This window comes from Hirundo rustica, chromosome 3 (genome assembly GCF_015227805.2).
Source record: "Hirundo rustica isolate bHirRus1 chromosome 3, bHirRus1.pri.v3, whole genome shotgun sequence".
Classification (NCBI taxonomy): Eukaryota; Metazoa; Chordata; class Aves; order Passeriformes; family Hirundinidae; genus Hirundo; species Hirundo rustica.
Genome location: NC_053452.1, coordinates 43,653,494 through 43,725,058, shown reverse-complemented (window position 1 = coordinate 43,725,058; position 71,565 = coordinate 43,653,494). Strand labels below are relative to the sequence as shown.

At 42.4% G+C, this 71,565-nt stretch overlaps 2 protein-coding genes across 6 annotated transcripts; one reads left to right on the top strand and one right to left on the bottom strand.

The window, feature by feature from the left end:
- The first annotated feature begins 36,961 nt into the window (after positions 1 to 36,961).
- RAB4A (RAB4A, member RAS oncogene family) lies at positions 36,962 to 55,739 on the top strand. Of its 5 annotated transcripts, none has more exons than XR_005699879.2 (9): positions 36,976 to 37,106; positions 45,321 to 45,401; positions 46,559 to 46,673; positions 47,821 to 47,883; positions 49,454 to 49,608; positions 50,503 to 50,598; positions 52,060 to 52,220; positions 53,579 to 53,695; positions 53,987 to 55,739. XR_005699879.2 is itself a non-coding variant. In XM_040057856.1 (8 exons), the coding sequence occupies exons 1-7, from the start codon at positions 37,076 to 37,078 to the stop codon at positions 52,173 to 52,175; spliced, it is 657 nt and encodes a 218-aa protein (XP_039913790.1). In that variant the 5' UTR covers positions 36,962 to 37,075; the 3' UTR covers positions 52,176 to 52,220; positions 53,497 to 55,739. The 5 variants fall into 5 exon arrangements, 3 of the variants coding, with proteins under 3 accessions (XP_039913790.1, XP_039913791.1, XP_039913792.1); XR_005699878.2 differs by having other exon boundaries at positions 53,497 to 53,695; XM_040057856.1 differs by having other exon boundaries at positions 36,962 to 37,106; positions 53,497 to 55,739.
- A 687-nt stretch (positions 55,740 to 56,426) lies between these two features.
- Positions 56,427 to 71,169, bottom strand: CCSAP (centriole, cilia and spindle associated protein). The gene is made up of 3 exons (XM_040057855.1): positions 70,826 to 71,169; positions 62,430 to 62,713; positions 56,427 to 60,502 (listed from the first exon to the last, which is right to left on the bottom strand). Exons 1-3 carry the CDS (start codon positions 71,124 to 71,126, stop codon positions 60,329 to 60,331), a joined length of 759 nt encoding a protein of 252 aa, XP_039913789.1. The 5' UTR covers positions 71,127 to 71,169; the 3' UTR covers positions 56,427 to 60,328.
- Between the last annotated feature and the right edge of the window lie 396 nt (positions 71,170 to 71,565).

Here is a 71,565-nt window from a genome sequence, read left to right as displayed (position 1 = left end):
CAGCCGGCATGAAAGGCTGCAGGAAAGGCATTAGGGCAAGGTGACTCTCTTTAAAAGCTTGTTGGCACTTTCAGTTAATAAAACTCACTTGGGAAGTATTTTCTTTTATGTCTGACAGGTTTCTCTTTTGCCCTTTATGTATGATGTGCTACCATGGGTGCAGTTCATCCACTGATTAATCATTCTGTCTGTTCTGTTCATAGTGCATGGATAGCATAATTATGTTTGTAGGACTTAAAAGCCTGGGTTTCAGAGAATATCAGTGTCCAGAGGCAGGGCTCAGGAGTGGAAAGATGACACCACAGTTAGACAGCTTGCTTAGGAGCTGGCATGTGGGACTTCTGCTCCTTTTCCAGACCAGGTAACCACTCAGGCATGTGAACACAGCAGGAGCATGAAATTGAGTCCAGCTCAGGGATGCCAGCTGCAGCATCCCACATCAAAGAGCATGGAGAGGGGTGTAGTCAGCCACAGAGAAGTGGGCTGTGGGCATCCCATAGTTGTTATCTGTTGTGTATCTGGTACCACTTCATCCCAGTGCCTCCCTTGGAGAGGAACAAGATTTCATTTTGCTGGGTGCTTTCTGAAAGACACATCTGTGAAGTGCCTGGATCGACTTCAATGGGGGAACATCCCAGTTAATAACAGCAACCTGAGATGACAAATGATCAGCCCAGGCCGTCCTCAAAACATGGTCCTAATTGTCTCATCAGGGTGCTCAGTTCTGAAAACCACCACCAATATATTAAAGCAAAGAGTATTAATTTAAAATTACTGACCTGAAAAGCAAACACTAAAGTCACAGGCTGCTATTACCACCAGTACCTGCAGGAATTGCCCATAATAAACATGTTCAGAGAATATAGGAGCGCTTAGAAAGACTATTTCTTCCAGTACTTACTGCACCTTCTGGCCAATGTCCTCTTGCAGCACTGAGCAAGGACGGTGCTGTGTCAGCTCCAGGGCAAGATAATCCCTTTTATCACAGTTCCCTGACCTTACTAGAGTACAGCATGTTGCCTGGACCCCTTCTTTAATCAATGTTTTCAGATCTACAGATGAGCACATGTACTTCAGTGCATCACTGTGTGGAGCGTCAAGTCAGGTCAGAGCTTGACATTTGAATATTTTGTCATAAAGCAAAAGCACTAAAAACTTTCAGCTTGGATTAATAATCACTGCCTTTTTTAAAAGAATTTTTTTTAACAAACATCAAAATGAAAGTGACGGCGGCGGCAGCAGGTAAATTACCACTGCCCAATTGAATCCAAAGAGAGTTGGGGGCCTGAAATGTCCCTTCATGTAGATTGGCAGAGAAACAAAAAGTGTACTAGACACATGCACATTGACTTCAAATTTCTTGGCTTTCATCTAGTCCCTGAAGTATAAAAAGTATTATGTTTTTCCCTGCCTCTGTTCCCATGTTCACAAGTTCATAAGATTTGCAGTGGGAGACCTTTATTCACCATTAAACTGGAAAACAAACTTGACAGGAACTCTTTGTTGAGCTTGTTGAGTTCCTGTTTTGTCCCCCATCCAGGAACATTGAGCCAGCCCAGTAATTCTGCTACTCTGTGTCTCCAAGGCAATGCTGTTCAATGTTGACCAACTCTTGGTAAAAAGAGATGCAAAATGCCAAGTATCAGCTGCTGCACTTACAAGAATAGCTTGTTCTTTCACAAGGAGAAGGAGAGAGCCAAAAATTTTATGTAAGGTCTTGTACATCCTTGCAGAACTGCTCTTCAACTGTCCAGTACAGCTCTTTGATAACATGCTTTTGGCATCAAAATCAACAAAATATCAAGCCTTTAATTATTTCACTAGAAGCAAAACTATCTTCAGCTGAGAGGTAGGGAGAAGTTCACCAGAAAAGTGTTTGATCTGGGCTATTAAAAATCTAAATTTCCATGGCTTTTAGAATGTGATCCATAACATTTTAGATCACTGTGTTCGAATGATGGCTTGAGAATGAACTTAAGTTAAAGACTGAGGGTTCTCTATGTCTTAAAGGATTTGGTTCTAATTTCAGTTCTTTTTTGTTTTTTAAGAGATAAGCGGAGATAATTCCCCAAAACCCCTCAATGTATGAAGGTCTGGGGCTGCCCCATAAGCAGAGTGTGTGCTCAGGAGCTAGAAGGGAGCAGCAGCAGGCTGACTGCAATTGCCCAGCTAGATCAGCCCCAGGCAGGGAGTCAGAGCCCCATGGGCAGAGCCCCTCACTCTGTCAGGCCTTAGCCTCACTGTGGGGCCAAAGTGAACAAGAGCACTCATATGAATGGCCCCCACCCTCTGTATCCATTCTTGCTTAAAGAAAGACATCCAATTTTCACCAAAAAAAACAAACAAGCAAAAAAAAAAAAAAAAAAAAAAAAAAAAAAAACCACAAAAAAAAACCAACCACCAAAAAAAAAACCCCCCCCCAAAAAAAAAAAAAAAAAAAAAAAAAAAAAAAAAAAAAAAAAAAAAAACAACAACAAAAACAAAAAACCACCACTTCACAATAAGAGATGTGCATTTAAAATGTGGGGACAGAAAAATACAAATCCAGCCTCTATATCGGATAAGAATGCGAAACCAAAATGTATGAGGCTATAGTGGCAGTAAAATTTATCTTAAGAGATTCAAAATAGAGGAAATCCATGTCGGGCTCCTATGTTTAAAAAAGCCTTGTGACTGAATTACATGAAAAAAAGATTCAAACATGGTAAAAAGTTGAGTTAGTTTAACAGAGAAGCTGTCATTTTTAAAGATGTAGAGAGTTGCAAGATCAGATTTGTTGTCAGAAGCCAAACTGGTGAAGTTTACCTTGCTCACTTAGCAAAATAGAATATTAAACATCATTTAAAAGAGAAGGTTTAGAGAAATGCATAATCCTCTTTCTATGGAGTTTTGTTTCAGAAAAGGGCAATTCTGCACATAATTTATCTTTTTCTGTCAATAAATTTCTTAAGCCTGAGGAGGTGGAGTCCCATATGGCCCCATAGCTAGCAGGATGTGCAGCTGTAAGGTGTGCTGCATGCAGTAGAGACAGAGCACAATTACATCGAGTCTGCTCAGAAGGGTTGCAAATCCAGTAAGAATGGTAAACTTCCGTCTTTTGCTAACTTAGATTTGGTTACTGATTTCTCTGGCATTTTAAGTGGAAGGGGAGAACCAGAAGCACTGTGTGATAGAAAGCTCATTCATTCAAAACTGAATTTAACCCCAAAATCCTATTGATGTTGCTGAGTTTGGAGTACAGCTCACATGGAGGAAATTCCCAACACCCACAAAATCAGGCTTTGGGGGGAAGACTGTAGAGCTGAAAATAGCAAGACCATCCTTGTACTTACTCCCAGGAACCTGTTCTGGCAAAAACCTACAATATTTGGGCTGTTTTTCACCACAGGTTTTGCAGGTTATAGGGACTCCTGTATCTGTTTAAACCGAAGTCTGTGACCTGTACCTGACCTTCCCTCACATTATCTTCAGCATGCATAGAGAGCCAGTGCCCTTCTCTCTTGCTCCAGTGCAAATTGTCAAAGATTATTGTTGTCTCTCAGGATGTCTTCAGGCATGCTTTGGTATTCCTAGTGAAATATGCTGTGGCTTTACCATTGATCACCAGAGGGCAAAAAGGAAAATTTCACCCCCCTGGAAAGAACTGCTCTCCTACAATTTTCTTTTTTATTTATAAGTGTGTGTTCTTTCATCTAGTTTACTGAAATAATTCTGGGTTTTCTTTGTGAAATGCTTTTATTCAATAAAATTTAGTCCTCTTTCAACCCCTTTTCTGTTTGCTTGGCCTTGATTTTATTTCTGTGCGGGCTGGCAGCAGGGTCTGAACTCCCTGTGCAGTGAAACACTCAAACATACACTCTGAGATATTGTGCCATAATGCTGCTTGTGCTTGATAAGGACGTCCTGTGCCTAGATGAGAGGCTGGATCAGGTATCTGTTGGATTTAGCCAGGTTACTGTGCCAAAAGCATTACAGGCAAAGGAGGCATCTCCTAGCTGAGCTAAGCAGAGAGTAAATTTGCTCAGATGATTATGAAAATGGTTTTACACACCAGCTCATGCCCTGCAGAGCAGAAAAGTCCTGGATCAAGGCAGAGGCACAGCCAGCTCCATATCCTGGCCATGAGCTGTCCAGGTGCAGGCACCTTGGGGAGATGTGAAGGATGCACTCAATCCGTGCAGGCAACATCCCCAGGCTACAGCCACAGTGACTGCAGGATTTACTGAGCTGGTGCTTACATCCAAGTCATTGCACATCCAGGCCAGCTCTTGCACCCAGGCCAGCATTCTTCCAGAAAAACTGGATGCTCGTGGCTTGAAGGGGGGCACATGTTGCTGGGTAGAAAATTGGCTGAACGGCTGGGCCCAGAGAGTGGTGGTGAATTTAAATCCAGCTGCTGGCCGGTCACCAGTGGTGGCTCCAGGGCTCAGTTCTGCAGCCAGGCCTGTTCTTTACCTTACAGGACTCAAAACAGAGAAAGTCCATGTCAGGCTCCTATGTTTAAAAAAGCTTTGTGACTGAATTACATGAAAAAAATATTCAATCACAACAGAAAGCTGAATTAGCTTAACAGAGAATGTCACTTTTAAAGATGTAGAGAGTTGCAAGATCGGATTTGTCATCAGAAGTCATATATGTGAGGAGTGGCTGAGGAAGTTGAAGGTGTTTAGGCTGGAGAAAAGGAGAATCATAGTAGACCTAAATACTCTCTATAGCTCCTGAAAGCAGGGTGTAGCTTGGTGGCTCAAGTTGCATCAGGGAGTTTTAGCCTGGGTATCAGGAAAAATTTCTTCACTGAAAATGCGGTCAAGAATTGGAACAAACTGCCCAGGGAAGCACTGGAATCACCATCCCTGAAAGTGTTTAAAAGGTGTGTGGATGCAGTTTTATGGTGAACATGCTTAATGGCTGGGCTAGATAATCTTGAAAATCTATTCCAGCCTAAATGATTCTACGATTCTCTGCTTAATAAACACAGGCTGAACATTAATCTTGTTGCCCTGTTTCAGTCAGGGTGCTACATGTGGCCCTCTCATAGTTAATCTTCTTGTGCTGCTATAGGAAAGGGAACACGTGCTTGACACCAACAGTGCAGCCCTTGGGTGCAATTAAACATCAGGAACTACTCAAACGTTTGTAAGGTTTCCTTTTCATGCACATCTGTTTGTTGACCTTTGGGAACGAGACCCTTTCGTGACCAGCTTTCAGTGATAAGAAGCTGCTATCACAAAAAGCCACTGTCACAGCTGGCACAACACCAAAGACAGAGCAGGGAGACTGAGCTGTTGCTGGAAGAAGTTTGTCCCAGCCTGCATGGGGCAATGCAGGGAAGTTTGCTCTCCCGTCACCCTTGTTTTATTTGTTTTGTGGGTAAATAAAGGGCTTCAGTCTCTGCAGCTGCAAGCTCAGCAGCTTTCTCCACCATACATCATTCATTCCAAGATAAAAACAATTGTGGAGAGTCCCAGATCTCTGGTGCAAGCTGTTATTTGATTTATTTATTGGCACAAGGTTCTAAAACACGGTAGGTGCTTCTCTGCAGATAGGAGGAGATACAATTCCCAGGCTTTGAAGGGCTGACAGGAAAGATGCAGCATCCATAAAGTACACTAATATAGAAACAGAGAGACAAAAAGAAAACTTGCAACATTAGATTAAATGATTGTTTATGATTGTTACACAAGTTTCAGTTGTTTAGACATAGAGTTGTAGAGGCACACATAGTCCTTATGCACGTACCCATTTACAGAATATGTCATACATATAAACAATGAAATCAAGACTCACAGTTTTATCCAAGGGAAATTAGGAAAAAAACCCAGCATTTCCTGGCCAAGGTACCAGATGTAATCATAACTCTAAACAATTACAGTGCTCAAAATATTATAAAGGGCTGCAATACAGTCTCTGTAGAAAGTAGTTGGGGTGCAAGGGACTGAACAGGCACTGCTCTAAATAACAAGAATATCTTCCATTCTCCTGTGAGCGGTGTCTGCATGTGAAAGAGCAGACCACTGCTCAGGGAGCAGACTCACGTACAGGGAAGGTGTGCAAAGCACCAGCTGACTGCAGTCACTGCTTGCTGAGTTACTTCTGGTGAAGCTTCTGCTCTGTAGACAGCCCCTTTTTGCAACAAAGACTTTACCATGACCAGCTCACCTGCATAATCTCAGCCAGCTCCTCTGTTAAGTCTGGTTATAACTCAATGCATTGGCTGCCTGATTTTAATCCCTGCCCAGCACCACAACAGCAAAGGGTGCCCTTCTTCCTCTCACCCTGGAAGGAGTTGGCATGGTGGATGGGAACTATTCCTGATGCTTGAGTATTTTGACAAGGGTTTCTTCTGGCCTTTATTTGTGTGGCTACATTTTCAAGAGTCCAGAAGAGAGTATGTGCTCTTTAACTAAATAATAATAATAATAATAATAATAATAATAGAAAGAGAAGTAAAAAATTAAATGGGTACCCTGTTTCTCATCTAAGTGGACCAGTGGTGTCAAAGAGGTGTTTGAGGTTATTTCTCAAGGGTCATGACGCTAGCTGCAGTCACTGAGAAGGCAGTCTGAGTTACAGGTTATTATTTAAGACTTCGGACCACGTAATTGTTCCCTTTCTTCCTGGGATTAAAGATAGAAAAGCAATACTGTCTTTTTAGACAGGACTAATTGACATTCAAAGCCTTTGCTAACACTTGGGCAGAAAAGCCAGACTTTTAATGACTAGATCCTGTAAGAGGGTGAGAAGAGATGCTGTTCAGCCCTGTCAAAACGCTACAGTCATGATACTGCTGACCATTGGCAGCACATGGACTGACTGAACAGGAGCTAAGGATATCAAATCCTAAGGTAAGAGTGCAGCCATACGAAGTTTTCTGAGTCATTTTTGTGGTTTGCTCAAGTGAAAGTCTTAGAGATGGCTCCGGGGTTTGTGGCTTTTGCCTGAGAGCAAATGCACATTCGTCACTTTGACTTCATATTCCAGCTGCGTTTTCTCCTTCTCCCCCACCGCCCCTTCCTTCCCTGGAGGCTGAGGTCACACGGCAGGCAGTGACTCCCGGCGCCTGACACCGGGGAGCACCTTGCACTCACTCAGCCAGGAGCAGCTCCAACTGGGACTCCAGGGCAGAGGGAAAAACAGCAGGGATGGTGAGAGACCCTCCTCCAGCATTATTCAGCACCACCCTCTTTCATCAGCCGAGCGCTCCGCTTCCTCCCCCTTGAAGTGAACTCCGGGGCAGCAGTGAAGTCAGAGAGAGCTGTGCCTGTAGCCACAGCGAGGAATGGGATCTGACCTGGAGCTGCAAAACTGCCACCAAATTTTAACCAAAGGTAAATATACCCAGCCCTGCAGGAGCTTAGTTTCACACTAACTTCTGACATCGTCTTGCTGATACTGACCCCCACCCTGGCCACATCTGAACCTCCTCCTCACCACCTTCCCTCATGGTCCCTACACATCCCTCCTGCAAACAGCAGTCAGCACTCCCTGCCAGACCCACAGCTCAGGGCCAGCTGTGGGGCTCAGCTCTTGTGAAAGCAGGCACACCCATTTTCCAGACCATTTCAAAGATTTAACCTTTGCTTTCTTTTCTCATTCCCAGATTTTTCTCCAGGCCTTTGTCATTTGGAGACTGGATTACCTCTGCACCCCGGTTTCCCAGCAGCTGCAGCCTTTCCTGCTGCAAGTTCTCACAGAAGGTCTTTGTCCTGCCTCACCCCTCTTTGGATGTCACTCCACTGCGTCAGCAAAGGCTGGTAATGACATGGCTGTGTGTTGGTGCTCTGGTATGACTGACCTCCCTCTTTGCTGCACAAGTGGCCAAGTTTTCTTCCAAGTAGCTTCCCTCACATTCATCATTTTATTTCCTTTCTGGTCACCTTTTCAGAGAAGGAGAAATTTAGACAGAGGAATGCCCACAACAAGGTGGCCTTGCCCTTCTGCAGTGTTCCCTGTACTGAAGGTTCTACCTGCTGGATATGGGAAGGCACGAGGTGAGCAGGGTTCCACTGCTCTCAGTGCAAAGTTCAGTGTTGCCCCATCCTTCATCTTTACACACATAAGCATCTGTACAACCTCTCTTTACAGCACATCCAGTGTGGTTTTGCAGGGACTGTGTTTTCTTTCCCACCTGCATTCATCACAGGCTGTAGAATGTACGCTCTAAACCTCGTGTTGCTGCAGCAGCTATACAACAGCACAGCCCCTTTTCCCTGGATGCTGCACCCACCTCTGGACCTGGCACAGTATTCACAGAGACTCTCAATAGCTTCTGACTCTTCTCAGCACCATTTCTCACATGACAGGGTCACTAGCTCTGCAAGAAAATCACTGCAATGCATTCTCAGCATGCGCTCACGTGCCCAAGGAGCGCGGTTCTCCTGGACTCAGTTCCCTCTTGCATTCTACCTTGCTGCCACCTGTTCTCTTTATCCATCATCCATTTCCACGCTTTGCCCTTATTGCCTCAGCTCCTTCAGCCCTTTCCATCTATCCTGCTTATGTGATGGGTGTATAATAACATTATGGAAGGGTTAGTTTCCTTTGGCAGATGACCTGTCCTTAGTCCAACTGAGTCCAATTTAGGCCTGACAGTGAGGACTTGGTGAAAGCCTGGAGAAGAAGACCTGGAGGAAGAACAGGTCATTATCAACAGTCTGCTGACTGTCCTCAGACATTTCTATGAGCTTCAATGGAGGCTAAATGCCCTATGCAAATACATCTTTCTATGGATGTTTCTTACAGTACAATATTTTTAAATTTAAAGAGAAAAATACTGCCCTGAAGAAAATAACCCTTCATGTGGCACAAAATACAATTCTGGACAACAACCAGATCTGCATACATTTGATTCTTTTGCACCATGTCTTATATCACCTTCCTCCATTCTCTAGAAAATTCACAATGCAATGCAAGCAAGTATATATATTTGATTTTTTGTCATGAAACACTTCTCGTGAAAGATAGGAATCCCAGAGAGTATTTCAAACTGTGTTTTATAGTTCCTGTAGCTATAAGTAAAACAAATTTCAACATAAATCAGAGTGATATAACTATTTGCACATTTTATACAATGCCTTTTTGTTCCTCCTATGCAAAATTCTTACAGGATCCAATAGGAAATTGCTCTTTTTCATTCAGCTTCAAAGGCTACATTCTCATTTATGGCAAATATTCCTATTTCTTGAAAAAAAAAAAGAGACAAGAAAAAGATGAGAGCAGATGATGGTGAAGAAAGCTGAGAGACTTGGGTTATTTGCGAGTTTTCCCTCTGTGCAACACACCCATTTTGGTGAGGCTGTGAAACCTTTTCATTACCGGGTGCCAACAGAAGCGCTTGTTCCAGATTTACCCAGCTGGGTCGCTGGAAGCCAGGCTGCAAATCCCCAGGTTATGCTGGCAGAGACTTTGACACGTGGCTGGTGGAGCCTGCTCCCATCACCGTCATGGGAGAAAGGGTTGGCACATCAGATGTGGCAAGGAAGGAGAAGCAGACACCTTTGAAGGGTCTCTCAGATCAGCCTTGCTGCACTATCCTACCCAGGGACCCTGTTCTCTCCAGCTGAGTGATAAGGGAGGCATGTTTTCAAAAAGGTGGCTGTGATGGTACAAACATCCTCTGGCTGCTCCTTTCACTGCAGGGGTGAAGTCTCACTGCAGGGCAGACACAGGCACCATGATGAAGGGCAGTGCAGGGGCCACACAACCTGGATTTGGGGCAGAGGAGCTGACTCCTGTAACAGGGGCTGGGAGTGACACTGTCCCATGAAGGTGAAGAACAGCACTGCCTGGAAATGCATGACCACAGGGTGAACTGGAAAGAGCTGTCAGCAGCAAGAATGGCAAGAGGAGGTGGGGCTGTTTGACTTGGGATACTAGCAAACAGAAGTAAATGTCAGCAAATGTAAAAATGTCACTCTTGTAATGGACATTGTTGCTCCCTCTTTCATCAGAAATCCCAAACTCTTGGAGGAATGACAGGAAGAACATTGTTTAACCCATCAGGAGCAGGTGGACAATTGTGAAACCAAGAGCATGGGAAGTCTGGACACAGAAACACTTTGGATATCAGTGCAGAGCCCACAAGAAAACACTAGGAACACCACAATTACCTTCATTTTCAACAGCCAGAAGCAGGAAAGTTTGAGACATGCAAAAAGGCAGAAGGCAATTTTGGGTTTAGCCCAGAAGTAACTCTTCAGAGAAAAAGGATCAGGAATTTTATTATTGGTTTCTGTGGGGCAATAAGAACATAACCTTCTCCAAGCAATCCACATTTAATGTGGAACAGTATTTTGCTGTCACTAGTTGATGAAATTGTACATCAGCAGAGCAACAATCAGCTGTCCTAAAGGTTTTGTTTTCTTGCTTTTTAGACCATATTGATCTTTTCCCCCAAATCATACTCTCAGGCTTGACTGCTGCACATGGTGAAAGCTACAGCATGGAAATGTCAGAAATGTTTCTTTGAAAGACCTGTTCTGAAATGATGCCCGGGCACCACTTTCCCAGCAAGTGCCACTCACGCCCACCGAGCTGCCAGGACACCTGGGGGTGCTGAGAGCCTGCTGCTCCAGCTGGAGCTTGCTCAAAGGGGCCCTGGGCAGTGACAGTGGCACTGACAGGGCAGTGTGCCATGCCACAGCTGCTCCCTGTCCCCTGGCCTGCAGCACATCCTGCATTTGGCTGCCCTCTGTGTGGAAGCAAAAACCTTCTGAGCACCCTCAGTTTGCTGTACCCAGAAGGGAAGGCTCCCTGCATTGTGCACTTCTGAAAAACAAATGCACAGCCAAGAAAGTACCTACATTGTTTTTCATGTGTTTTTTCCCCCTCAGACAGAGCCTATGGATGTTTCAGGACCAGTAGAGTGACACTTTGTGACAGACAGAACCAGAGCTGAGAGGTACAGCTAGGATGCGCTTGTTGGAGATAGCCATACTTCTGGCCATGTGTAAGTGCTAATATTCAGAGCTATTATTCTGGCAGTGAGCACAGAGACAGCTTGCACCTCTGAAAGATATTCTCAGACAGCAAGGATTTTATAGGCTGTTTACACTTGAAAGGATTTTCTTTGCAACCTCCACAAATACAAGCCTGCATATGTATGAAGGGTTGAGAAGTAGCTGTATGTATCTTCAACGATGAAAGACGCTAGGCCAGCATGCTCTGAAGTTTGCCAGCCAAGCTCAGTCAGGCCTTTTTCTTCCTTTGTTCCGGCTCCCCACATATCTTGCACTGCATGATTTATTTATTAAGAATATTATGTTTCATTCAGTATATACACAGAGAGTGCTGAAAAATGGGAAGGCTGCTCCCCCCTGTTGTGTCTGCAGCTTGCTGTTAGGACAAATGCATGTAAGCAGAAAAGCTGTATGAGCAAAGTGTCAAACAATAAAGTTCCATTAGAGCAAAAGCAATGCCACTGTGCACATTGAAATCAATGTTAATAGCTTCCTTGGAAAGAGCTTGCAAGGTAAATGTTCCTGAGAAGTGCCTAGCAGACATCCTGACTCACAAAAGCAGGCTGTACTCTTTATGACTCCCAGGTACTTACTGAAAATACTTGGATGAGACAAGCAGAGATTTATTATTCACTGAGCTTGAGAAAAATAGTCACTCCAAAGTTTTCAGTACTCATAATTTAGTTCTGAATCTTATAATATTTTTTTTCCTTCTCTTAAAACCCATTCACTTGAAGCCCTATGAATGTATCAGAATCAGGGCTTTCCTTTCTTGCAAGGAGGAATTTTGCAGTTCTCATCTTTTATGGGGGGAATCTTTAAAAGATAGCCCATAGGCTAAAAAAAACCAACAAAACAAAACCCAAACAAGTGCACAAAACAAATCAAGTAAAATCCAATAATCATCCTCATCTGACAAGACTGAAGCTGTATACACACACCCTTTTGTCTGTATGAAGCCACTGGTGAAGCTCTAATCTGCACCTCACCATCGCTCTGCTTCAGTATAGCAAAAACTATCTGAGTTTGTTGAAGAGATGACTCCAAAGCTTTGTTTTGTTTCAGTCCATTTTCCCATTGAACATCTAGGTGCAATTTGAGGTTTTGTCTCCTGCAGCTCCCCTCCAGCCTGCTAAGGTTTCCCTGGTGCTGACCTGTGGCAGCCTGGCTCTCCCCCTTGCTGTTCTGGTACTGCTCCCACTGCACTCTCCCAGCTGGAAGTACTGGCAGCTGTGCCCAGGAATGGTCCTCTCCAAGAGTGGGAAAGCTGAAAGAGGAGTGCCAAGCCTGGCAGAGCAACAAACAAGGACAAAATGCCAAGGGGCCCAAATTCATTCCTCTCAGGCACAGAACGCCTAGAGCTCTGATTGGCATCTTTAAAAGTGTCCTGCACTATTGAACTCCCGGCAACCAAAGCATCTGATGGAGGGACATGAAGGATGTCACCACTGAGTGCCTATTAACTTCTTCAGGGTTCCCTAAGACATGACAGAAACATCCCTCTAAGTGCAACAGCAAAGTTTTCTTTGGTTGTACTGTATGACCAAAAAGACTCCAGACTTCACAAATTTATTATCTTACCTTCATGCACTGTTAATTTTGTGTAGAACAGACGTGCTGGAAAAAAACGCAAAAGCACTACTACATATTCTGAAAAGATGGTTTTGTGTGCAGGGAGTGGGCTTAATACAGCAGCAGTCTCTGGTGCCCTGTGATCATGGCTCCTCGTGCTCTGGAAATTTGGATATACTAAAAAAAAAGGGATTTTGACACACTGATCTGCACAGCCTCATCAAAAAACTTATTCTCTGCCTAGGTCTTTCATGTCAAGGGAGGCTGTGTTTTCCTCAGGGACCATGAGAATGGGCCCAGCTACTTCTCCTAGTCCTTTGGGCAGAGTTCATGACAGCTTCCCTGAGTAATCATCAAGAACATTTGATGATTATTCCCTGGTGGCATCATATCCCAGTGCTGAATTATTATTCCTGATGGATTAAGGCAGTTAGAGATCTAAGAGCAGAGAACTGTGCTCTGTCACTTTGCAGCACCAGCAGAATTTTGCATTGTGAGTTAGAACTATGCACTCAAGGACTGGGAAATTGTCTAAAGGACAATACAGGAGTGCCTGAAAAATTCTAGAGCCTGCACATAATGCAGGTCCCAGAGGCCTTAATCTCCTCAGCAGAGTGAGGTTTGCCAAAACACATCTGGTTGGAGCTGGGGGACAGACAGAAACGGCAAAAAGCAGTGGAATCCTACTCCAGCTGTTGGACTTGAAAGTTTGGGAGCAGGAATTGTAACATCATTTAGCCTTTAGCCACTACCTGTTGAACTGCTGGCTGATACCAATGACTGTCATCCAGGAAAAAAAGCATAGCAGTGTATTACTCAGTTGGTGTTAATGAGCCCTGAATAATCAAAATTTTCAAGTTAATTAGGCTGTCTCCATCTCTGGGCTTGTATCACAGCATCCTGCTTCTACAGAACCAAAATACAGTCTTGTCCTGTGTTATCCATGGGCTTCCCAGCTTATTTTGTAAAGACATCAACAGTGGGGCAGGAGAGAAAACTAATTCCTGTTTAGATAGTGTTGTGTTCCTAAATTACAGTCATCAGGTCCATATCCAGATTAGTAAACAAAGAGATCAATGATGGAATTCTGGCACTGAGGACAAGGGCCCAGTGCAGCCCATGCTTGCCTGGCCAAACTCCCCTTTCTAGGACAGCAGAAGAGCTGCCTCCAAACTTATTCTTGGGAATGACCTGGGACACACAGCATTTAATTATGCCTCCTTTTTTCTAACAAACCTCTTGGATCTAAATCTCCTTTCATAATGGTGTAAACTGATACCATCGAGCATGAACGCAGGAAACAATGAATAAAGCCTTGTTCTCCTGTGGCACAAACAAGTTTGTCTTCTTCAGGAAAAAGATTTTTATTTCATTTAGATTTCTTCTCAAATTTTTTTCAGCCTTGCAATCAGCAAAAATCATTAGCATTATTAAAATGCAATGCACAGAATGTTTTCAAATGAGTGATGACTTTGTATATGTATCCACCCTAACATCTTGCCCTTGCTTTCTGTTACATGACAGCATAAATCATTGAAATCACTATACAAAACCAGTGTGAGATCAGAATTGAGTCTATGTGTGGTGAACATTACTAAAGGGGGAAGAATTTTTAAAAAAATCTTCCTTCCCATCAAATCACACAGCATCATTTGCCAAACAACATGCCATGCTGCCTTCAGGCATATGATTAATGCCAAGGCAGTTCCAATAAAGCTTACGAAGCACACGGCCCGGGTCTCCCTGGAGAGTTAACAACAACAACGAGGAAAGCCTAAATGATGCTGTTCTTCATTTTCCAGTCACCAGAGACTTCCAGCCTGTTCCTCATTTTTGAGCATTAATCTTCATTTCTTTTCCAGAGTAATATTTCTCAGCAGTGCCTAATTTTATCAGCTGGCAACATCCACAAGACATGGAGTGTTGCTATCAGATGTCTTATTGAAAGGATTTTGCCTTGAAGTGCCACTTCCTTTTCCCTTTTTTCAATTCGCTTATTCTCTTATTTGCATACTGTTTTACAATATGTTGTGGTCTGGGTTTTCTCTGCTCTTTTGCTGGGGCTAAGGGCTTTGTTTCAAAGTTATCTAAGGTGTTCTGTGTGTCTTTTATGCACACCACTAGGTGTAAGTCCCTTTGTGACAGGGATAGTAACTAATCAGGGTTAGAACCAGCAGGAACATTTGTTTTGAATACAGAGAGGAGCAACAGTGAGCCTAAATGTATGTTGAAACATAGGTTAGATTCAAACACTTAAAGGTGGCAGAACTCCCAGGGCCCAAATTCTCAGTGCAGTGGTTGGATGTGGATGTAACAGTAATGCCTCTGAAGTCTGAAGGACAACAAATAAAAAAGTCTTTTCCCTCTGAATCTTCAGGGTGTGCATAAGGGCATTAATGGCACGCTTTCTTTGAGACAACGAAATGCATTTCGTTAACTGTTGACTAAATCATGTGTGGCTGTTCTTGTTTTTTGCCTGTTCTTCCACATGCCTATGAGAAAACTCTTACAACCTTGCAAGAAGTGATTCTTACAGAGGCTTCTAATAAAAATCTCCTAGCTGCTGTTTCCTGGGGAGCCCTGCATACGCACTGGAGACCAGTAGGAAACCAGGCACTTAAATCTTTGCTGGTACAGCTCTGTAGAAATTAATACAAATTCAGTATATTTTGTAGTGTCAGCAAGATCTGGCTTGATGCAAGACACTAGAGGTGCAGTGAAGCTTAATGCTTTAGGGCATTAATTGAGCATGTGCAGGTGGTGAGACAAATATCCTTGTTTCACAGGATACATGAATTTTAAAGGAGCAAAAGAACTGATGTTTTTTACTGCACTATCCACAGTCCATCCCTGGAGGCAGAAAACAAGATGTGATGAGCCAAAAGTCTGATCTGGGATGACAGATCCATCTTTACCACGGGAAAAACAGACACTTCACTACGAAATGACATCATCTTTAATAGCGTGGGATCTGTCACCAGCAGTTGTAAACAGAAACTGATTTACAAGTCAAACAGCCTCCTTAGCCAGCAAGACTTGATTCAAATTTGCAATCCTAGACCATTTTAGAAGAGATCTTATAGTATCCTTTTTGCCCCTCCTTTATTTACTGTTACCCAGTGAAGAACTTCTGCAGAGTCAGCATTTATGTCCTTCTCACCAGGAGATTTCTGCTTTAAAATAAGTTACTCGAGAAAATTTCCTTGATGCTGGGGTCTTTAAAACGAAGGATCACACGGTGGGGGCCAGTCCTTCAGCACCTAAGGCTCCTGCTCGTTGCAAGCGCTGCCATATGCACGACTCCAGCATGAGCCTGTAACACGGAGTGACAAATTTTAAACCCTGAGCAGAGGCTTGAGTTCCAGCAGTTGAAGCGTGTGCTGTGGGCCCCAGGCTCACACCTCCCTGTGGCTGGGAGCACAGCGTGCACATTCAGCGTCCGTGTGACACGGCCCGTCCCCCGCCGCCGCGCTCCGCTGCCAGCCTGCGCGGACGCGCTCTGCCGACCCCCGCTGTCCCTCCGAACAGCCGCGAAGCGAGAGAGCGACGGAGGCGCTGCCTTGCCGTCACAAGGGCTGCCCCGTAACTAACCCTACGAGTCATCCTGAAATCACCCTACGAGCCAGCCTGCCCCCAAGGGGCCCCCGGGAGCTATTGGCCCTGGCGTACCCCAGCGCTGTGCGCTGCGATGCCCCGTGCGCTGCTGTCTCACAGAGCGATGATGCTCGGGACAAATGTGTTACAGCATCTCTCCGAGAATGTGGTAGTGTGCGGGTCTGAGAAAATCGCCGTCGTAAGACAAGTTGCCGATTATATCGATGTTTTATGGTACTGGAGCCTTCCAACCGAGCAATCGTAGTGCTGTAGGTGTGGCTTTATTTGTCTCAGCTCAAGTTCCTCTAAACTTGACACGAGAAAAAACAGCGTAGGCCTTCTCATATTAAAATACCGTACATTACTAGAGTGCCACTAACTAACACCTGAAATTATAGCAAATATATTTACATCAAAGGAAGACACCAAAATCAGATATTTTTAGAGACTAATTCCACAAAGAGGCTTATTAAACAAACCCCAAGGAGAACCGGAAGGCAGATGACCCTTTATAGAAGATTGGTACTGTTGATCTCTGTCAAGTAGAAGGATACAAATCGAGAGTTTGAGCAGCGCTGGTGCTGCAGTTGAATTTTGAAATACTGCCACCTCATGTCAGTTCAGCAAGAAGATACAACCTAGGCCAGCTTCCCAGTGCTTTTCCCTCTGCTGTTTGCCTGGCAGTGTACAGCAGAGCAGCCTCGCTCCCAGAGGCACTGCTGTCCACATTATAGCTGTTATTTTTTTAATTGAAAATTAACTTTATGTTCTTAACACTAGGGGCAACGCCAGTTTATGCTCTCTTTAGGAGGCATAATTCTCTCTTCACCTTGAGTGGTCACCTGCTTGATCCACTCTCCAGGCTGTCTGAGACAGCCTGGCACCTGCATTGCCTGCAAAATGACGTACAAGGAGCACAGTGAGCCTTGAAGTGCTCCTCTGGCTCCTGTGAGCAGTCAGTGGGGACAACTCCTTCTGCTGGCTGGCTCATTCCCTGCCCTGGGGACTGCAGCCATGCCCAAGTGCCAGACACTTGTACATAAAAAGAAAAGTGGCTTGTGGGTTACAGGAACAGAGAAATCCATCCAAAGAGAAATGGGCTAAGTGTTGGTAAATAAAACCTGCAGGAGCCATGAGATGGCTCTGGGGCACTGCACAGGCACAAAGAAAAATCAGCAGATTAGGATGCAATTAAACAAAACAACCTCAGGCTCTGTCCCAGACCTAACATCCCCAGCTAGGCAACAAATCCAGAATAAAAGTGTACATAAACAGCCTTGGAAGTTTTGTCAGTAGCCGGAAGGTGGGCATTAAGGAGCAAGCAACAGCTTAATCCTGAAAAGAGAGGTGTTTAAAATCTGCCTAAAATTGGGGAGATGATTACACAATTCTCAGATCAGGTGCTGGACAGCCTCATCTCCTGGAAGGCTGCATTTTCCAGTCACCACACACTTTTCAGAGAGTCCCCAGGAATGGAACTCCTTCACTCTCAGACTGATAGAGATTCCTGCATGGAACAGTAAGTGTGGTTGAAGGTGATTCTCTACTGTCTTTTTGACAGTAGAGTGTCAGAAAAAGTAGAAGAACAAAACCTAACTTCCAGAATGGTGGCTTGCAGATACTCATGTTTGAAATCCTATGGCTGCATATGCATTTAGGTGTAGTTAATACCTTGCCTGGACAAACAGGTTTCCCCACTGCAAGGAGACAGGCCTCTTGTGCAGGTGTGCTGAAGTTCCTTTTGCACAGTGGAAACACCTGGTAGTAAGTGTATTAATTAAGTCAGAAACTGAGCTGGGAGGAGAGGAAGAAGACAAGGGTAGGAAGGAAGCAAAGCCAGCAGTTAGGCCCAGAGAGCTGTTACTGTGCAAGCTGAAGTGGGAGGAGAGGGAATGAAACCCTTTGTTTGGATTGTCACAAAGAAGAGAAAATAGAAGCCATGGCAGAGGGGGAAGGATAATACATATAGACGAGTTGAAGTAATCTGTGTACCAGTTTTGAGACTGAAAAACTCACATCAGATCATAGCTTCTCTATCAACTCCTTATGGCACCATCCTATTTTCAAAGACAGGAGATGACTGATAGTCCCTGCTTCAAGGGAGTCCTAGTGCTCTGTAGTCTATGCATACACATGCATGTGCACCATGCACACACAAGGACACAACAAGGACACACAGGCACACCCTGTGATGGGAAAATGTTCAGAACTGCACCCAGCACCTCAAGGAACCAAGGGATTACAGATTGGATTGTGAAAATAAACCTGTGCAGCCTCCCTACAGATTGAAAATCTGTACCCAGCAATCACTTGGTAGCCACCAGTCCTCGTCACTTCATACCAAGCACAGGTTCTGTATATTTACTGGCTCAATTGCAATTCTGCTCACCTTAAGTTTGGGAGAAGCGGCAAACGCCATCAGAATGAGAAGCTGACAGCAACAACACTACAACAATATGCTGTGGGAAGAGGAAAAGGGAAAGATAAGGCATATCCAAAACAGATCAAGACATGATGCTGGTGTTATCACACCACAGGGTGAGGACTGAAAACATACAACTTATTTCATTTAAAAACCTTAGGTTCATTCTCATTTCCACACCCAAAGGTAAGAAGGCAACTTCCTTTCTCCACAAATAATTCAGATTTTCTGTGTGTTTACTATTGCATATATCCTCTTCACCTTAGTATGTAACAGCTCATTTTGGGGAATATCTCCTAAACATTCTGTAAAATATCTTTTTCTTTCCTATTACAAAATATTTGCAAAAAAGTGTGGCTTTAATTTTTAGCCTGCTGTTTATCAATCAGCAGGTTACCAAAGGTTTCTGAATGAAATGTTCTCACTGCTTGGGAGGACATCCATATCAAAGATTTCAGCAGAGGAAGAAGGAAGCAAAGAGTGACTGAAATAGAATCCAGGATTTCTTGGTTTTAGTAAGAGAGAACCAAACTTCTTCACAACTCCGCCAAAACCCCTGACTGAAGGCACATGGAAACACATGCTATAGCCTAATGTAAGCTGTCCCTGAAGTCCATGAAGACACCCTCGTAAGGTGTTTGTGGTCTTTGGCTTGGACACAAAACCCAGACAAAGTACTGACAGGAAAACTGACTGTGCAGAACTCAGCAGAGAAATTAAACCCTACCAGGACAGGATAATAGGTCAATCAAGCTTGACTGGGTGCAAAGTTCTCCAAAATGTAGGTTGAAGGGAAGTTTTTTATTCTTAGAGAAAAAGGCTCTGAAAACTTCGGGGTCAGGGCCAACTTACCCCAACATTTGTGAGACATTTGTATTTAGGATTCTGTCTCACATGCATAAGTAAAAGTAAGGGGAGTACTGAAAGAATGAGTCCTTTCAGTAGTCTAGTCAGGGGTGCTGAGCACAACTTAAAGCAAACTGGAAATTTGAACTAGATACTACATTTTGTGTTCAAGCTTGAAATTAAATTTCTCCCATGCTAAGTTTTAGCATCCAGGTCTTCCGAGTGTGAAATAAACTACACAAACTGAGCCAAGAAATTCAAAAGAAGACACTCTTCTCATGCCAGGCTGATACTGATATGAGAAACTGGTTGCATAGGACAGGTTTGCTTTGTACTCTCTGCAGCTAATAGAATAAAGGCCGAGCTATACCAACATTGGAGGTAACAACAGAGGTGAAATCCCCAAAGCTGTAGCCGAAGGTTGTGTTTATCTTTTTATGCTAGGACTAAGCCTTATAGAAGCCAAGCTGGAACTTGTTGGAAGATCCATCTACGACCCGGACCAAAATGCTTTTCCCTCACCCAGTTCATAGGAGTTCAGATAAGGATCTGCTATTTCTGTCTTCAAGCCCAGAGCTGACTGCTGTCAGTCTCATTAAATGTGCAACATGCTTGGGAACTTGTTCAGGGCAGAATTTTGCCATAGGGTAAAATCTGGACAAGGGTATAAAAGTTCCAAACATCCAGGGCAGAGGAAAGCAGGCCTTGCAGTGAGGCATCCCTGAAAGCAGTAATCAAAAGGTAATCTTCCTTCCTTCCTTTCTTCCTTCCCATAAAACAAAGCAACAAATGGTATCTGCAGTGCTGACAGAATTTGCTGTTTGCCGAGGCTAAGATATAGCCATTGGCTGTTTATCTAATGCAGATAAATAAGCAGATATCAGAGTAAAGGTCAATGAAGTATTTGTCCTCTCCCTAAATTACACAAGACTGTCCTCATGCAGATCAACGTAATTGCCCTGGCTTGTGCCTTAGCTCATTCCTTTCATCCCAGAAGTGAACATTCCTGCTTTTGACACGTAGGGTAGTGAACAAAGTTCAAGTGGAGCCGCACGGAGGGAGCGCTCCCTAACGCTGTCATGTTTGTCTGGCCAAAACACTGGTGTCAGCAGCATGTGTACATACTCAAAAAGTACATTTTATGAATCCATGGGTTTGTATTCAGAGAATATCAGAAAGCAAACACAGAAAATCCCTCCACAGAGTTCACCTAAATATGTGGCCCGGCACACTCCAGGAGGAGGAGAGAACTGGGAGGGAGGAGATTTACGTGACTGAAAGAGCTTTTGTTTACAGTGTGTGGCCATACAAAATACAAAAATCATGAGTAAGAGGCAAGGGAGAATATGAAGAAATCCCTTTGGAGCAGTTAGAGGTCAAACCCCATTTCCTTAGACCAGAATCCAAATGCAGGGTGCACACTAGTCAACACTCACGTGGATGTGGTCCACTGGCTCTGCATCAGCCTGGACAAATGTGGCTGGACACAAATGCCAGTGTGTCACTCACACCTCTTTGAGAGTCCTCCTGGCCTGCCACAGTGCATTGATGTGTTTCTTCCTCACTTCACAGGGAAGTCTTTCAGGGAAATCTCTACATTGTGCAGGACATGGAAAAAATTACTCTTAGTTTTTATTTGACAAGTGCCATTGTGCCCTGAGGCCTGACTTGCAGCTGGAGCTCTGCCATGCAAAGCATCGCGCCACGTGGAACAAATACCCATTCTGACTTTTGGCATCACTTCCTAGCTCTGAGGAAGAGTCCCTTCCAGACTCTCATGCTCCCTCTGCTCAAGATGAGAGTGCTCAGGAGGGCTCAGGACTCCAGCACAAGCCCTGCTCCAGGACATGTGTTTGTGACCCCATATTCTGGCTTTGCCTCTTCTCTGTTCCACATCTATGACTTCCCAGGCCCTCATCAAAACAGAAAAGTTTCATGCCTCCCTGATTGTATGCAGCAAATTTCTTCCTGGAGCTGGCTCCATTCCCTGTATTACATCACTAGAAGGTGGGATAATACAAGGACAATCTATCTTCATATGGTGTAAAGACATTTGGAAAAATAATGTTTTCCAAACCTCCTTCACTCATCTTTAGGAACTCCAAACCTGGGAAAACCAGATGCTCAGGCATATAATTCAGGCACAATGCTGGTGCAGTGAATTAAAATCAGTTCAAGAAAGAATCCTGACTCTTATTACAATGAGTGAGAGAAAGCTGGATACTGTGGTTCAAATCCTCAAGCGTTTGTGCTCTGATACAACTGAAACCTCGCAGGAGATCCTGGGTCAAAATAGAAAAAATAGATTATTTATGGCATTCCTAACATGTCCACATCGTCCCAAAGCACATACCTGTCATTTACATTTGTTGTGGACTTTACTCCAACAAATTATTTTTCCTTGCAAGACACTATGATGCTTTCTCTTTCTTTGCAGGAAAAATAAGAATGCACACAACAACAGAAATGTCAGATAGGACTGAATAGAAACAAAAATAGACTTCATTAAAAGTGATTATGTGCTCACAGCAAGAAGTTATCACAGACCAGTAACTTCAGCAAGGGTGAAAAATGGTAGAGCAGTTACATGGTGCCAGCTGAACAGATGTAGTTGTTCTAAGAGAGAAAATCTGCAAGACACACCAAAACTGTTAAAATAACACCTTCTAACAACCAACAAAGAAGATGGGAAAGAAGATGAGGAATAATTTGCTGGGTTTTTTCCTGTAAAAGGTCCTGCTACAGAAAAACCCACGTTTCAGGTGTGCTGGTGGCCTCAAGCCAGCAGGATCTGCAGGTGTCAGGTGATGTCTGTGTGGTGGGTGCACTAAGGTGCTGTGTTCTTCCAGCAGGCAGGATGCTCGGCATGAGCCGTGGTCAAGAAAACATGACTTCCACGAGAAAACAACTTTGCAAACTGAGAAGATTTCCTTTCTGCCTGTCTGACCCACACCCAGACTTTGAAACAGTTGTCTGTCAAAAGCCACAGCGCTTCTTCCTCTGCTTTGCTGTAAATCCTCTGCTCCGCTGTAAATCCTCTGCTCCAAGTACCTGCTTGGGTTATTCGAGTATCTGCCTGGATTATTCAGATCCCCTACAGGCCCCAAGAGTGCCCAGTATCCCAAAGCTGGCCTTGTTGTCCCTCTGCAACCCCTCTTGCAGGTGAGAGCAGGTCATCACTCAGTCCCCAAAGAGGAAGGCTGCGCTCCTGGGCTGTCAGGAACACATCCCTCATCCAGCAGAGTAGAAAATAACCCACTAGAAAACCACAGCCTTTTGTTTTACCAATTAACACTTCCCACTATAGCTGATCCAAGACAATTGCTGAGTTATTTGTGGAAGGGGGTTTTTTTTAATCTCCTGCACTGTGGCAGCTGCTGCTCCTTTCCTTTTTCCAAGTCTGATTTCTGGTCACCATTCATCAGCTGGACAGCCAAGGAGTGGGGAGACCCTGGAGGAGCAGGTTTCATGTGCTTTCCCACAACCTCACTTCTGAGGAATTACTAACATTGACTAAATACAAGCACTTCATGATTTCCGGTACATATCCGGTATATGCTTTCACAAAGGCTAGAAAAATTTACTCCTAGGAATTCCACAACTTTCTCTTAATTAGTAAAATTGCATGAAAAAAGAGGTAGATTGTAGCTCAAGTTTCTTCTCCATTTACGAGTGAAGAAATTATTTATTATGTAAAATCAGGCAATATCTTTACATTACCTAAGTTTCCATAAACCTTTCAGAAAGCAAGACCCAGCAGATTTGTGAAGGACATTCTGTTTAAGACACTTATATTTGACAAGAGATTGAGGTAGCAGCGTTTTTGTTCTTAATAAATGCAATGTCATTAGATATTTTTCAGTTCATTAGGATGCTAACGAGGGATTACTAAGTTGATAATATACATATGATTTTCCTACTTGGAAATGAAGCGTTATTAGAAAAGATGCATAATTACATGCATCCACACAGGGAGTTCTGTATGTTTTATACATAGACAAGGCAAACCTGGCCTTCAGAAGCAGCTTCTAGTCATAGCTGAGACATTGTTGGAACAAAACTTCGGGAGCATTTCTAGGGGTATTTGAGGGATTTTTCTTTAGGGGTGACAATAATGATTCCTGATTCCAACCATAGTGGCCAGATGTCTGAAACTACTGGAAACCAGTGTAAATTACTTGTTCTCTATGAACCCTGTTTTTCAGAAGGATGGATCAAATTAATCATGTTATTCAAACAATGGTGAGGAAACCAATGACTGCAAGCACAGGGTATTGGTCCAGGGAGAGTGAGATAATTAATTGCAGTTGCTATAACCCGACTCGAGCACACCTGCTAAACCCGAGAAGCCAAAGCAGTATTTATTTTGACACACTTTTGTGGGAGAATGCTTGGAAAACCAGGGATTTATAATGCTACCAGCTTATGTAGTTCGAAGCATGAAATGTCCACAAATGATTGAATTTCACTGAGCTGCTGATACATGAAATGTACATAAATCCAATTAGGGCTATTAAAAGCAACCGTTGTGGCTACAGTTTCCAGTGTCAATTAATTGAAAGAGTATCAGTTGGACAATGCCCCTCTCAGAAGCTGCCTCAGCCAGCCCAGCCCCTAAGCACTGTGATTTATAGCCTCTTGGCCTGGAGGTGTGGAAATTTTGAAGAGTGAATTACTGTTGCAAACTTATTCTTTAGCGGCGAAATTAGACTATAATTCTATACAATTTGTTAGGAATGAAATAAAGAAATATTTTTCTTTTAATAATAGTGTTGGTTTAGAATGTTGTAAGGAGTTGCAAGCTGAAGCCCAAAGGATTTCTGTGATGCTTACTTAAAGCAGTCAGTGGGTAGCCTAAGTTTATTTAATTTCATTGAATCATAGAATAGCTTGGGTTGGAAGGGACTTCTGAGTATCATCTAGTCCAACTACCTTGTTCAATGGTGCTGTGAAGATCAAAGTCAGCAAGGGGGGGGGGGGGGGGGAAGAATCTGGACTTTGGAATGCATATGTTCAGCATGAGTTGGGGCAAGGGAGGGGCTTCCTACATTTTGCCAAATACAAAGAACATGTATTAAGAGCCTACACATTGTGAAGTACTTGAAAGAGCCGAAACAGGAAAAAGATGCTCATTATTGGGAAACCCGAAGGGCAGGTTTTCTTTTAACCCTACAAAAGTTTTGAGGCAAAACCCCCAAGACATCCAGTAGGTGCTGTTTGAACAAAATTCCCATTTTAGATTGGTTTTGAGTTATACAATATGCTTATTTTAAAGAATTTTAGATAGGAGAACCCGTTGTCTATATTTCTGTTTAAGAAGAAGCTTTCCTGAAAATTATTCAGCAAAGTTTTATGTGTTAAATACATCAATCACAAAAGAAAAACCTGTAATGGATTCAGTTTATAGTACACCATCTAAATAATGAAAGGAGATTAGAATAATTATTCAGGCCAATATAAGTGGACAGGGAAATAAATTATTTACTTAGTTGATAATAGCTAAGATGATATACGAAAGTTTTACAACTTAAGAATGAAAGATCACTTTCTAATTTTATTACTTATTTAAAATATAACTACAGTCAGTTTTATTATCTGCCATTTTGTTACAGCTCATAATTTAAGAATTATTTGCATTTTGTCAACCCTTCTATTTTATACAAGCGTGATTCTGGCTGTTGAGACAAGAAGACCCTGTCTGTGACATCCTGGAGTTTCTCCCTGTTCATGAGATGCTGACATTTATGCATAATTATCCATTTATGGTCATTTTGAAGCCAACATATTTAAGACCAAGGACTTATTCAATGCCTCTCTTTTAAGTGAATAGCAGGGAGATACAAGCATTGCTCTCCAGCTTGAATTTTACATAAATGTAATGGGTTTAGGGGCACAACTAAAAGACAAGCTGTGCAAGCTATGAGAAAACCAATAATAAGAAAATTTAATTAGAAAAATTCTGGCCAATGATGTGTGATATAACCCCCTCACACACACACACGAAAAAAATTTTAAAAGCTGACAAAGAATAAGACCCAAGTAAAGGTACCTTTGACATACTTGATTAAAATACAACAATGCCCAACAGAAAGATTCAGCAGCTACTGTAAGTTTTCTCTGAAATTTTTAGTAACCCCTAAGTGTATTGTGACTGCAGAAGTTACAATCTAAATTGGAAAATTAACAAGTTGAATAGAAATATTTTAATAACAGAAATTAATAGTGAACTTCCACTAGAAAATCTGATAACTAATACACCGAAGTTGTTATCAACAGTATGAAACACTGAATATGTACTAAAATTTAATTCCAAAGAAAGGCTGCCTATCAGTGTGTAATCTCATTATCAGCCCAGCCAGGACTCTCCCCACCCTGAAGGAATATTCTAAGTTTTCAGAAATACAGGTAGGTAATATTTAAAGTCGAGACATTCACCTAATCTCAGTGTATTTTAATGCTGCAAGTATGTTACTCAGAAAAGTCAAAAGAAACCATTTCCTTCTTAGCCTTCCTGGCCAAGAAGGAAAATAAATATGTGCTGCCCTTATAAGTTTACTAGAATTCCTTTTGGGTAGTCACAAAGACAAGATAATACGAAAATACGGTCATGATTTATATTTTGTGGAAACCATTTGTAGAGTGACAAGACGTTAATCACCTTGACTGATGTTAATTTGAAAGGAGCAATGTAAAATCAAGAAAACAGGGCCTAAACAGCATATTTAGGAGCAGTGGTCTTTTAAACCCTCCTAACAATGACATTGCTGAACTGCTCAGCACTTCCTGGCTGTGTTGGAGTAGCCCAGGCAAACAACCATTTTGCTGATAGCAATAAAGAATATAAAAAACTCTATATTTTAATGAATCCTCAATATTTTCAATTTTCAAATTTTCAGTGATGAATCAGAAATTAAGCTGGAAAAGGCAAGAGTTGTTAATTGGCTGAGTTTTTAATCTGAGGATTATCCAGAGCAATTTTTGCTAAGATCTCCAACAGAGAAAACTTCAGTATGCTGGCTCTGGACTTCCTGCTTTTCTGGAATTTTTAAAGTATCAACAAATTGTTTATTCAGATGCAGGATCTTTTCCTGTCACTATGGACCATAAGAATGATTTCAGTTACCCTATTAGAAAACAACTGGAAGTCCAAACTAAGAACTTAAATCTTGTTAGAAGCCTTTCAATATCATTTTAGCATTGACAGGCTATAGGCAAATCTCCCAAAATCGCCTTTTACAGTATCAGATGGAGTGACACTACTACTGAAGTATTAACTGCTACTAACAAATATATATTCTGAGCCCTTCTGCAGAGGAAAGGTACCCAATCATGTACAAGATGCAGAAGATAAAAGAAAAACACAGTATTAAAGCATCCCAGCTGTGGAGCTTTCCTTCTTGAGAAACAAGAGCGTGCTTGTACTATGTGCCCTTATCCCATCATGCAGACTATCTCCTTATATCTATGCAGGAAAAACCACCTAGGAGATCATCCAAAGCAACTTTGCATTGGTCTCCAAAGGAGGGATCAAAATCAGCCTTCTGTCTTAATCTGTGTGAATCTCCTTGATGTACAAGATGCTTAAACACTGCTGTAAAAGACACATTACAAAACATAGTCAGGTATGCTGAATCAGTTGTAGCTTTTGCACAGCTAACCCTTGTTGTTGCTTCAGGAAATAAATCCACTGGATTTATAGACTTATAGGATTTCCATTAAGTCCTACACTGTTTACATTAGCTTTATATTTAAGGACCTCGTGCAGACCTAAATCTGATTTCTGGAACTGCAAGAGGGATACTAAGTCTCAGCAGCAGTAAAATTTAATCCTGAGCCAAAACATTATGCAAAGTGAGTGATATGTAGAGCATGGCCATCCGCTCATCAGCAAAGTGATGTCAGGAAATTACCCTTTTTGGTCTCCCAGAAGAAGACCAACCCTCCTTCTGTTACATTGAATAGTTTTAACTGATTTTGTCCATCTAAACACTGTTGAAATCAACAGAGCTTTCATGGATCAATAGACAGAAGTCTACAAATATGTATTTTTATAGCTTTAAAGGATGATGGTGTTCCTGTAGACAGTCAATTGCAATTGGTATTTTCGGGTGTAACTAAAATTTTGTTCCATTCCATTTCTTTTTCGCTTTACCTTCCAGCACAGAAATCCTTTTCTGTCCTTTGCTTATGGACAAGAACATCTATATTCTCAGGCAACATTCATCCACACAGTGAAGAATTCCATTTGTGCTTTGAACTCAGCGTGTTTTTCTCCTTTTGTTTTTTAAAGTAATTTTCCTATTGTTTTGCTATTGCTGTGGACTGACAGTGGCATGATCTTCCTTGGAAAGGTCCAAGACCTTTACTGGCAAATGCTATCTGCCCCTTAAAAGGAGAAGGCGTGTGAGAGTTTTCAAACTGCCTACTGCAAGGCAATCCACGTGTCTGGCAAATGGCCCATCAGTCCTCACTGCAGGGGAAGTCAGGGAGAGTGTGGTCAGAAGTGAGAAGATATTGTTCAGATAGGTATGTGGTAGCTGTCTGGGGAGTCACTTGCCTGGTTACAGAGGTCAGGCGCCAAACACCATGTCTGGAACAGCAGCAGCGACTACGAAGAGGATCCAACGGTTCTGGGCTCGCTGCCATCCTGACAGACGGGCATACATGCGAGTATCCAAGTAGATGCAGGCAGGTATCTGTTTTGGGATGCTTTAATGGGGATCTGCTCTGAATGTCTTTGCCCATGAGTGAATGAAAGCACCATCCCTGATCCCACACGGTGTACAGCTGCAGAAAAGCTACAAGCTCAAATCTGGATTCTGAGTCTTCCACCTACACCTGCTTCTGGGATAATTAGATTTCCGGAGTGATCCAAAGGGACCTCAGTACAAAAGAATCAGGCTTAAACATCTGATTTTAAGCAGAAGGAGGGACTGCAGAATATACCTGACCTCATGGCTGAGCGTCACCCTGGTTTTTCTGAGTTTTTTAAAGCCTTTTGATTGTTCATAAAATGGAGTCAGACTTCTTAGCTACTGTACAATATTAGGAGCAGTTTTCACTTTTTCTCACACATGTAACATAAACAAATCCTTTGTTTTTCATTCTCTGTCCTTTGTTTGCATATTTTGAACCTGAAAACAATTGTAAATGACAGTTGGTCTGGCCATTCGGCTGGGAGGTGATAACTCCAGAAGCCAATCCACAGCCAGACCCACAAATGTATAAAAAGTGAGAAATAAACAGGCAGAGGGTTCTCCTCCTCGGTTCTCGGCCTTGGCTCTCTCGGAGGAACAACTCTGCCCTGCGAAATTTCTCGTCTACGTGTGATTGCTTTGCATATCTCAGTCACAGCTGAGAAAGGTATTTGCTCCTGCCATGGTTTAGTCCCAGCCAACCACCAAGCACCACACAACCACTCGTTCAGCCCCCAACCAGTGAGGCTGGGGAGAGAACAGGAAGGGTGAAAGCCGAAAAACTCATGGGTTGAGATAAAGACAGTTTAATAGGGAAAGCAAAAAGCACAAAAGCAGATGAGCCAAACAAAAGAAGGAATTAATTCCTGCTTCTCATGGGCAGGCAGGTGTTCAGCCATACCCAGGAGGGCAGGGCCCCATCAGATATAATGGCTATGTGGGAAGGCAAATGTCATCAATCCAAACATGCCCCTCACCTTCCTCTTCTTCCCCCCACTTTATACACTGAGCAGGATGCCATATGGTCTGGAATATCACTTTGGTCATTTGGAGTCACGTGCCCTGGATGTGTCTCCTCTCAGGCACCCCCCAACTCCCTCACCAGCATTCCAAGTACGAAAAGTAGAAAACTTGGCTCTGTGTAAGCCCTGCTCAGCAACAACAAAAACATCTCGATACTATCAACCCTGTGTTCTGTGCACATCCAAAACACAGCCCCATACCAGCCACTGTGAGGAAAATGAACCCTACCCCAGCAAAAACTAGTACAGCCCTTCTGGGGCGCTTGTAACAGTGACAGATGACAAAGAGTCATTTGTGAAGAGCTGGTGCCTCTGATGTACCCATTTGTAGGCATTGCTGTAGATAAAACACACTTGAAAGACGACAGGGAACAAAAACTTTGAGTTGACTTTGAAAGAGAAACACAATGAGGGTCAAGTCTCAAGACAGACTTAAAAATTCTGTAAAATCTGCTGAAAAACGTATCTGTCTTATTTGTCTTCAAACCCTCCTCTAACCGATAATAATAGATCTGTGTGGGTTTTGTGTGACAACGGCAACCTGGAAACTAGATAAGATCATGAAACTCATTTTATATAAGCCATCAATTGTAATATTCAGCCACTAGCACCGTAGGCTGGTGGAAATCCATGCTCATTCATTTCAATCAATGTGTCAGAATTACTTTTTTACAAAAAGAAGAAATCAAGAAAGCTTCTTCATAAGCCGCAAGTATTTTCAAATGTTTATTTTCAGAAAAAAAATACTATGGAAAAGAGTAGCTACAAGGCAAAACTAGCCACAAGGTTATCTACAAGTGAAAGTGAACCAGGCAGAAACACGTCGTGAAAAATGACATGCATTACCAGAGACAGAAGTGCATTTTGGGAACTGAGACTCCTTACCCAGATATCATTATATTTAGACACAAATTCTTCCCTAAGACACTTGTGAACATGTCTGGTGGTCCTTTTTGTAGCACAAGGGAGTTTGCACACCTCATGCACATGGAAGAGCTCAATTACCTCTGTCCTAGAAAATGAAAGGTGAATACATTTATTTTATGCAAAAAAAATGTTATGTATAAAAAATCCACTTTAGACCTCAGGTACTCTGAATTTTATGTGTGCCTAAAAAAGAATTTACCTAAAGTCTGATCCAGTAAAATGTATCAGTTACTAAGAGATTTTCTTATATGCTTTATAAGTATATAATAGAAACTTGGAAAATTCTGATCTTGCAGCTTTTAGAACAGAAATATTCTGCAGCTTTGGAGAAATTTATTGCAAATTTAGCAATGAAAGCCTTAACATTGCACTGCAGACTAGTCTTCTCCAACCATCTCGGCACAGATCACATCTCCAGGCTTGGGGAAAACCACAGCAAGATTCTAGCAATAGGGACACCCCCTCATACATGACTGCCTTCTCTTATCCCAGCCCTCTTCCAACTGCTGAGCTCTCCTGACATCCATGGCAGATGTGCAGTGTGGCATTCTTTGGCCTTTTTACATGGAAGCTGGCCTGTCCCAGGAAGGATGCTTGCGTTCATAGCTGCATATCGTTACCTTCAGGAGGGAAAGCAGTATCAGGAAAGCATTACATGCCGTTGCAACTTATTTTAACAACACTGAGGCTGAAAAGCACAGAAACTTGTGACCAGAAAACTCTTTTGCTGGTCAGAGAGCTCTCTCCACTGAGCACAGCTTAGTACTGCCAGCCTGTGTCCCGCCAGGTCTCCCTTGAATCACATCTGTGAATCACACCTTGAATCACAAAACAAAACAAACATATTCCCAGAGTTTCACAGTCTGTTTAGACTGTTGAATGAAAACAGCTTTCACAGGCAAGGGTGCCACTACAAGCTGCATGTAAGTAATAGTTTAGAGGGGAAGATAAGCATATTGAAATTTGGCTCTACTCACCAAACCTGAACAAAAAGACTCCCATTTTAATTCCAATGGAATGATGAACTGCCAATAGCAAGCCTAATAGCTGTAAAATAATGTAGCCTCAGCCGAATGAACACACTTCCTGGATGCTTCCAAAACCAGGTGCAAGCAGAAGATGCTGAGAGCACGCTGGCAGCAATGGGCCACTGGGGAGGCAGAAAGGCAGGGGACAGACAAAGGGCACAGGCTCTGGGAATTCCATGGGTTTTCACCCCCAGTCTGGTGCCCCATCACTGTGTTTTCTCCATCAGCACAAGCAAGGTCTGGAGAAAAGAAAATAAAGTCAAGGGTAGGGTTCAATAGTTCCTACTTTTAAGTGTCTGTGTTAGTTTTTCAAAACTTGCATTGGTCTCCCACTTGAAAAACAGCCAGTGGAGAAAAGGTGACCCACTCTGTCCTCAGACAGACAATGGTGATCCATGGGCTGAAGACCTCCCCAGAGGTGCCTCCCATTCTGCACTGGTACAGACTGTGTCCAGAAAGCATTGACTGCTTCCTGGTGCTGCAGGAATCCCATGAATCCAAAGAGTCAGAACTGAATCCAGACTGGTCTATTGTGTCTTCAAGGATATTCACTTGAGAAATAGGACCCAAATGAGAGACCTTTTCCTTATATATGAGTTCTGAACAGGGAGAACCAATTTGAGCATGAAAGGGAGGACATGAACATGTCCTCGTGTCCCTGAAAAACTTGCTAACAAATCTTCTAGTTCAAGTGTATGGTATAAAAAACATCAAACTCCTCAGCCATTTCCTATTGCTAAAAGTGAACATATGCAGCCAATTACATGCCATTAACATCATTTCACCAACAGAGAAATTAATTTGTGACACCATAAGGCTAACTTCATAAAACATGGGTGTCAAATCAATCTGCCTGTAATCTAGACACTGGCAGTGACTTATGTACACTAATAACATGTCCCAAATTTCTGTTGTCTTCACTTTCCTGTGCATCCCTTGACATGCTCAAATAAGTATTTAGGCCCCCTCACTCTATTTATGTGATTCCTGAAAAATTAAATCACTAACTGTTTTTAAAGCTGTGGCCTATAGTCAGATTTGCTTTAATTTGTTTTCTTTTTCTTTTTCTCTTCTGTGCATTTCTTTTCTAAATGTAGCAAATCTATATAGCTTTATGTTGGTAAAAGTGTCTCCCTGGACACAACACCTAAAGCAGGGTTCTGCACAAAAGAAAATACATAGTATTCATTCCAATATCAGGGCAAATTTGTATCTCTGTGCTATATCATAAAGCTATCCTAAAATGAGCTTATCCCATCTTGTGGTAATTTTTCACAGTATCGGGTTGTGCAGTGTGGCTCCTACTATCTACACCTACTGGTGAAGAGGGCATGGTGAAAGAATAAAGCAGATGTTTAACACACAGCATGGCATTCTATAGCTGTCTCCAGCTTCCAGTAACACAGCTTGTGGTCTTCCTATTTATTCTTGGAAAAGTTCACCATGGGGCAAGATAAAGGAGTCCAGTTACAGCACCAATGTACCTTTGTAGTCTCCTCCATCAGCTCTCATCACTCTGCCCAAACAGTGAGGGATGAGCCCATGATTTTAGAAGCATCCAACCCATAAATTTCCGTACATAACTGCAATTACATATCATATTTTTCTGGCTGTGATATTTTTAATGGTGTAACAGAGAAAACATACAAATCTTTAAAGACTGCCCTGGTAACCCCAGCAGGGTGATTCCCTGCTATCAGACTGGTTTGATCATTCCCTTGTTCTGCCTTGGGATGGACATGTGTGATCAGGACACGCAAAGCAATCACATGGAGACAAGAGATTTGCAGGGCAGAGTTGTTCCTCCGAGAGAGCCCAAGGCTGAGCCAAGGCCAAGAGCCCCTCTGCCTGTTTATTTCTTACTTTTTATACATTTGTGGGTCTGGCTGTGGATTGGCTTCTGGAGTTATCACCTCCCAGCCAAATGGCCAGACCAACTGTCAGTTACAATTGTTTTCAGGTTAGAAATATGCAAACAAAGGACAGAGAATTAAAAACAAAGGATTTGTTTATGTTACATGTGTGAGAAAAGCAGAAACTGCTCCTAATATTGTACAGTAGCTAAAAGGTCTGACTCCATCTTATGAACAATCAAAAGGCTTTAAAAAACTCAGAAAAACCAGGGTGACAGACATGAGCAGGTGACAACCTTGGTACAACGGGAGGTAATCCTCTCCCTGGTGTGATGCCACCCCCTCAGCACTGCTGTGACAAGTGGGTCTGAACCGGTTTACACCTCTTAGGTGCTTGGTCCCTTTGAGGATCTTCAGATTCTCCTTGGATCCCTGAGCATCAGGAATTCAGACTACCTGCACACCATGTGAAGTGGGTTGAGGTCCTTCTAAAAGCAAGGTCCTAATTTAACGAGGACTGCTACATTTCTTGTTATTTAAAATACACGGCTATCACTTTTGTACTTGAAAGAGAGTGACGCAATGTCTGCCTAATGCTGATTTCTGTGCTAGTATTTCTTAGGTGTGAGCTGCACATGCTCACATTGACTAACGTGTTCACAGATTGAGGGCAGTTCCTGTGGAAGCTGAAGAGGACAATGTTCCGGTCATCCCAGTTGTTTTCAGATGAAGCCAGCTGCCCAACGGCACTGAGCACAAGGAGGTCACGGCAATCTCAGAGACCCCGCAGAGTATCAATGACTTGTCTTCAGACTTCATTTGGGTTGCCGGAGTCGCACCCATCGCTGCCTCAGATCAAGCTGACGCCAGCGGCTCCCACACGCGCTGGGTTGCTTTCCATATTCAGCATGCAGGGAACAGGGAAGAGCAGCAGAATACATCGTTCCCCATTTCACCCGAGCATGCCGGGCTGGACTGCGTGCCGCACAGCCGCGGCTAACAGAGGGTCCACAGCCTCTAGCCGCCGTAGCGCCTTCCACACACGGCCTCGTAGTGCCACCTTCAGCCCGGAGCGAGCCTTCCCTGCCGCGCCCGCGCTCCGCCGGCAGCCGCGCACGGCCCCACGCCGCAGCCGGCGGGGAGGGCGAGTCAAAACCACAGCCCAGCTTCAGGCACAAACTTGGTTCCCTTACATGAAAAAGGAAAGGAAAGGCCAAAGAAAACAAAAGGATCTGGCCCTTTGCAGTGCTAGGTCATCCATCAAAAGCTGCGTTCAAATCTGCAAAGCCCTGGGTCTTGTTATTTTATCTTGGCAGAGATTTCGCTGAATATCCCCACGCTGAGTCTGGCTCCTCTTCCACTCCCGTGATGGTACACTGGTCAGTAAAAACCAGTAAAAAATGAGATTAGCACTTTTAGTGAAACCTTAACGTGACCTCCTGAGCAGCAATTTTACAACCACAACCAGTTATAGGCACAATTACTGTGGTGAAAGTAATTTAGGAAGTGCGCGATGTTCAGATCCAATATGACGTAATACTTCTCTTTTTACATAAACCAAAAGTTTCTAGCAGCTGTAATCAACAGAAATCATACATCAAGGGAATTAAACTTTCGGCTCTGGGTTTTTTTTCACCTTTGTGCTTAAGATAAACACTGACAAGGCTAATCCTAGCTACTTATTGTTTATTGCTCAGAAATAATGATTTTATTAACCTACAGGCCCAACATTGTCAAATTACTGAGGTATCAGCATACATTTTCTAGCCTAGTGCAAGTCTTTAATATTTCTGAATGTTACTATTTGTTCTAATTTATTCTTCGAGCCAAAATTTCTAAAACACCAAATCCTATTCATCTCTCACATTCTCCTCTCTTTGCTTTAACATTCTTCCAACCTCCACCTTCCTCTTTAATATTAAACTAATAGCTTTTATGGAAACATTTACAGTTTTAATGTGCTTTATTCGTAGGTGCATGTAAACTTATCAGGAGTGACTGGAAGCAAAGGAATGTGGTATTAACACATTCATCAAAAATAAACTTCATAAAACAAAGTCACCTTGTAAGATACACAGAATAATAATAAAAAAGACTAATTTCCCCTTAACCTAAAGTTTATTCAGTGCAAGAGGTCTAAATCTCCTTGTTCTTGCATATAACATGGATACAACGTGACATATTTTTAGTAATCTAGTAAAATCTGTTTAAAATTTAGTATCTTTGGGGATTTTTTTGGTTAAGACATTCAGCTTGTTTTTGGGGCTTGGTGAGGGTTTTCTTTTCTGATTCACTGGGTTTGTTTTCTGGGGGCAGGGACAGGGGGAGTGGAGCAGAAATAACCAACATCTATGAAGGATTCGGTGATGTTAGAGCAAACTTCTTTAAAGCCCAGCCTGAGCCTCAGAATGTACCATTTTGGGGAACAGCTTTCAGACACAAAAGCTCACATCTGTGATATGCTGGAGTCCATGCAGCTCATGTCAAGGCTCTTCAGCTTTCCACAGCATTTTGGAAAGCAAATGCCTCAGAGCAACGTTCTCATGTGACATTTTAGGCCTCAATATCCTCTGTGCATCAGGGCTGCGCTAACTTTGGGGACCTGTTTATACAACCTCTAATTACTGTTAATAGTATGAACTCATGAAGGAGTTGGTTCTTTGAAAACTGTGGTGATTTTCTTCGTCTGTATGTACCCACAACAACAAGAACAATCAGCAGATTCTCTGAGGGGTCCTTGGCGCTGGCTCAGCGCATGTTGTTCCACGGATTAGAGACGGGAACTTCAAAGCTGACCTCTGACCAGCTAAGGACTCGGCAAAGAGGTGGCTGGGACAGGCAGAGGCAGTTTTTCCTACAGCTTGGGAGATGAAGGAGAAGTGGGAAGGATGTGAAGCTGTGAGCAACGAGATAAAAAAAAAAAAAAAGCCAGAAACAACAGAAGAGGAAATAACAGAAGAGGAATTTTTTTATGGACAGGAAGAAAGGAGAACGCGGAGGATACCCAGGAAGTATCATTTAGGAATGGCATAGATAGAAATGCTGTTGTGGTGGGAGCTGTAGTGCCCTTTGCTGCCAGACTAACCAGGGTTGGCAGGGGAGTTAAGACATCCAGTAAAGAATAACATAAACCAAGCACTGTTGGTATCGAGCCCCTGAAGATTTGAACCAAACTTTGCAACTTTTTTTGTTATTATCAGTAGCTACAGCTGCAGAGTTACGATTAACCAGTTGCACTGTGAACATTGTGCTCCACTAATCCTTTGTTATAAGGAAAAGGGAAGAAAATCCCAGGATGAATGGGCTATCTAGATGACAGCCCGGGTGAAGTCAGGAGGACGGAGAAGTACCTGGGGGAAAGGTCATTCCGGCAGTGCGAGATCACAACCCCCGACCCATTGACCACCTACTCAAAACGGAGCCCAGACTCGGAAGGGGAGCAGAACTGAGCCTGCGGAATAATTACCGTGAGAGAGGAATGACGAGCAAATAGGGGTTTGAGCACTACTTAAAAATTATGTCATTTGTAACCAAGGAATGCTGGCGTCTTTTTTTGATAAAATATATAAGCAGCGAAACGTTCTGGTAACCGGGGAGCCAGCCTTTTTTGGGCCACTGCTTGGGCTTTTTGGGCTCCCAGCTTGGAGCGAACTGGAACAAAACGCGGAGAACCGCGGGAAGAGAGCCTCGGTTGTGTGTGAACTGGCGCCAACCCCGGGATAACAAGCCCGCGCCGGGGCGGGCACGGCCGCTCCCGGGGTACCGAGCCTGCGCTGGGACCGGCACGGCCGCTCCCGGGGTACCGAGCCTGCGCTGGGACCGGTACGGCCGCTCCCGGGGAGCACCCCGTTGCAGCCACCGCCTTCCCGGGAAGGGAAATGGGACGGGCGCGCCCCGGGCACGTGCACCTTGTTTTGGGGGCGGGGCCGTTGGGGGGCGGGGCCGCGGCCGCGAGCCGCAGCGCCTGCGCGGGGAGGCGGGGCGCGCGCGGGGCCCGGGCGCGCCTGCGCGGCAGCGGCGCGGGGCGGGGCGGGGCCGGGCGGGGCCGGGCGGAGCCGGGCGCGGGCGGCGGGGCCTGTTCGGTTCCCTCCGCCGTCGGCGCCGAGCCCGGGCGGGGCAGGCAGCGAGCAGCGGCGGCGGGGGTCAGCCCTCCCGGGATGTCGCAGAGTGCCATGTCCGAGACCTACGGTAGGGTGCGGGGGCGGGGTGAGGGGATGCCCCTCTCCCGTCTCCCCTCCGGGGGAGCGGGCCCGGGGCCGGGCAGTGCCCCCTCAGGAGCGGGGAAGGAGGCGGTGTGACGTGAGGGCTCCCCGGGCTCGGGCGGGTCCCTCTGTCCGCCGCTGCCCTGAGCCTCCAGCGCCTGCCCCGCCCGTGGCTGCCCGGCCGGCCCGGCTGGAGCGCTCCGAATTACCCTTCAGGGTTAACAGGGACCGGCTTGGGCGCTGCTTGTGGTCCGGGGTGTCCAGAAGGAAACTTGCAGTGCGTGTCCGCTGCGAGAAGCTGCCCGTTCCTTCACTTGGAGACGGCGGGTGCTTCTGCGGGTCGAGTTCGGGTTTCGGTCCTGTTGTCTTAGGCGTGCATGCGTCAAAAAGAGTTGACTGTGAGAGTGCGTTGGGAGGAGAAGGATCAGTTGGTATGTTCGTATGTCCCTGTGTTGGCTTGGGTGTCTGACGGCTGCTGGTAGGAAATCATCCGATGGAGTAGGTCGGAGTGCAGACGCTGACAGGGTGTGTCCAGTGCGTTGCTGGGAAGCATCAAAGAGGAGTGAGGAGTCAAAGAGGCAAGCAGAGCTGGTATTGCTGGCTAGGTGGAGGAGATGAGAAATAACTGAATAGTATGGATTACTTTTCTTTATAATTTTACTTGAAACGCTGCTTTGAATAGATTTCTTTTCTACCCTTTCCATAACCACACAGTTCTGTCATATTTTCCAGTATAAAGATGCTGTTGTACATAGAAACATATTCTAAAGACAAGCAGTAGGTTCATAGTCTTAGTCCATGAGAGTAGGATCAGAACTGAATACAAAAAAATTGAATAATCAAGGCAAAATTGGATACAACAACTCTGGAAACTGCTTTGGAGGCTGGGATGTCCATCAGGAGTAAGCAAGGTGACCTGATTGTTTCTACGGTATAAGTCACTTTATTTTCAATACTGTAGTCATCAGTGCTTGATATTCTGTCCTACTGGTCAGTGCTTCAGTGTACAGGAAATGTACAGAACCAAGGGGCAAAACTAGGCAAGAGTGTGGGGCAACCCTTGAAGTGTCAACATTAGGATACTCAAACCCTGCTTCTTTTGTCCATCTGTTCTTGAAACGTATAAAACTTACAGGTAGAAACCAGAGGGGTGTACTTTGTCCATCTAGATTTGAGTTTAAACAAGTTCTTCATGTTCTGTACTCTGTGATCTAGAACTGGGATCACTTTGGCTATGCTTATGGTGGTCTCTGAGCAAAAGAGTTGGTAGAAAACCAGAGGTGACAGAATTTCAATGGTGCTCCTCCTTTGATGCTGTAATACTAGGTAAGCCAAACCAGAACAATTAAACATTTTTTGCATTGTTCCAGTGATGCAGAATAGAGATAGTAAGCCCACTGGAGCTGTTGATACTGTCTGATTATTTTGGTATCCTAGAAAACAAGCCCTTGAAATGGAAGCTTTGTAGCTGTGGGTTGTTCCTGTTATTTGTTTAATTCTTGTTTGATATATTACCTTTTGGAGTTTCCGTGTTTGTCCTGTGCACACACAGGCTACAAAAAAATTCAGACTTAAAATGCTTGAGAGTAGCAAGCTCTAGAGAACACAGAAGAATAAAAGCTGTAATAGTATAAAATTTAACTAATGGCTCTACAATCTCTGAGCATAACAGTAGTCACTGACTAATTTTGCAGTATCCTGTCCACATATGTAGCAGCCCCACTGACAGATCAAAGTTAGCAGTACCATGTGATTAAATTATGGATCTTCTGTGCTTGATGAACTCTCTGGATTTAATGTGCTCACTGTCCTAACAAAGAGTGCTTTGTTGCTGACCAGCTGTTACAGTGACCGTGGAGGATGGGAGAAGTATTAGGCCAGTTTTCCCCTGATGCGTGAGGCTAGGGGTCAGTGGATCCCTCTCCTGGAATCTGTATAGTTTTTAAATGCTTAGTCATGAATTAGATTTTTCTTGTCACCTGAATTATGACCCATTCTATTTATGTAACCTCAAGCTTTTTATCCTGTACAGATAGGCTCAGGAAACTGGTTGGGTTGGTGTTTTTCCTCCCAAAGTTGTTTGCTGTCTGACTTTCATATGATTTTATATGACTAGTTTTGCTGTGAGGTTTCAATTTCTCTTTCTGTTGAAAGGGGAGTTATTTTTTTCAATATTTTTTCTCAATCCATTGGGCATAAAGAGCCTTTCCTCTGGCCACCACTGTTAATTTCATGTCTCCTGGGTTTCTTTCCTCCCTTAGTTTCGTCCTCTTTGTCAAATTCTGTCTTCTTTGAAGGTTTTGTGTTCACTCACTTTTCGCAACTCATTCTGTCCATTATTGAGATTCTTGTCTCTTCCCTCTTTTCAAACAAAGTTCTGCAGTTTCTCAGTCTTGACACTAAATTTTGCTTACAATTCACATTTTCACTCCTGCAGATCTATTGCATCAGTTGTGTATCTTCTGTTCTTAGCTTTCTTATCTATTCAATTATTTATGTGTTCAATTCAATATCTGTTCAATTCTTATGTGTTCAATTTATTTCCCATACAAAGTGCCAAAACCAAACCAAGCATGAATACAAGATAACTCCCTGAATTTTGGGATTGGGTTTAGAAAAAACATTTTCCTGCTGCTTTTGGGAGAAAAGGGTCATTCTTTTAGAAGTTTGACATTTAACATTGGAAATAGATCTCTTATTCGTAGGAAAATTCTTTTAACTCAAGTCTTCTGAGATGTAATGGCCTTTCTGTAGATAACTGCCACATAACAACACATGCATGTTTTAGCTTGCTTCCCAGTGCAAAATATACATGTTTCTGTGGTAAATACAGCCTGACAGAAAGTCACTTATCCTTAATAAATAAATGCAAGCAACCTTTGGATTTTAATTGGTAGAAGGATGGAAGTTGTGCAAGCATTGAATGAATGCAATGTATAAGACTCAAGTCAAATCTCTTCACTCCTTAGTTGCGCTCTTTAGTGTAATTGTGGTTTTTTCCGCCAGCATCTACCAATTTCAATCTGGTCACATAAGTTTACCAATTTCTGTCATTGGCAGGGAATGCATAGACTTTCCATCTATTTGGAAATAATTCTTTTTGGTCTGGACAATTTGATTCATCCTTTTCTCGCCATCCTGACGGTATTTGCTTTATTGTCCTGGTCTTCAGTTTGTTTCAAATCTGATTTCATCTCTTGGAGTGCATAGCTCTTTCACTTGTAAGGAAGCAGAACTTCTCCTTTCAAAGCATTCTTTTTGCAGATTGGAACAGACCCGGGTTGATCTGTTCTACCTGTTCATCTTGTTAACTTTCTACTAGAGAAAGGAGAAAGCAGTGGGAATAGCTCCTCCTTTCATTTAGCGGCAGCATGTGCCTGTAGGAGTGCTTCAGAGCACTCTTTCCTCCTGCCCTGTCATGAGTGAGAGAGTTTCCAAAGGGTCAGCATTAGTGAATATAAATTCTACTGTATAGCAAGGAGTTGGGAGGATTTCAAACTGAGATTGGGGATATAATTTGGTCTCCCCCCTACCTGACTCTATTAGCGGTGTACAGGAAACAATTTAATTCTCATTGCAGTTTAAAGACTAAGCTACAGCATCTCAGAAACTGTTTGACTATTTCTTCTGCTGGAGCAGACTTCAGTCAAAGGAGGAGGTTGGATGTCTGGGGGTGGTTGCCACATCAACCATCTGTTTTTGCTGGTGCTTGAGTCAAAGCCCACAATTGTCTCTCTTCTCCATTCCCCTCAGCTCACACTGAACCACCACCCCCAAAAGAAAAAAAAACAAACACAAAAGACGTGATGTAATTTATGTAGTTTAACAGCTTGTGCTGCTGGTGCATCTTTAGGATGAAGCCACAATTTTATTCTTTTTTGCCTGTGCTAGGAAATAAGTTTTATTTCCTGCATCCCCTACCCAGTTTGGGATCAGGTGATGCATGTAACTCTCAGAGGAGAGTAAGCTGTTTCTTTATAATGCCTTATTTCCTTAAACAGCCGTCCTATGCTGCGTTTCATCTCCTTATGATTTCTGTAGTGCATATTTTGTAACCTTTTTTCCCTTTAGCACAGAGATCAGTTTTGATCCTAAATCAATTCTGTATAAAGATGATCTTATTTAAAGGCAAAATGCTTTTTTTCTAGACCTTTTCAGTAGTCAGCATGTCAGCAAGTATCTGTAACATCTGAATGATGTTTTCAGCTTTTTCTATGAAGAAGGACCAACAGAATTCAAAAGAAAAGTTTCTCTAGGGTGACAGTGTTGGCAGCTGACTGGAATGCTGGAGCTCTGAGCTGCTTTGTCAATTGGGGAAAAAAAAAAGGGGGGGAGAGATTAAAAAAAGCAATGAATTGAAGTGAACTCTTCTGGGAAGAGGACTCCAAAAAGAAAAACTAGAGCAATTAAGCAGTAGTGCAAACACTAGAATGTGAGTTGCATTTGCTGAAGTTACTAAGAATGAATATATAGTTTGAGTACATAGTGTTGGTCTAAAAGAAGCTGTCTGCCCAATCTCTGTCGCTAGAGGATACGAAAAGAATTCTACTCACACAGTAAGTCGTTAGGGCAAAAAGAAGGGAAGTTTATTTATTTGGCCTCGTTTATATAGATTCTGGACACTGACCAGGGGTTGGAGAATAAGGTTGATACCTCTCTACCCTGTCGACTAGACTAGAAGTCCATCAATTGTCCCTCCTCAGAGAGGAATGCAAAAACAATCATTTTGTTTATGTTACAATCCCTGAGAAGACTCCGCTACAAAAATGTAAACAATCAGAAGGCCAAAAGAATATGGCAACAAATCCCATTTGATTTCTGCGCTTCCAAACTCTCCTGAATTTTACATACATCAGTACAGCTTAAAGAAAAACATTTCATGTCCTAAATCATGTGCTAAAATAAGTAATAAAAATACAGTTGATGTGGTACCAGTTGTCATACAGAATGAATTATAAGAAAGAAGTTGCAGAATAACAAGATGACAAGTGTTCTCCCTGTTCTTACCTGGTATTACCTTATTTGTTAATATGTTAGGCTGTGAACTTAAAAGTTTGTTAAATCTTGGATTTTTAACATTTGGTATTGGCAAAGCCTTTTTCTTGTCCTTCCTTGCAGTTGATTGAATGTGCAGAGTGTTCCATATTTCCTGAACCATGTTATCCAGTGCTCATGGATAAACTGATAAGTCTAAAAGCTTTTGGTAGTTCAAATAGTCTACATAAAATTAAAGTTTAAAATGATAGAATCATGGTTATATTTGTATTTGTGAATGTAACGGTGTCTTTGAGTCTACATGTGTTTGGAAACATTGCTACCTTTGGTGCAGAAAGATTATAATTTTTTTTGTTAGAAGGCTAGCATTTTAATTTTATGTGGACTAAAACACATTCCTCTTAGTTTGGTGGACTAAAACACATTCCTCGTAGTTTGGTGGAATAAAACACATTCCTCTTACTTTCATAATGTGGAAAAAGTGAATTGTAACTAGTTTCAAGTTTCATCTTATAAAGCCCATTTGCTATTTTGTCAGATGGAAATTTATTTTTTTGTCTACTAAGTAAGCAGGCATTGAACTGGCATCCAAGTGATTTATTTCTAGGAGAGATTCCCTATTAAATTTGTCTGGCACAATAGAACCTTGATAGGAATTAGGAGTCTATTATGAAGCACTGCTAAAATATATTATCAATTTAAAACATGAATATAAAATCCCCAAATAGCACTGTTGCTTTCGGAGCAAAACATAAAGTAGCTCAATTTAAAACACCTCAGGGGGAAATACACTGCTGTTCTGATGCTCTTCCAGATCAGTCCCTGGCAGTGACATGGTTGTCCCAAGGCCGGACTGGCCTGCAGCCTGTCTGTGCAGAAGGGAGCAGTGTGTTAAATTTGCTGCTCGCTGTGCGTTTGTGGTTTGCACAAATACGCCTTCGTGAGCCACATTTGACCATCAGTGCCTGCAGTTAAAGTGCAAATTAGTGGGGAAGAGAGTTTTGGTTTTAGTCTTTCCCTGGTTTAGGTTTGCGGTAGCTCTTGTACTACTGTCAATAACATGAGTCTTCTGTGGGGAAAAAGGAAGGTAAAGTTGAATTTTATAATTGTTTTTAAGGAGAAAATATGGCAAACAGTATTCACCAGATACAAAGTACAATGAGTTTTAAGATAAATCTCAGATTTGTGTCTGGAAAAACAACAGAATCAGAAACAGGTTATTTTAGTTGTGTCTCTGTCTCAGAATATCTTGCATTTTGAGGCACTCTGAAAGTGGTAAAAACAGTGAGATTATACACACACACAGAGAGTAGTTTAAATATACAAATGGTGTAAAAGGCAGCTAGCCAGTGATATTTGATCTATAAAAATTGAAACTTGGCTTTCTTTGAGATGATCTTTTTCTTAACCTAACGCTTTGGACTATTTATGATATGTACATTTCATACTAACTAAGTGAAGACTTTGATAGAGTGAAGGGTTCTCAGCTTCAGAGTGTTTTGCAGTTGAGATGACATGAAGAGCCCTTATTTAGAGGAGTTAACACAAAATTTTCACAACCTGAAGGAAAGTCTTTTTGTAACTATTTTTTTTTTTTTTAATCCAGAAAACATGAGCAGCTGGGTGGGGGTGTGACGAATGAGGATTTTGAAACAGAAAGTCTTGAGCATGTAAATGGTCATATTTGTGAGCAAGAAACAACCATTTTCTGAGAAGGGTAGAATTCACAATCTATTCTGAGCCCATTACAGCATTTGAAACAAGAAGGGCAAAATGTGAAAAAGCAAAAACCCTTAGTAAAACATTACTTTGTTTTAAATATGAATAAAATCCAGAAGACAGGTGAAGATGAAGAATAGTAGACATTTCCAGGTCTCATAGGCCTGTCTTTTTAACAGTGGGACTCTTCTTAGCATTTGAGAAACTTGCTGGTTCCTTGTGCCACTGCTAGGGAGTGTTTATGATACACCATAACAAGTAACTCCTTCATGAAATCGAATGAGGACACAGATTTGTGTGCATCCTAAATTCAATTTTTGAAACTAAGTACTCAAATGAGGTCCCGGTAGTGGATTTTATGAGTTCTTTGATTTACTTGGCATAATGTAGTTTTCTTTTTATTCTACCATCCCCTGGGCCAATACCCACATAGCCCACTTGACTGCTTTGAACGCTCTTAACAAAATTAATATTTTTATTTTTGTTGGTATTGCAAGCTTAATCATTTTCCTTGCATGCTCACCAGATGTCTTCTGGAGACCTGCTCTGTTTCTTAGAGAAATTATGCAATAAACAGTAAAAAATCTGCTGCTGGTAGAAAAATAAATCGGGAATCTTGCATGAGCTGTTAAGGTTCCCTTGGTGGCAATATATTAGGGAAAGCAGTTGTAAGCTTTCTGATCAGTCCATCATTTCTGAGAGCAGTAAGACAGGGAAGCTGTCTTCAGTCTTTAGCAAAACTGAAAGCAGATTTGTGGTGGTATCATTAAAGCATTTTATATAACTTAAAACAATAGAAATGGGCCATAAATCTTGAAAATATGTATTACTAATGGACATAGATATAAATGGCTCATAAATAGGTAACAGAAATACATGTTTATTAATTTAACATGTGAAGGAAATGTTAAACTAGGCATCCCAGAATAAAAGTTATTTCTTCCCTCTAAATTTTGCGGCGAAATACTGTGGTTGTACCAGCTGTACAAGGATTAAAAACAAAGTATGAGTATTAAACTGTTAATAGAGAATTTCAAATGAATGTAAATTTTAAACAAACAAACAAAAAAAACCCCAACCCTGTCCCCCCCATTGTAAATTTTGAGAAATTATATCATTATATATTTGTGTTGAGTATAGTTGCTAGCTTACAAACGCTTAAAACACATTACTGAAATACAAGCCAACCATTTACCTGTGATTCAGGCTATTTTAACTGAACTCAGGTTCAGCTGTTTCTGCTTTGTTTTGTCTTTCTTGCCTCTCCATAAAGAAGAATTCTTAGTTCTTGCTGTGTAACATCACCATTGCAGATACTGGATAATTCTTCAGATTTACTGCTGTTTTGTTAATTTCATTGTCTATTCCCTTCTCTTTGAAATAACAGCTACAAGAGAATAGCTGGCTTGTGAGCTTGGTCTTGTAATAAAAACGTTAGCCCATACTAAAATTTAGCATTTTTTTTCCTTTTTCTTTCAATCTTCAGATTTCCTGTTTAAGTTCTTGGTCATAGGTAATGCTGGAACTGGAAAATCCTGTTTGCTGCACCAGTTTATTGAAAAGAAATGTAAGTACTCATGAAGGACGGTAAGACTTCTCCACTGCCTTGTACCACAGTAAAAGCTCTGCCTACATGAGTTCCTGTTATTGGAATGGAAGCTCCCCTAATTCTCTTATTTGTGTAGGTGAGGATTTTAGTAAAGAATTATGTTCAGAACTGTGCTGTAAATTCTTATTGCTCACTGTTTGTCTTTAATCTAAAGTCTAATATGGAGCATTGTTCTCTGTTACTCTCAAATAAATATAACAAGATGTTGGTGAAAATACAGACTCACTTTCTGTGAGAGGTATAATTTGCAGCTACAAGATTCCTTAGGTATATAGTAGAGACTTAGATATTTTAGAAAAAGTAATGAAAGAAAAGTTGAATTGTTTGAGTAGATTTAGAAAGCCTGTAGCATCTTTCAAAATAAATAGTTACTCTGTTTTCTTTGTTAAGTACTGTGCTCCATGCTAAATACTGGTGGAGATTCAATTGTGAATGTTATTCAGACATGAGCAGATAACAAAAGGAAAATTTCTGTTGGAGTGTACATTTGGCATGAAGATTAAACAAAAATAATTTACATTTAGAAACTTGTGTAAGTCTAAGGTGACTGTTGTCTTTCTCAACCAAACAGTAATTCACCTTATTTCTTGAGGCGTACTTAAAGATAATGATGTGTAAGCACTAAGGAACACGGCTAGATCCTGAAACAAGCCCTTGCTTCTACTAAGGGCAGCTGTAAATTGCTGAGATTCTGTGATATCAACAGCATCCAGAGGGCAAGTATCTTAACTTTGTGCATTAAAGAAGAATTGACTCTTGCATATTCATGGTCAAGACTGTGTGCATTCCCGTGAATTTTAATTTTAAATGACATCAAAATATTAAAAAACAGTTGGGAAAAAGTGTACAAAAGGTACCTTGCTACTTATTAAAGTGAACTGGAAATTATTTAAGGCAGGCCTCTCTAGTAGTGAGTTTGGATTGACTAAACTCAAAAACTGTAAGAACATTCATTTCTGTGTGGTGGCAGTAAGTTTATGAGCAGCACTGAATTTGATGGTTCAGGAAGTTTGTAATTTGAACACTGAGGAGTTTTGATAATAACTAAATCATTTTATGTAAAAACCATTCACTCTAAATATTCTTCAAATAAATTTTGTTTTCTTTTTTTGTAGTCAAAGATGACTCAAATCATACTATAGGAGTGGAATTTGGTTCAAAGATCATAAATGTTGGTGGTAAATATGTAAAATTGCAGATATGGGATACAGCAGGACAAGAGCGGTTCAGGTACACTTTTCAGCCATTTTATTTAGTGTATTATATTGCTGCTGTGAGTGGTGGATGTTCTTTATCTCTGCCTGTAAGTAGGCAAAGCTTTTTGGTCAGTGGAATTATTTGTCTTCTTTCATATTAACCTTCCAACCTGGACAGAGTGACACAGATCCATCAATTTCGGTAGAGCAATGCTGCCTTGGAGAATCTGAGTTTCTGCCCTTTCTTTCATTGGGTATTTTCTGTTAAGATATATGAGTGGAATCTTGCTTACCACCCAAATTCATAATTGTTTGTTAACTAAGAGTATGCGCTTAACTCTATGTTTAGGAGACCTTCTATTGGTTAGAATAAGTAAATGTCAGGAAGCTGTAAGCTGTTCAAAATCTGCATGAAAAGAATTGCACAGTATAATTATATACAGTTTTGTTAGAGAAGAAAAAAATCAAATTCATTGGGGTAAATACATTTCTAGAAAGACTGAGATATCCTAAGTTTATCAGAGGAAAAACAATTTGTCAGCTTAAAACAACCAGTGTGGTTTTAATGCTGAATTTTAACAATGTTTTACATCTGAAGCGTAGATCAAACTTCTTAAAAATCTAATGGATTCCTGGGTACATTCACCATCAAATAGGACATCCATTTTTTTCATATCTTTGAGGGGATGGGGTGTGTGTCTGAGGTCCCTTTGTTTTGGGAGAGGGGTTGGTTAACAAAGGTGATCATGATGGTAGAACATCTGGGCAACAATCCAGGTAAGTGTCTTCTATCAGACGAGTTCTTCGGATGTATTTCTGACTAAATAAAACTGGGCTGTGATTTGTAGTCTTCATTAATGAGGTCTCTTCAGTGTGTTGGCCAGATATCAGCCTCCAGTTCTGTATCTGGTCAGTATTATGATGATTTATATACCTTCAGCACCACAGTGGTCATAATGGACTTTGAGAATCCTTGTAAGCTATATTTAATCAAAGTGCTTCGTCAAAATCCCTGTTGTAATTAGTCTGCTGCTGCAGAGCTGGTAACATTGCCTAAAAAACATGTTTTGTTTTAAATATGTAAATAAGAATTCTGTTTCATAATACAGAGTGTCTTATATTAACCTAGATTTTAAACAGTGAAGGCACCACAGAAATATAAATTTGTAATTCTATTTCAGGTCTGTAACAAGGAGTTACTACAGAGGGGCTGCAGGTGCTTTGCTTGTCTATGATATAACCAGGTAAGAAAGCCAGCAGCTCTTTTGCTCATAGACTGACAGATGCAATTAATGCACAATGATTCCTCCCCAAGTACCTAATGCTGTAGTTGAGATTGGGCAGGAAGTACAGAAGGTAAAAGAAGTATTTCTGTTTCAATGCGTATTTAAGCTTTGGAACTTGCTTACATGAGATATTGTGAGTGTTAAATGTGAACAGTCCTGAAGGGTTACACAAATCTGTGGGGATTGGGCCCCCAGCAGCTGATCCAATAATGGTGGACTACATGCAGCCACTGGCTTAGCAAGCCTTGCCACAGAAACAAGAGTGGACTTCAGCCCCCCCTTAACCAAGGTGGTGCACCCTTTTTGTAGAAACTGCTGATTGGTGTGCTGGGGTAGAAGGTTATCCTCTGGAGAATCTAGTTCTGCCTACACATTCTTTAACTGTAGGCCAAAATTCTGTTCATCTCTGCATCTTTCAATATTTTAATATTATAGGCAGCCGATAAAACACCTTACGTTACACACGTGTTCACATTCTTCCTGCCACCATTGTCTGATATTTGTCAGATGGGTTTTGGGTTGGTCAGTGGTGGTTCACTAGGTTGTTGCTTGTTGTTCTGTGAGTGAAGAGTTCTCTCAGCAGGCTTTGAAATCTGTGATCTGTGCTTAAGGTCAGCTGGAGTCATCTGTCAGTCTTACTGCTTGAAAGCTTTCACCCTGACCACTGGTGCGATGGCAAGTGGTGTGTGCGGGGTTGCAGGGGCTCAGGCCTTCTGAACAAGTAACCAATTGAGCAGAAGCCATTTATTGTTTACATTAAGGTGTATTTGTACATTATAAAGCTCCTGTTCACACGATCACACATCACTTGATCGGTGCCTCTGTCTTGTCTACGAGTTCAGCATGGACCTTTCAGGAAATACGACTGGTTACAGTCCAGTGCTTCAGGGCCCTCCTTTATCTGGTTCTTGCAGTCTTGGTATTCTGTTTCTTAGCCTCTTCTTTCTTATTTTAGAACAGTTTATGTCTTGGTAACCTTGACAAATTCCAGAGGGTTCTGATAAGAATGACTAAAGACGGTTTGGCTGGAGCACACTGTGGCCTAAGCTGTTCAAATCCATTGCTACACAGGGTGACTGCCTGCAGTGTAGGTCCTAACAGCGGTGTGAAAGTTCAGGCATGCACATCTACACAAGCCTCGTAAATTCTTACAATCCCACTGGTAATTGAAGTATCAGTTGAATTCCATGTGGAGCAATATCTCTGTTATCACAAAATGTCATGCACAAAATTTGAAACTAGATAAGAGCTTAAAATCTTAGCTTTTCACATTAACACAGTATTTTGTAATTGTGTGCTTAGATATTGTGATTAATTTAATTTTGATTTTTAAATACTCAAGCTTTTAAGTAGTTTCATGAAGGAATTTGATAATCTTCCCTGTTCGTCACTGAGATCTGTAGGTGCCTTGCCTGACTACCAGCAGTTTGTTTGCCACAAACACAGATTTGCTGTCTTGAGTTTCGGTTTGGTGATCTGTTCACGAGAAATGAGTGTGTCCTAATAAAGGATTTCATTTCCTGCACAGCCGGGAAACCTACAATGCACTTACTAATTGGTTGACGGATGCAAGAATGTTAGCAAGTCAAAACATTGTGATAATACTGTGTGGAAACAAAAAGGATCTTGATGCAGATCGTGAAGTCACTTTTTTAGAAGCATCACGGTTTGCACAGGAAAATGGTAAGTAGGACAAAACCTTCATGTAGCATTCAAAGATGCATAATACTTCAAATCATTTACATTTTTATGCAGTTAGGCTTTGTACCCTGTCTACAGAAAAGAGTTCTGTCAGTACCGGAGAGGCAGTGCCTGCAGTGAAATCTACAAGTGCTACTTCAGTCTCATTACCAGTGGTTCTTCCACTCACAGCTGCTCCTTTAAGAATACCCTCCTTCTGTGTGGAGATATATTCTGTAGGGAAATGTAATACAACTTCAGGTATTGCCTTGCCTCCAAACAGATGAGGAGAGAATTAAGGACATGAATTCCCTTTTTTCAGCATCTTAAAGACTCTGTACATAATAGGCAAAGTTGTATGGGGTGTGCTGCAGTTTGAAGCAATGAGTTTTACTCATTGAAAACTGAGTTCAGTGTGGGGCACGGATCCAGACAACTATCACCTAGACTGTCGTATTCAGAATTTCCAGTCTGAGGACATGATTCTGTGTTAGCTAAAGCCAGTCTTGGTCTGAGCTTCTGTGCTGCAGTCTTGCTATCAGCAAAATCTGGTTTTGCTTTTATAAATCAACTTAAGTATTTTCCGCCAACTCTGGTTATTGGCTTTGCTTTTGCAGATAACCTGTGTTTAATGTGTGAAGTTTGGTTTCAAGTGCAGTTTTGTGTGCACAGCCCAGGTTATCTTTGGATTCCAGCTTTGTAGGGTCCCTCAGTAAGTTTTAGAGGATGTTTTTTGTGGTTTTGTCATCAAAAGCTAGTTTTTCTGGACCTTGCTTTTTGACTGTAGATCTCTGTAAAAATATTTTTATTGCTCCTAGCTTTCATGCTTTGAACTCCTATACCTGGTATTCCAAACTTGTTTTGAAGATTTTTTTTTTTTGTGTGTGTCAAATGCAGAGCTGATGTTCTTGGAAACAAGTGCTCTAACGGGGGAAAATGTTGAAGAGGCCTTTGTACAGTGTGCAAGGAAAATACTCAATAAAATTGAATCAGGTAAATTACGCTTTATATTTATAAAATCCTTTATTTTATCTGAAAATTAATAAAAGTGCACGTGGAAATATCACCATTCAAAGTCTGCTAATAGAGTTAAACAAAAAAAAAAAAAAAAAATCATTTTGGTAAAATAACCTATTTGTTTTATAGCTGCTTCTCATATCTTTAATAGGAATGGATGTCTAAGTAAGACCTGTATATCCAAAAAGGGTGGTGGTGTGTATTGTGAGTGATGTTTACCTTAATAGTGAGGTCAGAGTGTATGTTCTGTGTTCTGTGGATTTCTGTATCCCTACAAATACCAAACCTGACCTTAGACAGTTTTTGTAGTCCAGAATAAAAACCTAATATCAGGGCAGTCATAACTGCTTCTCATATATAATAGGAAATACAGTCAAAAGAGTATGAACAGTAATACTAAAAATGTCAGGGATGTTTCCTAGCAACTGTTTCTCTGAAGTGACCTTCCTGCCTCTCAGTTGAAATCATTTTTGCTTTTGCAGATCTAGAAATATACCAGAAGCTTCTCAACACAAGTGGGCAGGTTTCTGCTGGAGACAGGCTTCTGTGTTAGATGTCATTACAGCTAATTTTCATTCCAATTTTTCTCTTTTCTGGCTGCTTGATATCTTTAAAGTTTTAAGTACTGGCCATATTGAAAAGTCTGTCTTGGATTCTAATTACATGTTTCCAATGTCAAACAGCAGCTTTCATTTTAAACAAACAAAACTAATCTAAACAAACCCCAAACCCAAATGAAAAAATACTGTATAGCTAGTTTCTCACAATACTGTAGTTTGATGACTGCTTTAAAGAGGTACTGCCACCACAGAATTACGTCTAATTTTCTGTGAACTGCTTCTGGCTTTTTTGTGCCAGCACCCATCCACTGAATCACGTGAAGAGGGAGACTGTAAGGAGCTTTTGGAGGTCTCTCTTGGCCAGGCCACCACACAGCCATAATAACAGTTCTGAAGGTACAGGCTGTGATGTAGGCAGAAATGGATACCAGAAGTTGGAAAAGTTGATCACTTTCCCTGGGGGGCAGATATGTTTGGAATCCTTCTGTCAGATTGATCGATCCATTTTTGTTTGGCTTGGTGTCTGCAGTGCTATTTTCTTTGCTTAGGAACATCTGAAAGCAGGAAGTTTTCCACTGTATTCACAGAAAACATTTTAGACCTTTCTTTTGTTCAGAGTAGTGCAAATGCATTTCTTGTTTGCAGCCTAACTCTGGAACAGATTGCTTTGTCATCGCAATCAAGGGCATATGGTTAAATTAGAGGAGAAGATGATTCAGGTGTGAAATTGCCTGAAAGTAGACAGAATTGAGATACTCTCTCCATAAATAGATCAGAATATAATTATTCATTTTTTAAAATCTAATGTTAACAGGTTTTTTTGAATATATTATTTGCACATGATCTATTTTCTTGTGACCATTTTGTTTCTCATTAGGAGAATTGGATCCAGAAAGAATGGGCTCAGGTATTCAGTACGGAGATGCTGCCTTGCGACAGCTGAGATCACCACGCAGAGCACAAGCACAAAGTGCTCAAGAATGTGGGTGTTAGAGAAACAAAACACAAAATCCCAAATACTTACTTTAGATACAGAAGGTAAGGCTACAAAAATCTTGAGGTGGTGGGAAAATTAGCATATTTCATAAATGTGTTGTATTGGGTGCTTGGGCTTTCAACAGTTAGGCTGTAAAGTTACAGAGAATCTGTTGAAATGATGCACAGTGGAATGGATTGGTGGTTTTATACTTTGGTTTTTCTTCTGTTATCTGCTGGGAAGACTCATGCTCTTACTGAAGTATTTCTAAATCTTAGCTTAATTGGAGTAATGCTGTGGAAAACATTTTCGAATTCTCTATTCCTGAAATGCATCATAGGCCTAATAGCTACCTAATGCACTGTAGAGAAAGTGAATCAGTTCTGTTGCATTGAGAACAAACATTAGTAGAAGTAAGCATTCACAAAATGTATGGTTACAGTATCTTGTCCTAAGCTATTATAAAGTCTTTTATGAAAATGAGGCTTAAACACTGAGATTCAAATTAAAGATAACACTAAATTTCAAACTTCCACTTTCTTGCCCCTACATAAAAGCAGCCTGAAGTTATTCTGACTCCTGTCTGCTTATTAGCAGGAATGTAAACAAGAGAATAGTACTATTTGCTGCTTAAGCAGTGTTGTCCTCTAAAGTAGTTCTTCTGGGGCTGTTGCAGCCTAAGAAGCAGATGTGCAGTGTTCTGAAGTTCTTCCGAAGATGTTGTTCAGAGAAAATGAGGAAAGAATTTTTCCATTTAGCAGTTGCAGGGGGAGAAACATAGAAGTCAAACTGCTAAGAACAGCTCTGTGGTTAGTCTTTCTTATAAAGAGTTGTCCTTAAGACACTTCTCAGTAGTCACTGGATTTTACATAACTCCTTGCCAGCATGCAGTGGTTCTTAGGACAGTCCTTTCTCCCCGTGTAGTTTATTATTCTGCTATAATTAATCCTTATTTCTCTACTACAAGGACAGTGATATCAAATAAGTACTGCAGGCATACCTACTGCATCACTTTTACTGTATTAATTCATCAGCTTGAGCAGAAGCTTTATGGAACTTTAAATAAGGCAGCACGTAATTCTACATTCTCATACTTTTTTTCCTGTGTTCTGGGAGCTTAGCTCCCAGTTAAAGCCCAGAATTTTAAATAATGGAGAGGCATCCTTGAACTGCTTTCCTCCTATAAAATGTTCTTCAAATAAGCTAGAAAAGGGCTTTAATTTTGTTCAGCTTTGGTATGGCTCTACAGAAAAGAATATTTATTGATCTTATCGCAAGAGCTCAGTGTTCAGATTGAGCAGATATGGGTAATTAATGGAGTTCTTACGTATTTTACAGCTGTCCTTGCAAATGGTGTTTGAAGAAACAGAAAAGCTTGAAGGCTATGCAGTTTTTAAAAAGATCTTTCCACTATCTACAGGCAAAGTGGAGCACTGATGACAGAAAGGTGTCCTGTGGTAGGGACAGGAATGTGCACAACACACAAGTCTGCAAAGCGAACTGGATAGCTTGGTGGACAATATTAAGGCTCATACCTGTATGTAAATGTTTTCCATTACCTGTTTTTGTTCTTTCACCTCTAGTTTAAAGCATTGCAATGTACTGTAAATAATGTAACAGTAAATTTACAAAGCATGGTATACTTATGTATGCTATTAGAATGTTGCACTATAAGCAGTTTAATATTTTATTTTTTTATCATATAAACAAATTTAACTGAGGTAGGCTTTGTCACGTTTGTTGCACAATAGTTTGTATTTACAACCTGAACTATAAAACCACTGGCAACAGTCAGTGAGAGGTTGTTGGTTTATCTTTTCCTACTCAGTTTGCCACATTCTAACAAGCTGTGGACAGGATCAATTCTTAACGTGTGGTTATGACCCATACTTCTGTATCCTGATACGTCAAGTTGGAAAAGGCAAGTTAAAGCACAAGAGCAGAGCAAGAATGCTGCACTGAGCTATACCATCTTTCATGGAATTAGAATTCTGTTTATTCCCTTTGTCCTGATTTGTTTTGGTTCAAATGGATGCTTTTCTGAAAAGTATGCACCTTAGGTTTTCTCTGAATTAAATGGAATTAAGCATGCTTTGTACTTGAAAAGCCTAGGTTTAGGTTTATAAAGGCTGTTGGGTCCAAAATCTTTCATGTTATGTCACTCCTCTGCTTGTTGTATTTAGGATTGGATTTGTTACAGAACTGGTAACAATTATTCCCAATGATATTCTCTTCCTGGTAAGAGTGTGAAGAAGCATAACCTATTTTCAAGAACATGAGAGAACTCCAAAGAAACTTACCGGTCTTAATCCTCACTCAGTTCAGTTTGGCTTTCAGAACTGCAAATACTTACCAAAAGCAAGTCCTCTGGAGTAGGAAGTTGGATGGAGCTGTGTCCTTCACCAGCCCCAATAGCTAGTTATTAATTAGGAGGTGGTGTTGTCCAGCAGAGCTGAGGAGGGTGTTGGTTCCCAAACCCCAACCCAGTTCTGGACTGCTGGGAAAAGGTGAGGTACTAGGTAGTCTGTTCCACCACACACTGTTCCACAACCCAATCAGGTTTCTTGGCACACTGACAAAAGCTGAGCACAAGCTGAGCTAAAGGTTGCTCTTATTTCACTGTTACAGTGGTGGAAGTGGTGTTGGCTATTCATCAAAACCTCTTTCCCTTATTGCAGTAGCAGTTGAAAGGAGCAGAGGACTGTTGCTTATAAACAGAAATTTCAGGGGTTTCACAGGGACTTTCTTCTACTTCCTTCTGTCCCTTTTACATACAAGGCCTCTTTTATACTTGGTTCTTATGATCACTTTGGTTGTGTCTCTGGTTTAAAAAGCAGTAAGCAGTTTCATTTCAGTAACTGTCTTAAAGCTGTCCCCTTCTTCCCTGGAAGGAAAGAATAGTGTCATTATAATGAGTTTGGACATGTTTTTACCATTTTTTAATGTATACTCTCACTGTATACACATTAACCTGGTTACTGTGCATGTTTTATAATATCTCAGCCTTTTATGCTGCATATCTTGCTGACATTCTAAAAAGAAATTTTCTAAAATTGCAGTTCATTAGAGAAATACTGTTGGAAGCCATAGCTCTCAGCAGTGCAAACTCTATTGTTTACTATTGCTCCTCTGAGGGTCGTTTATTTCTAAAAATAAACATCATGCCAATATCTGCCCTGGAGTAGATTTCAAGCTTTAGGATTACAGTTGACACGGCAAACCAAACCTAGCTCACCTGAACAGTAAGTCATAAACAGGCTACATATGTTTTTAGGGTAAAATTCTTACTTTACCAAAGCAAGATGGGTGGGAGTTTTACATGAAATACCACCAGGTACCTGTATCTGAGGTTTCCATTGGAGGTGGCGCTTTAGCTGTTCAGCCCATGAAAAGATTTAAATGTCTTATTAAAGCCTGTGTCTTGCCTTTTCATGAGTCTGTGGGTCTACACTATTTCATTTAATGCTTGTATCTAGCACCAAATAAAGAACCTTCCTTGATTTTTCTTCCAGCAAATCCTGTTTACTTGCACAAGCTTTGTCTGTTAAGTGAAGTCAATAACGTGACTATTCAGCAATTCACATAGAATTCACAGTTGCCTCATCTTATCCATTCTTTGTATTCAAATAGGTATGCAGAATGGTTCCCTTAAGACCTATAAAAAGTGAATGCCACAGAAAAACCTGATTAGTCTGTGCACCTCATTTCCATTATATTTTATATGCTGGAAGAATTAATGCTATAAAAATCTCAAGAAATATATTGTAAATCCACAGAGTAAAAATAGTCTCACATTCATTTACTGAAGAACCCATGGCATAGAGAACTTCAGTGTAGCCAGCTTTTAAAAGCTTAATTTTTCCTGTTTGCAGGAGTATACCTGTTCTTAGTGATAACTGCTTCCTGTTTTTTCTGTGTTATCCTTTTTCCTCCAAAGCTTTACATTCATATTCTCAATGGTATAGCATTTCAGATAGCTAGTATAGCTGGGTTTTTTCTTGTCATAGTAGGGGAAAAAAGTGATTCAAGTTGGGAAAGGATGTTAAGAATCTCTGGGAGAGTTACAGAAGGAACATAGGAGGCTGGAATGGTAACTGTAATCTAACTTCATACCCAACTTTAGTCATTACAGAAGCCTGTCACTTACATTCCAGGAGAAAATATCTGGGACAAGCAGAACCCACAGTTTGTATTCAGGGACTAAAGTACCCTGTAAGGGAAGAAAAAAATCTGAGATCCCAAAAAGCACAGTACAAGCAGTCCAGGCACTTTGTGTCACTCGTTTTATTCACATGTACAAGTTGACACTACACTTCTAATAATAGACAATACAGAAGCAATAAAAACAAATACTGTTTAAAAACTTTAAAAAACACATATTGCTTCAAGCTTAGATGGTATTTCCCTATTGTTTTTAAAGTGAATTCAGTGCTAACAATAGCTGAGGCAGCTTCCCATTCACTTGTACCGCTCATTTCATGGGGCTACTTGTCAAGGTGTTGAGTCAAGCTCCATTTATGGCTTTGCTGCTGAGTGCACTAACTGAGCTGGAAAAGAAATGGGAACATCCAGGTCACCATACATTAGGCCCTCAGATTGCTAGCATTTGGTCCCTATCACAGTTAAAAAAAAAAAAAGAAAAAGAAAAAAGAGAGGCCTTTATAGTTCAGTGGCACTACATGATACCATAAAAAATGAGAATAGATATATTTCAGTATGTGTTAAAAATTCAATTTAAATTTGCCTGTGCTACCCTGATAAGATTCTTACCAGAAACTGTCCCTCGGTTTTGTTAAGGTTGGCTCTAAGTTTAGCGATCACCTTGACTACTATCTCAGCTTCCTGTGAAAAAGTCTGTATTTCATAGTTGCAAAGATGTGACAGCAGTGACTGAACAGGCATGCTACTGTATTTTACAGGACATTCTTATGCAGTTTTCATGTAACATTTTACACTGTAAACACTAGTCTTCACAACACTATAGTTAAACTGCAGCATTACACATTGTAAAACTCTTGCTTCACTTAGCTAAGTACTTTCAGAAACAAAGGAATAAACAGTCATTTTAATGAAGACTTTGGACAATTGAGTATTTACTGTGTTCTTATCAAAAAATTTTACTTCTAAAACCAGAGTGAGAAGTGTTCACCACTTGGCTAAATTCAAGAGTCCATGCAAGACAAAATTTAGAAATTCCTTAATTGATAGGAAGACATTTACTAGGTTTTCTACTTTTCAGTGAGTCCAATTTGAAGCAAATGGCCACCTCCTATTGTGATCTATGGAATAAACTTAAAGCTTTTATGTCGGGAAAGTTCTGCTTTACAATTCAATTGGCTTTTCATTTGTTAACATCAAAACACCAGCAGATTCCCAGACCAAATATTTCACACATAGAGCTTGCAGTGATCAGAACTATACTATTTCATATAGTCTATGCAAAACAGTAGGTTTTTAGTCAAATAATGCCCAAATGCAGGAAGGCTACCTGATTTGCAGAATAATTTACTCCTCACTTCAGGCACTGTATTACTTAAACCTAGATAGTACCAACATAGCACCCAGGATTGTTTTGGCTAAAGACCATTTGAAAAATCACAATGACACACAAGACCTTATTAGTGTCTCTTCTGTCTTCTAGTAAGTGGTCTTTGTGGGGAACAGCTCTTGACCAAACAAGGTCCTTGGTATACAGCAGCCTTGATGCTGTTGAAAATTCTCATTTGAACACGTGAACAGTCCTGTTGGAGATGTTTTAAGTTTGGTTCCCAGTATCCAAGGCAGAAGACACTTAGGCTTCCTATGATTATTGAAAACACCAACACCTAATGGGAGATTCACCTTATCCAAACATGGGTAACTTAAGGCAGGCACATAGTCATCCTGGCTTCTCCATTCCCTGTGGGAAGAGAGAACTGTAGAAGCTATCTTCAAAAGTGTGGCAAAATGAGTCCTGCCCTACACAGTCAAGGAAACTGTTGAACACAACAAAGTGCACTGAGGGCACAATCCATCTGCTGTGGTTACCTAAAGTCTACAAAGCCTGTGGGCAACAGGAACAGGCAAGTTTTTATTGAATAAGGCTGTTAAACACTACTGAGTTGGTGCTTTGACACTGTTGTGCAAAGCTTGGGTGGCTTCTGGAATTGCAACAGCATCAGAAGCAAGCTAAACATATTTACAGCAGTTATTTTAAGAGGAAAACAGTATAAAAGGAAACCAAAAGAATCTCATATGGAGTAAAGGCATCCTCTGGAGTAGTCTTCCCCAGTTTTGGGCACTGTTCTAAAGTTCCAGGAAGTTCTAGGCTGTGGTTTACTTAGCAGTTGAAATACAGGATTGCAGGGATTTTGCTGCATATGAAACATTCCTAATCATGCTGTGCTTTCCCAGACTTAAAAGCTGTAAGATCTTAAATAGATAGCCTTCAGCAAGAGCTGTCTATATTTTTATAGCTTTATGCTTAAAAGGCAGGTAAAAAAAAAAAAAGACACCCAGATTGTAATTTCATGGATTCTAGGACATTTTAACAAAATTAAAATTGCAAGTAATGAAACCTTTAGTGATGTAATAGATACCAGGAGGCAGCAGTGCTTGGACCCTTTCCATAATTACTTTCTTCAAGAACCCAATCAGACTTTTCACTAAGCATGTGTATTCTGTTGCAATAGTAATTCTGGAATTCTCCTTACTCACTGAGATTGTGGAATGAAGCTAAGACTAGTGCAGGTTTCTGTTGCAGAAGTGCAAGTATGCTCCCTGTGGGAATGTGTCCAGCCTGTAAAGCACAAGCTTCAAAACAATGAAACCAAGATAACCAACATATGTAACTAACGCACAACACAACTGAACAAAACTTTGAAGCTCACAACTACAGCAATCATCTGCCTAAAGCATAGTTAGCAAACCGAAAAAAGGTAATTTACAGCCACCTGAGGGAAACAAAACCACCAAGGAAATCACAATGACTGTCTTACTATGTAGAAGTAGGACCTACAAAACAAAAATGTTCAAACTTCTTTACATCTTCTTGTTTACTAAAGGATAACACCCCTCCGTTCCCTAGCCCTTACCCCCTCCCCATCCCCTCATAAGTGAGGGGTTCTGCACCAATTTCGAGAGGCAGCAGGTTTCTCAGGACATCATCTACAAGTTTTATCAACGCGATTTTCAAGTTTAAACCCTTTAACAATATACTTGTACAATACCTCCAAGTGGAATTCATATTGCACTCTGACCCCCACTGAGCATAATAGATACTCTGAAGTGTTAAAAATAGACCTCACCAGAAAGGAGCCAGCCCTCTCCTTCAGTAAATGCATTTACATGAGTAAGTACAGACTAAGTGTGACCACAAGGTTAGTACCGTGGTATAACTCTCTATTTGTAGAACAAGTAACTGCTTATTGAGCAGCAGCTATCTGATAATGATTGTCTACATTAGTTATTTGGTACAACAGGAACAGCTACAGCAAAATGATACTGTAGCTGTTTCTTGCCCTGAAATGAGTGGTTAATTCTAATGACCTAAGAAAGTGATAAAAGTTAGCATCAGCAGATTCACTAATCAAACAAGGTTGGTTTTGTTTGGGTTTTTTTGTTGTTGTTTTTAGTTTTTGTGTACAGACAATACTTGGTATTTGCCTGCCTAAAGCATCTACATTTATTAGTGCTAATTACCAGACACACTGGCTTCCTGTTGCCTGTCTTCATATGCTTATTTTCATAAAAGTGTTAAATAGCTTTATAAATACCAAGGCACCTCCATCACTCCTTTAAAGTCTTTCCCCTGTACCATCTCCCCATGATTTGTACTTTAAATAAGGGAAAACAGATTATTTGTAACCCTGATCAAAAAAGTGTTTGCTTTGACTCCCTGTATGCTAAGGTTCCCCCTCCCACCCTCAAAATAAATTAACTGAAGCATTAGAAAAATTCCCAAAAGGGGAATTGTTTAAAAGTTTGGGTAATTACATCTAAAAGCCTCTCCAAATGTTATGGCTCCAAGGATACACCCCACTGTGAGGTAGGTAGCCAAGATAAAAACATTGTAACAAATACTTTAATAGCTGGAAACTCCCTATAAAAACCTTGCATAAGTGGTTTGGTTCCTTGCACCAGTGTCCTGATATGCGTAACTTCTTCTGAGGATGCCTAAGGGAATCCCGGTTCAGAGAGCTCTTGCTGAGTAGCATCTCATGTACTCTGTCATCCAGGGGTTGTCTGGTGGGGAGGGCTTTGTTCGCCAGGTGCTTTCTGCCTCTGCTGATCGCACTCGCCTCTGGGAAAGCTTCCTTTTCTCCACTTGTCTCCTGTTCTTTGCTCGTAGAGCAGATTCGTGAATCTGAAAGACCAGAGTTAGTATTACAGAAGGAGAACAGCTTAGGAACCCCTCAGGAACGACGAGGATCACTTTTCATTTGTCCTGGTCCCCATCCTGAAGGAACTGGGATTGCGAGCAAAGTTATATTTTCTTCTCTAATTTGTACCACTAACTGAACACAGATTTCTTTTTTTCATAAAAAGTGCTTCAAATTCTCTTCTGCATTATCTTTCACACTTCCAACTATTAAATGATTGCAAAAATCTTGAATGTTTCATCGTCTTAGTCAGATGTACTCTAAAACTTCAATTCTCTATTTCTGTCATTTAAAATCTTACCCCTCAATATGCCCAAGCATCCCTTAAAGCCTAAGCCATGTTAGTAAGACCAAACCCTAGAGATTCCTTGGAGATTTAAGATCTTAATTTGGAACAATGCGCTGAACTAATATAAAAATGTAATAATGTGTAAATTATCATATTTCCTCCAAAATTGAATATGAAGAGCCAGTTTCTATGTTTGCTTGCTTCTGTCTCCAGATTGAAAACTTCATCTCCCATCTCAATTAGGGGAAAGTAACACCTTTCAAACATGCAAGGAAAAGTAACCTCAGCAGGCAGTAAGTAGTCTGTTCCTACATAAAGAAACATCCTCAGTAATAAAAGACTACATAATCAGGAGTGTTTCAGAAATATTCTGCCTGTTCAGTCCAACCTCAAGACACAAGCTAAGGTGTACCATTACTGCTTTTAGCACAAAAAAATGTTAGAAGTGAAAGATGATCTGCTCAAGTCAGGCTTCAACCTCTTCTAGGCTTCAACGTAAAGTACCAGTCAACTGTTTTGAGCACTGACCCAAGATTATCAATTTAGCATTACTGTCCCATTATCAGGAAAGGCAGCTTCTTTCCAAAGCTGAAAGGCCCAAGTTCCTCCTTTTGCTCAAAGGTTTGAGCTGTCCAGGAAGGAAAAGCCTGGGCTTCAAACCCCTTCCAAAACAACCCATCAAAGGCCAGGTCCGTCTTGCACACCACAACCACCCTCCACCTCAGTCCTCAGGTGTCATGTGTCACAGATTCTGACTCTACATTAGTAGTAAGATAAGGACAAGACACTGGCAGGGATGCACTGATTATGTTTTACCAGCCTAGGAGAGTTACAGAGAAGAAAGAAATGGATCTATTATAACATTCCCTTCCTGTTTCTAAGCTAGGAAACAGAGTCTCAGTACAGCAGAATCCTGGTGCTGTCCATGACCACATGAATTTAATTTGTGCTATTTTGGTAATATTTACACCAGCCCTGTTATCAATCAGCCATCTGATAGACCATTCTGCTGCGAGCAACATTTCCTACTGGCAGCCCACCAAAACCGGATGCTAGACAAGACATCTTAGCAGAAAAGCACTTGGTACCATCTCAGTGAGGCTCTAACAGTTATTTAAGCCTTTTATTATTATAACAAGCTTAATTATTATTAATAGGCATATTATTGTTATTAAAAGTTACTTAAGCCTCTAGGAAGTGCCCCAGCAAAAGCCACTCTTTCACAGCACAAGCACTTCCCCCAGTGTTTATACACCTGCCTGCTGTGGGGGTGCCTGGTGCTAACTGCCTGCTTTTCTCTTGTTCTCGTGGAGTTCAGAATGCAGAAATACTTTTATAACAGCCAGTTTTTCTGGTAACACTGTAACAGCCAGAAACACAACATCCAGAGTTTAATTAGAACTTTCAAGTATTAATCAAACCTGGGAAGTTTCCAAACCAACAGTAAAGAGCTTTTTTTACTTGGACATCTCAAGGCTCTTCAGGTTTATTGCTAGAATCTACTGCTGGAATCTCCCTACATTCAAATAAAGAGACCTCCTGAGACATTTTACCTAGATACTATGACATCTGTAGGCACTAAGTAGTCACTGCTTTTTAATGAAACAGAAACTCTTACTTACTTCATTCACCGAGGCAGAAGCACAGACATTGTGAGTTTTCTGGCTCCCAGTATCTGTCTGTCTTTCTCCCCACCCATACAGAGCAAATGGATGTTTATTCTCCTTTGGTGCATCTGTCCTTTGGGGACTTTTGGCTGATTTTCGATCATTACGACTGGACAAGGCACTTCGACTTGGACGTCGTCCTGTACGGCTGGTTTTGTCTGCTTCCTTTACAGAAGTGGGTTCTACAGTTTTCTCTTGCTCTTCCTTCTCCTGCTTTTCTTGATCTTCTTTTTCTTTCTCTAAAGAAAAAAAAAAAAAGAAAAAAGAAAAAAAGAAAAAGTTGTGCTTTAAGCTCCCAAAGACATAATAATGTCTGATTGGCACAGCCTCTCAACACGTCATTGAACCTGTGCTTTTTTTAGAAATTCAAGAAGTCACTGCTTCCTTAGCAACAGACATATACCTTGCTTAAATGTCTTCATTCTTTTAGTGACTACAATACAGCTTTGAACAGTACTTAAAAACACCTTTCCCTGATGAGGTTACAGATAAGCAGCAGCCCCAGGCAGAATTTAAAGACTGTATCCAGTGATCTTCTGTCTTCACTATTTCATCCTTGCATCACTCAGACACCAAACAGATGGAGCACTAAATGCCACATAGATGCTTCTAGCCAGTCAGAGATGAAGTCTGATAAGGGTATGTGCAATATTAAATCCCTCATATTATCAGCTTCTGCTGAAAAAGGTGATTCATTTTCAAGTTCCCTGTTTATACATATATTGCTGTTACAGTTTTCTGCTTATGAAGGATAGTGTGAAGCAAAAACCCACAAAGTGGCAGACATCACTTTTGCTACCTGATCGGTGTGTTAAGTTGTATGTTTAAAGTACCACATTCTGCAGGCATTACTCTCCAAGGCTCATTATCTCACACATTTAAGTCTTCCGTAGCAAGGGGCCAGCAGTAGTCCTCCAGTCACTGGGTGTGGATTTGTGAGAGAATTTAAAGACTGAATCACTGCAGTTCTAGATCATAACTGAAGGCTGAATCAGCATTATATAAAACATTAATTAATTAATAAAAACACAGAGAAACAATTGTTCCATAATAGCCAGTCTTCTTGCTCTATAGTGCAAGGGAGAAACTAGTTTTCCTTCGTGTCACCAGTGATGCCACACCCCAAATCCTTTGTTCAGTTGTGGGCCCCCACTACAAGAAAGGTATTGAGGTGCTGGAGCATGTCCAGAGAAGAGCAAAGGAGCTGGGGAGGGGTCTGGAGCACAGGTCCTGTAAGGAGCAGCTGAGGGAGCTGGGGCTGTTTAGCCTGGACAAAAGGAGGTTCAGGGGACACCTTGTCACTCTCTACAGCTGCCTGAAGGGAGGTTGTAGCACTGTGGGAGTCAGTCTCTTCTTCCAAGTAAGAAGTGACAGGTCAAGAGGAAATGGCCTCAGGTTGCATCAGGGGAAAGTTAACACTAGATATGAGGAAAAATGTCTTCACTAAAAGCATTATCAGGCTCTGGAACAGGCTGCTCAGGGAAGTGGTTGAGTCCCCATGCATGGAGATATTTAAAGACATGTGGATGAGTCACTTTGAGACATGGCTTAGTGGTAGATTTGGCAGTGCTGGGTTAATGGTTGAATTCAATTTTAAAGGTCTTTTCCAACTAAAACAATTCCATTACTCTATAATGGGCAAGTTAATCAAATACACTGCCTACATACATAAGTGAGATACGACTATGGAAAAAGTACATACAAGGAAGCTTGTTTTCATTCTCCATCCAGCAAGTCTTCAGCAGTAGTGTGGACAAGCTCAAACTATATGCTAGACATTGAACATGGCCCCTAAATATTGTGGGCAGGCACAAGCAGACATTGTGATCTGACATCTCTGTGACTTTTAGGCCAACCATGCCTTTTATGCATAAGGCAACTAAAGCCTTTTATTGGCCTAAGAGCACGGGAGTCCACTAGTAACCAGTTCCTTTCAAGTGTGATCATTAGATGCTGTCTTCTGCTAGTCTCACACAGTGATCACTCAAACTCTGCTGACATAAACACACCAAACTCACAAGACTTCTACCACACCATCTTCTTCTGGTGGAGGCCAGCTCAAGCCACCTCTGTTCCAAGCCTCAGCACTTTCATCCACCACGAGCATACACTGGTATGGGCAGAAGGAATTCCTTCACTGTCATAGGGAGTTGTGGTTTAGGGCTTGCTTACATATGGACAAGTAGTGCAGTTTTTACCCAGGTGTTTTCATCATTAAAAGCAGAAGGGCTTGCCAGTCCTGTGACAAAACAGCAACCATTCCTCATAACTGCTGTGATTTCAAGCATGTACATGCCCAATCTGACACTGCTTTAATCTCAGTTCTGCATCCAACCACTTCTGATGAAATAGAAGTCACCTGCATGGCACACGGGTTAAGCATACATTTACTCTAGCACTCACTTCACATTTGCAGGGTAAAGAGATCGAAGCTTGTTCCATGCCCCAGAATTCCCCTAAGGCAAGCCTTATGCACTCTTGCTAGCTGTTAGCCTGGCCAGCACTGTTTCTACAACCTGGTGCTGGGCCCTGTTCAAGCTTGCCTGTACCCATCTTCCAAGATGTGCAGGTGCAGCATTCATCTACAGGTGATACTGCAGTACAGTTGAGCATTTGGTAAAGAGTGGCCAGCAATGTTAAAGTATTTAGAGATGTATTTGTTAAGAATTCAGTTGAATGACACCACAAAGCAACAACAAAAAAATTTAGTCAAGGCCAAAGTAGTGGCATATTGAGAGTAAAAAAGGCTAGATGAATTTTACATACCTAAATATTGGCTGGATGTAGTTTCAGTCATTATAGACAAAGCTGGTAAAAGCAGCAGTGAGCTCAGTGTGGCATTAGACTTGCTTCACTTGTTTTCCCTGGGTTCTGGGACACATAGCTTCACCTCTGAAACAAGGCAGCTCATTCATCATGGCTGCAAACAGGCAGCACAGAGTTATCCCCTTACAAAATATTATCTGAGCATCTCTCTACACAGCTGCTCTGAAGGAGGAACTGCCTAAGTCCATTATCAGAAGGAAGCACTGTTTTGAGAAAATTAAACTCTGAAAGAGAACATATTGCTGTCAATTCTGCAACAAGAGTGCTTTCATTTTGGAAAGCTGTTCCAACCTACATTCAAGGGAAAATGGCCTCTTCCTTCTCTGCAAAGGGGAATAGAGCAACAGTGACTTCATAAACAGCAGAAGTGGCATTTAGAGACTTAAAAATACAGGAAAGTGGGGGCTCTGCAATTACATGGATAGTTCAGCTTTGAAAAAACAAGGCAACAGCCATGCCTGGGGATGCTGCTCACCAGGATATAGCTCCAGCTGGTCCAGAAATGATTGAGCCAGCTTCTCCCAAAATAGCAATAAAAGCATATGGGTAAATGGCACACGGAGTCCTGTGCACAGCCTTACAGTAAATGCTGTATCCCAGAGTGTACTGTAGCACTTATGAGCACCTGCTATTAGAGCAGGTATTTCCATGAACCCGTTGCTACAGTGCATTTACACAGCACTCCGTTGGTGAAGGCACAAGATCTCTAACAGTTATTTAAGGCTTTTATTTAAAACTACAGTTTATATCCAAGCCATTTTCTTAGGCAACACTTTCCACACAAAGTCAGAAGAGCAGCAGTTGACAGCAGGACTTAGACCCAGCTACTCAGGAGGAAGTCCAGGCACCAGCAACTCCTACCCATCTTCTCCTTCCCATGCAGAGCATCAGCTCCAGCAGACGCAGGAAACTCAGCACCGACCAGCTTGCAGCATTACAGAGATTACGAGAGGGGAAAAGCTAGAAACATTCAAAAACTGCATCATGGATGCTAAGCAGAGCACGCTGGATGGACAGGAGGGGATTAAGTGCTTAACAGGCAGAACCAATCTGTCAGGCCCACCCAATACAGCTGCTGAAAGCTCCTGCCCAGAAGAGGCCACTTAAACCCTGCTGCATCGCCCCGCTTACATAACAGCTCCTGGCTCAAGAGGGAAGAGCTCCAGGAGAGCTGTACTCTCCCAGGGGGAGACAGGACCCCCAGAAGGCCCTGATGACTTTCTACAGGTATCAGCAGCCTTCTGATCAGACCCACGGGCCAGGTCACAAGGGTCAGCAGTATTATCTCTAGGTAGAGATGCTGGCTCCTTACAGCACTACCTCAGCTTCAGGGGAAGCATTTTGGGCATGCATTGCTGCAGGCAGAACTGGAAGTTTCCTGCTTTTGCACCGACACCTCCCCAAACGGGGCAGGTCTCCTACATCCCTTGAAGGGACTATATAACCAGTTGTGGCTATCAACAAACTACAGCTGGGTAGAAAGTAAGTTACCACAGATAAAACAGATTGAAACATCATTTCTTCAAGGCAGATCTTGTGTGAGGCAATACTGGAGCTAGAAGCCACACAGCAGCTCAGAGCTGATTAGATTCACACAAGCTTCATCTGCAGCAGAGTTTGGCAAGTAATTACTGGATTGGCTTGATAGCAAAGCTTGTTTCCAAAGAAAAAAAAAATAATGGGAGCAACTTTAAATAACAGTACTATAAACCACTGAATTGACACCCTTGCCTTCTTCCCCCACCACAAGCTGCTCCTTCCCATGTACATGGGCCAGCAAATGCACCTGCAACATGATGACAGACAAGATCAGGGAACAAGTTTGAAATTGGATCTTCTGTTTAGTTCCACTAATCCAGATCAGTCACTTTCAAATACTGTTGAGGCAACTCCTTCAATGGCAGCTTGGCACTGCTGTCACTTAAGACCACCACACAAAAATGCTGAAGGCAAAACAGCAATAAGGATTGAAAGATGCCTTCATTCTGCAGCGGTGTCATTTCACAAACAACAGGTTTGACAGCAGCACTGCTGCCAAGAGCTTCTGTCTTGTACTTACCAGCCCACTGGGGTCTGTTGACAGCTTCAAGGATGTGTCTATGCCACAACTACACCAGCTGATTTAGGTCAAGATTTTGTGGTATTATGTTTAAAGCACATCTGTGCCTGGGCACATACCACAGAACAATCCCACAAACAGCTGCCACAAGTGGAGGGCCAGAAGGAATTAACCCAAAATTGCCTCCAAGAACACCTTGGTATCACTCGGCCATCACTTCAGTGCAGGACACAGTGACAAAGCAGCTTTGTCCCACATGCTGCCCCAGGGGTTCACACTGGTGGTATTTTAGACCAACACTGCTGAACATTAAGGCCAAGCAGCTTACATCCACTTCCCCTTCACACACCAGAATCATTCACAATTTTACACACAGACACAGAGGCTCATTTCAGTGAGAGAAAGAGGAAACCAGGGCGGCACGTGCCATTCCAAATTGTGTTTACTTCAGATGTTAAACAACATTAGTGCTGACCAGCCATGACCAGCACAAGCACTGCCAATACCACTCAGGCAGAAATCAGGTTCCTCACAAAACAGAAGGAAGCAGCAGTAGCCAGGTAACAGCTAGGATGTTCCAGCATGTGGGTGGATGTCAGATTCAGAAGACAAAAGATGTCATCAACATGAGCACATTTAGCTACCCCCACAGCACTTCAGTGTAATTAAGTTTTCAGAGAAGGTAAAAAAAAAAAAAAAGCAGTTTAATAGTAGAAGCTTCAGAGTGGTAGCTCTGTAGTGGTTTCTATGTTATTTCCTCCACATGCCTTAATTAGCCAGCCACTAAGCAGAAGAAAACTGCATCCTTGTGATTGTCCAGTGCTAAATGAGTCACCTGTCACCTCATTATATATTATATATGCATTAAGATAGAATAAATATCCACTAAAACCAGCTGCCTAAGCAGAGTTGTTTTCAGTCCTTTTGCAAAGGTCTTAAATACTTACAGAAGTTAAAAAATGTTTATCCTAAACCATTTGGCAAATAAGTGAATGTGAAGTACAGATTTTTCTCCCACTATAAGTATAAAACAACACGGACCTAGCAGAACTTTAGGCATTCCCTTACAGCATCCATGGCAAAGGTGTATCAGTTACAGAAGCACTGATGCCCCAGATCCTGCAGTCTGGACAGCCACTGGTGCTCCACAATCCCTTTGTCACTGCTGCAGGACTGAGGACACAACTGGATGCACTGGACAGTCACACACACCATCACTGAGCACAGACAGTGCCTGCACAGCTAGCAAGCTGTTATTCCCTGCCAAATCCCTACCAGAATCAGAGTACCAAGTAACTCCAGCTGGATTTTTCCCTAAAGAGGAGTCAAGGAAGGAATCAGGAAGCAGGCTAATGAGTTAGCAGAGCACCCTGGCCAGCAGTCTCTAGCCTTGGCAACTGTGGGTGCCATTAGATTGTAGAAGGTTTATGTGCTCTAGTCATTGGCTCAATGGGAAGAATGAAAAGAAACCCAGGTCCCTACCACAACTGCCCCAGGCTTGTACATATTCAAAGTGCATCAGAAAAGTTAGGAATGCCAGGTTCTGAGTGCAGCTTCAACAGCTTCCGCCTCCTCTCACTAAAAGCCACGCCTTTAGAGAGCATCGCTTTTTCCCATGCAACCACTCCCTGAACTTTTGCAATTCCTTAGTTCTTCTCAGTGAGATACTATGTAGCTCTTCCACACATGCTCCTGGTCTAGCTTCCTCAAACCGGGATTGAGGAAAGTAAAACTAGGCCCAGTAATACTCTGTTACACACTGGTGGGCTGGGGCGCTTCCATCACTGCACAGCTGTTGTGGTTTGACCTCAACCAGCAACGCAGTCTGGCATAGCCACTCGCTCCCTCCCTCTGCGGCGGGATGGGAACAAGAGTCAGAAAAACTCACGGGCTGAGATAAGAACAGCTCAGCAATGGAAATAAAGTAAAATATGACAATAGTAATGAAAGGGGAAAAATAAAACTCAAGAGAAACCAGTGATGCACGGCTGATGGCTCCTGGGCAACTCCGCCCATTTTATACACTGGGCATGACTTTCTGGCTATGGAATATCCCTTTGGCCAGTTTGGGTCAGCCATCCTGGCTGTGCTTCCACACAGGTTTTGGTACCCCTGCTTCCTGGCAGAGCATGGGAAACTGAAAAGTCCTTGATTTAGGATAGGTACTGCTGAGCAACTACTAAAAATGTTGGTGTGTTATCAACTTTATTCTCATACTGAATCCAACACACAGCACTGTACCAGCCACAAAATTATCCCAGTTGAAACCAGAACAGCTTTGGGGAGGTGGAGTGCACTATCCCAGCAGCTGTGTGCACCCCATGTGAGACCTGGGTACCACAGGCACACTCAGCTGACTGCAGAACCCCACATCACTAACATGCTCTGAAACACCAAACCTCTGAAACAGATAACAGCAATTAATGTAGTTTAGCCTTGAGTCTCAGAATACAGATGATTCTGGAAAGCTCAGGCCCCGAAGGGCATTGAATCAGATTAGTTTCCCCACTCCAAACAAGCACATCTAACACCAGGGAGGGAGGGGAAAAAAAAAAAAAAAAAAACAAAAAAAAACACCCACCAGCATGAGGCTTAACTGAACAGTTCTCAAGGATTTTTCCCTGCTACTGTACAACAGAGAGACACCTGATTCAAAAGCCATTTCAAAACACCAATCAATGGCTGCCAGACACATTATTCTTTCACTACAGGTAAGAAACCATATCTATGGAATAAAAAAAATACCATCTTGAGAAGCTTGACCGTATTATTATTTCCCAACCACTCTCTTAGATCGTGAGGCATCAAAAGGGAATTGCTCTGTGCTAAATGACAAACAATATGTTGCCAGCTCAGCGCCTGTTCAGACTACGAAGTTGCCCACACTCAGCTCCGCGCCCAGGACCAAATCTCAGGTGACATTAAGAACCAAGCGCTCAGCCGAGGCAGATTACGCGTGCAGATCCAGGAAAACAATTGCGTTAAGAGCCAGCCACAGGCATACAGCCCAACCTGCCGCTGCTTTTGCCAGAGAACCTGCTTATATAATTGCAGAGACGCTCGGCTCCCATGGCAACAGTTTACATAAGTGGTTGTGACTCAGGATGAGAGTTACCACCGCTCGGCTCTTCGCAGGGACACCTCCGGTGCCGCGGCCATGGCTTCCCCGCAGGCCTCGCCAGGATGCGCCTGGAGGCGGCGGGGCCCGGCTGATGGGCCCTCCCACCGCCGGGCCATGTCCTGGGGGCGGGTGAGAGGGGCCAGGCTGCGGCCGGGGCCCCCGCACGGTCACGGGCGCCCCCGGGATCGGGGACGTGCCCCCAAGCCGCGGCAGGGCGGCCCGGGCAGAGCCATCCGCGCCGAGCCCCGCGGAGAAGGGCAGGGCAGCACGGCCCCGCCGCGGGGAGGGGGCTCGGGCCGCACCGGACACACGCTTGTCCCCCCCGCCTCCGCCGCGCTCCCTTACCGGGGCTCGCCCGTCCCGCCTCGCTCGGCGCTGCCGCCGCCGCCGCCTCCTCCTCCTGGTCCCGCGGGGCCGCGGGGCTGCCGGCGGCCGGCGGCGAAGGGGAGCCGGCGGTGCTGCCGCCGCCGCTGCCGCTCTCCTGCTCCCAGCCGTCCCAGAGCCAGGGCCGGTGCGCCTGCTCCAGGAGCCGGCGGCTGAGGCGGTAGTGCAGCAGCTCCAGGTAGCAGGCGCCCCACGACTCCCACTTGGGCTCCTTGAAGCGCTTCATGTACTCCGTCTTCACGCGCCGCGCCGGCACCACCATGGCGGAGCCGGGAGCCGCGCCGGGAGCCGCAGCCCGCAGCCGGGAGCCGCCGGCCGAGCCCGCCCCCTCCCGCTGCTACGTTTAAATCCAAACAGCGGCGTTCGGCCCCGCCCCGAGCGGGGAGGGACGCCTGGAGCGGGGGGACGGGGCCGCCAGGCGCAGCGAACGGGACGAGAGGGAATGGGAATTAAATGGAACATAAATCATGAATAAACCAAAGCACCGCAGCCCCGGGCCCAGCAGGAGGGGCGCTGGGGCCCGGGTGATCCCTGCAGCAAGCCAGGTTGAGGGACAGCTGGGCTCCTGTCGGGGAGCACTGGAACCCAGCGAGCCCGTGCGGTGCGTCAGAATTGATGGAACAGCGGCAGCGCCTTGTGCGTGCGGCACCGCGGGGACACCGCGGGGGAGCTGCTGCCTCCCGGTCTGCGTCCGTGGGAGA

Excerpts from the sequence above, each read along its gene's own strand:
- RAB4A (XM_040057856.1), top strand. The coding sequence starts at position 37,076 with ATGTCGCAGAGTGCCATGTCCGAGACCTACG. Across the intron at positions 45,402-46,558 it reads CCAGTTTATTGAAAAGAAAT|TCAAAGATGACTCAAATCAT; the intron begins GTAAGTACTCAT and ends CTTTTTTTGTAG. Across the intron at positions 49,609-50,502 it reads ACGGTTTGCACAGGAAAATG|AGCTGATGTTCTTGGAAACA; the intron begins GTAAGTAGGACA and ends TGTCAAATGCAG.
- CCSAP (XM_040057855.1), bottom strand. The coding sequence starts at position 71,126 with ATGGTGGTGCCGGCGCGGCGCGTGAAGACGGAGTACATGAAGCGCTTC. Across the intron at positions 62,714-70,825 it reads GGCGGGACGGGCGAGCCCCG|AGAAAGAAAAAGAAGATCAA; the intron begins GTAAGGGAGCGC and ends TTTTTTCTTTAG. Across the intron at positions 60,503-62,429 it reads CTTCTGCCTCGGTGAATGAA|ATTCACGAATCTGCTCTACG; the intron begins GTAAGTAAGAGT and ends CTGGTCTTTCAG.